Source organism: Hordeum vulgare, chromosome 5H (assembly GCF_904849725.1).
Source record: "Hordeum vulgare subsp. vulgare chromosome 5H, MorexV3_pseudomolecules_assembly, whole genome shotgun sequence".
NCBI lineage: Eukaryota > Viridiplantae > Streptophyta > Magnoliopsida > Poales > Poaceae > Hordeum > Hordeum vulgare.
Genome location: NC_058522.1, coordinates 363840428 through 363912516, shown reverse-complemented (window position 1 = coordinate 363912516; position 72089 = coordinate 363840428). Strand labels below are relative to the sequence as shown.

The window sequence follows — 72089 nt, the reverse complement described above, 5'->3', positions numbered from 1 at the left end:
GGTTCAAGGGCATTCTATGCCCCAAGGCAATTTGCTGCCTCCACATCTGCTGCTCCTCAACCTTCTGATGGTAGACACAGTGGATGGAGGTCCTACTTCTATGCTAGTGGTAACTACTAAATGGCAAATATGCCATGTAATGTTCAAAACATTGACACAATGTGATGTTGTTTGCTGGTGCTCTTGCTTCTCAGTCTAGTTTAAAACTTAATGCCATATATGGCTTTTGTTCATGTGGATGGATAGATGGATCTATTTATTAGTTAATGCAATTTCTGGAATTTCTTCATGTGTGTTGATGCATCTTATGAGTTAATGCCTGGAATGGATTTTGTTCATGTGGATGGTTCTTTTTATGACTTTGTATAGCAGGACAAGAATAGTTCATTACTCAGCTTTTTATGCTTGATATATTTACTACTCAGCTTCCTATGCTTGATATATATACCATTTTTAGTCACCTACACCAGATGTAAAATTGTTATATTCACTACTCAGCTTCCAATGCTTGATATATCATCATTTTTAGCCTAACAATCAAAGCAAACAATACTTACTCGAGTTCAACATATTATAGGCATACACAACCATTGTTCACAATACATAGTGGAGTTCAAATGCACATTTCACCAGTTTCTCACAAAAGGATGAATAGTATAACTACTAGGTACATAATCAACCAGAGTTCACAATTAGTACAACCGTACATTACACAACCATAATTCTAAGTTACTAGGTCATTGCACAACCATCCTTCCCAAAAGGTCTACAATGCCCACTAATCTCAAATTCATCTTGTTTAGTTCTGTAAGATGGCCTAGACCCCCTTGATCTTCTCCTTGAGATCCTCCACTGCCTTCATGAGCTCAACAATCTTAAGCTCTAGCATGTACTTCTCTTCATTATGCTTTTCCTTTCCATTTAGCAGATCAGCAACCTGAAACTTCAACTCTAGCTTCTCTTGTAAGAGCTTCTCCTCAAACTTTGTGAACTCTGCATTCTTCAACTCCAAATTCATCCTAGCCTCACTCAACAATTCATTCTCTGTCATATTCTTCAACTTCAAGTTCTGGATGACAGTTGCTTGAGCACTTGTCAGGTTGCACGGGAGTTCATACTTCTCATTAAGCTTTTGTGTATGTGCATCTCTCTTTGCAATTTCTGCTGCCATTTCTGCCTTCATATCATCCATCAATTCCTTTCTGCATTGCTGCTGGTATGTGAGGTTAGCCTCCAGATAACTGAAATCCACAACCCTATCCTCCTGCATATCCAAAGTTGATGCACATCTTGGACTAACTTGTCATAGTTTGCATCCAGCTTGTTCTTTTCTACTTTGAGATTGTGAATAGTAAAAGCACTTTCAAGATTATCATTCACCCTAGCAGTCTTGCTCTCTTAAACCATTGCACAAAGCTTCAGTAATGCATTCTCCATTGTTGGGGGCCACTCATGATCAACCAGTTGAACAAACCCCCAGTTATGAGCTTCCTGGAAAAATAACAAGGCAAAATTTAGTTTATTAATGAACTTTACCAATTTCAGGAATGAATTCAATGATAGAGTTACTAAAATGCATGTAAATATATAACATCATAACCAAATTTAGGGAACACATCCAACTATTAGTTCATAGCCTGGTTAAATACAATACATTACCATGTGAGGTCATAACCAGTAGCTAATGTGGATACTAAGCAACACTGAATTTGCCCACCAAGATAAATGAATGTAAATAGAATAGCATGAGCTAAGCAACAGGAGCATATATTTAGCAGAATAACACTACATTCAACTTAGAATTGACCATTTTAGTACAATGGAATCCTACAATGTGCACTACCATTCAACTACTTGGCCATATATCACTAACAATTGACATCACTGAATCACAATTATCAAACCAGACTATGCCACTTTGAATGAACAGAGTAATCAAATGAACAAAATCTTGTGCATACTCAATAAGGTGAAAACATACCGGCTCCGCACATGCTAAGAACCTTCTCCCAGCGTATTTTGCATCAAGTGCAACAAGCCTCTCTGCTGCCTTCCCATGCTTCTCACAGAACACCATCACATCTAGCTCAAGGACCTTGTAATCTGGGTCCTCAAGTGAGTTAGGGACCTGCCCAAGCAAAATCAAAGTTACCATCATGTGCAGAGGGCAAGGACAAAGCAAATCAAAGGAGATCATCACAACAAAGAACACCTACATAGAATAATCCCCAAAGTTTCTAAACCTAACCCTAACCCTAGATCCAATGAACTGACCTGGTTAAGCCCGTCGGTGGACGAGGACGGGGAGTACATGTACGAGAGGCTTGAGTTGTCATCGCTGCTTTCGTACTCATTAACCACGGCTTCGACGGCATGATGTTGCGGTGGCCGGCGGGGATGCAGGCGGCAGCGGGGGAGGGACGAGGAGAAAGAAAGTGAGGAGCGGGCACCCGACCGGACGAGTGACCGAGCACATAAACGGTTCGAGCCGAGCCTCGTCCGAGTGAGCACGCGGGCACGCGCCCATTGGCCAGCGTGGCACCTGATGGGCGGGCCCAACCGGTCAGAAAGCCCGTCAATACGTATAAGCACCGATTTTAGTCCTTTTTACAACGTATCACCCTAGACATGGTATTGACCCGTAAAAATTACCAATCTTGGTACGAATCTGATTCCAATGCCCCAATTGTGGTACTTCCATGCAATTTACTCGTCACAGTAGATGAAGTGGCCGGGGTAGACGAGGACGACGCTCGCGATGAGCGGGTGCTGGATGGATGACGAAGGGGGTGGACGGGCGGCACGGCTCGGGTGGGCGAGCTACAATGACACTGCTGAAGAGGCGCGGCATGGCTCGGGTGGGTGAGCCGTAGCATTGCCGAAGAGGGCCGGCGGCCGCGGCCTGACGGCGGCGGCGGTGGCTGGTTAGGAGTGTGGTGGCGATGCTCGAAGTAGGCGAGGAAGAACCCGACAGCGTGACGAAGACCGGCACGGACGGTAGTGTTCCCGCACCAAGGGAGGCAGTGTGGCGCATACCACGTAGAGTGGACGCACGGAGAAGGCAGAGTGGACCGCGAGTCATGGAGCTATGCCCCGAAGGGGCACCGCAGCAGCGGCAAGTGGATCGGGATGACGGCAGGAAGACCTCGGGGCAGCGACATGGACCGTGTGCCACGATGCTACAACCCGAAGGGGACAGCGCAGCGGCAGTGCATGGGTCGGTGCAGCCACAAGGACGGCCTCGGGTGGTGGTAGGGACCGCGTGCCGCCACACTATAGCTCAAAGCGGTGGTTTAGCGGCAGCTCACGGGTTGGGGTAGCTGCGGAAAGACCTAGGGGCGGCGACATGGACCGCGTGCCGCGATGCTACGGCCCAAAGGGGTGACACAACGGCGGTGTGCGAGTCGATGCATGCACGAGCACGGCCTCGGGCGATGGTGAGGACTACGTGCCGCCGCGCTACAGCCCGAAGCGGCGGTGTAGTGGCAGCTCGCGGGTCGGGGCAGCCGCGGGAAGACCTCGGAGCGGCGATGTGGACTGTGTGCCGCGACGCTATGGTCCAAAGGGTGACACAACGATGGTGCGCGGGCTGGTGCAATCACGGGTACGGCCTCAGGTGGCGGCAGGGACCGCGTGCCACCGTGCTACAGCCCGAAGGTGCGGTGTAGCGGGAGCTCGCGGGTCGGGACAAACACGGGGAGAACCACTGGCCAGAGGTGACGGCCCAACGGGCGGCAACGTGGACCGTGTGTCGCGCCGCAACAGCTCTAGAGGGGCGACGTGAAGTTGGGAGGATCTCGCGGCAGCGGTGTGGACCGTGTGCCACAGCGCAAGAGCCCGAAGAGGCGTCAGCGGTAGCAGCGTGCATCTAAGAGCAGTCGGTGCGATGACCTCGGGGCGGTGACGCAGTAGTCCGAAGGGGCGATGCGACGACAACCTGTTGCTTGATTGGCGATAGGCTCGTGCTCGGGGACATGCTTGGCTAAGGAATCAATAGAAGGTGTGTCTTGAGTGGGGGTGAATAGACTACTTGTTCATATTAAAATCCTAGCCTTTTCCCAATTTTATGGTTGGCTGATTTTAGCAATTCTAACAAGTCTAGTACACCGTACATATGCTAGTAAACATATATGGCAGCAGAAAAGTAAAGACTTTGCACATGTAAAAAGGAGTAGAGTTTAGGATATCAAATGCAAAGAGGTTGACACAGCGTTTTTTTGCATGGTTCCGATAGTTGGCGCTATCGTACGTCCATGTTAGTGGAGACTTCAACCCGCAGAGGGTAACGACTGCGATAGTCCACGGAGTGCTCCACCCACAAGGGGTCCACGAAGAAGCGACCTTGTCAATTCCACCATGACTTCCGTCCACGAAGGACTAACCTCACTCACAGTAGATCTTCACGAAGTAGGCGATCTACTTGCCCTTACAAACATCTTGGTTCAACTCCATATCACGCACCAATCTAGGAGGCACCACCCTTCAAAAGGTAATAGATGTGGTAGAACGATGAACTCCTTGCCCTCGTGCTTCTAAAGATAGTCTTCTCAACACACAATCACTCTCTCGCAAAATAGGCATGTGTAGGAGAGATTGATTTGGTGGAAAGCAGCTTGGGGAGGCTAGAGATCAAGTTTCAAATGATTGGATTGGAATATCTTGGTCTTAACACATGAGTAAGTGTCTCTCTCTAGAAAAATGGACCTGGCAATGAAGTGTGTATTCTAAGTGCTTCCGTTTCGAATGAGAGATGGTGGAGTGGTATATCTAGCATGTCCCCAAAATCCAACCGTTACACCTAAAGTGACCAACTCGGTGAGACCAAAGTCAAGAGCTCGATGGTACAGATTTGTACTAAAGGAAGCAACTTTTGAATCTCGGTGGAACCAATATACACAACTCGATTACACCAAAAAGGTGGCTAATGGTCAGATGACACAAATCGGTGAAACCAATACCCAAACTCGAAATTTCTGATTTTGTGTAGTAAGGCAACAGAAAGTTGGTTAGCTAAACTCGGTAGCACCAATACAGTTTTGGTTGCATTGATTTGGTGGTTTTGGCTAGGGTTCTGTCTGAGAAGAAAATCGGTAGGGCCGAATGAGAAACTTGGTGGCACCGATTTTGTGTATGAGGCTTTGGACACAATGTTATGTGGGAAAATGAGTAATTATTTTTGGTGGCTATCTCTCAGCACTTGAGCAACCATTTTATTTTAACACCTCACCCCTTTTAATAGTATTGGCTTTCCTATGGACTCAAAAGCGATTTATCACAAATATAAAATGAAGAGTATTCTAGCTTGAAGCTTGGGATAATCTTATTCCTTTATTGCATCAAGGGGCATTTCCACATACGCCTTTAGGCAATGCTCTCTATGGACTATTCCTTAAATATACTAGGTAAAAGTGTTAGTCCAAGACACAATATGTGTTGTCATGAATTATCAAAACCACCAAGGTAGCATATGTGCTTTCAATCTCCCCCTTTTTGGTAATTGATGAAAACATACAATAAAAGCTTCAAATAAAGATAGGCATTAGAATATGACAACTTTGAAAGATACGTGACTAGTACAATCTCCCCCTAAGTCATCGTTTGGTTAAGGGGGATTTGGGAGGTTTTGAGAGGGAGGGATTTCAGGGGATTGGGTGAATCCCTTTCTTCCACCCAATCCTCTCAAATCCCCGGGGCTTTGCTTCCACTAGTCCCTCCAGGAGGGTTTTGAAACACATGGATAGGAAGGGATTGAAGGGGAACAGAGGGGATTGGGCTAAGCAAACCCCTCCTATCAAATGGACGCCCGAGGATTTGTGGGGTTTCTGGCCCCCCGGGGATTTTCCTCTCTAAACCTCCCCAATCCCCCTTAACCAAATGAGGCCTAAGTGTGTGCCATCCTTTTAAAAGGATAGTTGCTTTGGAATGCATGGGCACAGACATGGTATAAAGGACAAGACAAGTCATATACATCCTGGCTATATGCATCAAACATATGTGAATGAAGAGCTTCCATGTTCAAGACTCCCTGTTGCAAACAATATGTGCAAGAAACAAGAGATCGTCATGAACAAGGATATGATTCATATACTTACCTTGAGGATCTTGAGCATCTTAGCAGTAGGAGTACACTTGATAAAACATTTGTTAGACAACACAAGAGTATACTATTGTAAAGATGCAAAGAGCTTCAAGAATACCAAGATATGGAGAATATATGAGCAAATATGATTTGATAATGGATATGTGTCCAAGAATATTTGGAACTTTCTCCCCTTAGGAATGAATATATGATTCCTTCTCCCCCGAATCAGAGCATACAAATATATTGGGAGTATATAGGGTGAGACAAGTTCAATCCAGAAAATATCAATTGTAAGTAGCAATACCAATTGTATCAATTGTAAATCTCTCTCGTCCTTAAAGGTGTTTCTCCCCCTTAGTATGTAGGGTTTGATATTTCTCCTTTATTTAAAGATTTCTCCCCCTTTCTGTAAGATTATTGGAAGCTTTGATATTTCTCCCCCTTTGGCATTAATTGCCAAAAAGGTTAGAGGGTAGGGCTCATTGAGAGTAAGGGATCCTGGTTTGATCTGTTTCTCATAAGTGTTCCTTGAAATATTTCTCTCCCTTAGATATGGATGTGATTTCATTGATTCATCTCCCCCTTAGGTATAGGTAAAGGTTCACTGAATTTTCTCCCCCTTTAATGAATAAGAGGTCCTAGAAGATCTCCCCGTGTTTGTTAGGTATCCTAGATGTTTCTCCCTCTTATGAATATTTTCTTTCTTCTGAAAGGTTTGGGAAACAGATTATATCCTCCTTTGAAAATGTGAAGAGTTCAACTAATTTAGGGAGGTCATAAACTTGGGATCATAGAAAATATTTCTCTCCCTTTGGCAAATATTCGGAAAATTTCCAGATAAAAACGATAGGCAGAGATAATTTTCGGAGTCACCGAGGCATTGTGATTCGGTAAAACCGAGTATGTGAAATAAGGCCTCTCAAAGAAATCGGTGGGACCGATTGTTCTTCGGTGAAACCGAGTTGCATTTTAGATAAACTCCTTGAATATATACCAAATGTGAAAATTCCAATTGAAAGGTTACCAATTGTAACATATACTAATTGAGAAATTCCAATTGAGACAGAACGGGATAACGCAGTAAGACAATTTGTTTTTTGAAAATTTTCAACATATATAGATGAATGTTGGATGGTTCCAAGAAATCATACATAAAAATCATGAACCATACAAGAATATGCATCTAGATGTGGGGCGGTGACTAGGTCACCTATATTAGAGTATTTGACTTGAGGAGTCAAGCAAGAATGCTTGATCATAGGTCATACTCATCGTTAAGAGCAAAATGGGGTTACCATTTTTTGATTAAGCATTTCAATGTCTTCATATCACTTGAGTTGCGTTACCTCATGAATTGGTGTAAAGCTTTATCAAGGATATGAGTACATACCTTCGAATGATGTTGATGACGTGGCATGCATGTGAACTTGTTGCGGATGCTCAATGTTGATGAAGATCATCTTGAGTTAGGAGCAATCCTTGTCGTTTTGGTTCAATTTTCACCTACATTGGTTAGTCATGCAAGGAAGACCGTAATATATCCAAATGACAAGAGGGGATGAATTCATGAAATGATAGTCAGGGATATGATTTAGGTTGTCTTCTTCCTCCATCTCCGAAATAGGGGCTGTGGATACTTGGCCATGTCAAGATTGCTTTTGATGAGAGTTGATTGCAATCTTGAGGAATGTAGTTCTTCCAAGTACCTAAAAAAGATTAGATGCAAAACAAGGGATCATAGTTTTCCAAGATATGAGATAGTCATATCAATAGCATCATGCAATAGGATATTATGATCATGCCCTTGCATGCATCCAAGTGAGTCTAGATCAAGTTTGAAGCATCAATGATGTTCAACTCACTCCTGAAATGACAAAACACTTTCTCATCAAGTGGTTTGGTAAATATATCAGCTAATTGTTGTCAGTACGAACATGCTTGAGATCTATATCTCCTTTACCAACCTGGTCATGAATGAAATGATGTCGCACCTTAATATGTTTTGTTCGAGAATTTTACACATGATTTTAGGCAATTTTAATTGCACTTTCATTGTCACATAACAATGGAACTTTTCTAACATGAATGCCATAATCCTTAGGAGATTGAGTCATCCATAGTAATTGCGCACAACATGATCAGGCAACAATGTATTCTGCTTTAACAGTACATAAAGATATTGAGTTTTGTTTCTTGGATGACCAAGACACAAGACATCTCCCAAGAAATTTACATGTACCCGAGGTGGATTTTCTATCAACCATGTCTCCGGCATAGTTCGAGTCGGAATAGCCAACAAGATTAAAAGAAGATCCCTTGGGATACCACATGCCAAAGTTTGGTGTATCTATGAGGTATCTCACTATTCTCTTCACAGCCAATAGATGACACTCTTTAGGTGCCGCTTGATATCGGGCACACATGCAAACACTCAACATGATGTCAGGACGGGAGGCACATAAGTACAGCAATGAACCAATCGTTGATCGATAAACCTTTTGATCAACTGGTTTGTCCTCCTTAGTGAGGTCAACATGTTCACTAGTAGCCATGGGGTTCTCATACCTTTGCATTCTTGCATGTTGAACTTCTTGATTAAGTCCTTGGTGTACTTGGTTTGAGAGATAAATGTACCTTCTCTTGATTGGTTGATTTTCAATCCAAGAAAAGAATTCAGCTCGCACATCATTGAATTCTCATATTTCTCTGACATCAACTTTCCAAATTTCTCACTAAAATTTGGGTTAGTAGAACCAAAGATAATATCATCCACATATATTTGGCATACAAATAGTTTGACATTAAATCTTTTAGTGAATAAGGTAGCATCAATTTTACCAATTTCAAAACCCTTTTCAATGAGAAACTTCGTTAGGCATTTGTACCAAGCTCTAGGGGCTTGTTTAAGACCATTTAAAGATTTACGAAGTTTGTAAACATGATTAGGTTTCTTAGGGTTCACAAATCTGGGAGGTTGTTTAACATAAACTTCCTCCTCAATTTCACCATTGAGAAAAGCACTGTTAATATCCATTTGGTAAAGAATAATATCATGGTGATTGGCATAAGCAAGAAGAATGCGAATGGCTTCAAGTCTAGAAATGGATGCATAAGTCTCACCATAGTCCATACCTTCGAATTGCGTGTATCCCTGGGCTACGAGACGTGCCTTGTTGCGTACAACTTGTCCATCTTCTTCTTGCTTGTTCCGAAACACCCATCTTGTACCAATGATATTTTGTTCACCCTCGGGCTTTTCAACAAGTGTTCGCACTTGATTCCTCTCGAATTTGTGTAGCTCTTCGTGCATGGTATTCACCCAATTTGGGTCTTGAAGGGCTTCTTCAACCTTCAAAGGCTCAATGCTATATATGAAAGAATAATTCTCACAAAAATTAGCTAAACGATATTTAGAGCGAGTCATTCTCCCGGTTTTTATGTCACCCTAGATTTGATTCAACGGATGATCTCTGTCCACTCTTGCTCTAACTCTTGTAGCTTCTTCTTGTTCGATGGTGGAGCTTCTTCATCATCATCATATTGCTCGTTGTCGTTGACGTCATCATCTCCTTGATGTGGTGGTGAGGAAGTTTGAGGTGAATCATCAAAATGTACTTCTTCGTCTTCTTCATCATGTCGTTTACCGCTTGTGGATGCTTCCACTTGATTTGATGAAGTACTCTCCTTCACCTTTGTAGAGGATATACCCCGCGGTGTAACCCGGCATGAAGTATGACCCGGCTGGAACTTGGAGACTCACTGGCGACTCATTAGTGACATGGCGACTCACTGGTGACCCGACCGAGCTTGGCAACTCATTGGTGACCTGGTAGGCGGGTTAGATAAATGAAAAGATTGAAGTCCCAAGGGCCGTCCTACACCCTGACATAAGGCGGCTCATAGAGAAGGCCCAAGAAGAAGAAATACTCCCCCGAGAAGGAAACAAGACATGGATTAGGATTCAAGAGAGACTAGTCCTATTCCTACTCCTAGTAGGACTCTACATGTAAACTTACCCCTTCCACCAATATAAGGAGGGCTAAGGTGCCCTAAGAGGGACAAGTTAGGTTAAGCCATGAAAGATTTCATAAGTTCAATTCATTAGAGATAGACAGATTAGACAACCTCGAGATTAGAGGTAGCGATTCCGCACCCTTGTAATCGAGATCATCATCTTCATCAATGAAACACAAGTAGGACGTAGGCTTTTACCTCCATCAGAGGGTTCGGACATGGGTAAACTCGCGTCTCTCGATTCCGACGAACCTCTCTTAAGCCGCCACATAGTTGCAATGGCCTAATACCTAAATTCTCTCACGAGGACATATGCCATGACAAAACCACGACAACCTCCACGAGAAGAATCTTGCCAATAGATAAATCTTGGATAGCTTCCGAAGGTTCCTTATCTCCTACATCATTTGGCAATTATTCGACTTGCGAACCATTAGTCTCATCAAACTTCACATCTACCATCTCTTCAACTTTTCAAGTGAAGTTGTTGTAGACACCGTAAGTGCGAGAGTTCGATCCGTAACCAAGTAGGAAACCTTAATAAGATTTAGGAGCAAATTTAGAGCGATGATGCTTATCAAAAATATAGCACTTAGAGACGAACACTCGAAAGTATCCAACTTGGGGTTTGTTACCGTCGAGTAGCTCGTATGTCGTTTTACCAAGAAGCTTGTGTAGGTAGAGTTGGTTTATGGCATGTCAAGCTATTTCCATGGCTTCTCCCCGAAAGTGTCTTGGAGTCTTGTATTAGTCAATCATCGTTCTGTCCATCTCTATGAGAGTCCGATTCTTCCTGTCAACAACTCCATTTTGTTGAGGTGTGTACGTCGCCAAGAACTCATGTGAGACACCTTCTTCGTCAAGAAAGGTGTCCACATTCGTGTTCTTGAACTCCATTCCATTGTCGCTCCAAACCTTCTTTATCTTCACTTCAAACTGATTTTGGCCTTTCCAAGCGAAGTTCTTGAAGATCTTTTGTACCTGAGACTTATCATAAAGAAAGGATACCCACGTAAATTTGGAAAATCCATCAACAATGACTAAACTATAAGAATTTCCATCGAGGCTCTTGTGAGCATTGGTACCCAAGAGATCCATGTGAAGCAGCTCGAGTGGTCTTCTTGTGGTCATGATGTTCTTCACGGGATGACTTCCAACAACTTGCTTTCCTGCTTGACAAGCACTACAAAGTCTATATTTGTCAAAGATAACATATTTAGCACAAATAATATGATCACCTTTGATAAGATTGTAAATATTACGCATACCAACATGTCCTAACCTTCTATGACATGACCAACCTTTAGAAGATTTAGCAATAAGACATGTACGGGGTTTGGATTTCTTAGAGAAATCGACAATGTATAGATCACCTCTATGGAAACCAGTAACGATAATGTTATGGTTGTCACTATGAAACACTTGGCAGTCAACTTTCGTAAACAGCACATCGAAACAAAAGTCTGCTAGTCTAGATACGAAAAGAAGATTGTAGCCAAGGGATTCAACAAGGATGACATTTTGAATGGAACTATCATGAGATACGACCACCTTACCAAGACCAAGTACCTTACCCATGGAGTTATCTCCAAAGGTCACATACCTCCGAGGTCCACGGTTTGGTGTGATCTCATGGAACACGTCTTTATCTTCGGTCATGTGATCGGTGCATCCACTGACGAGAACACACTCCTGTCCACCGGCCATGTAGTCTCCAAGGTTCACCATAAGACTACGGTTCCTCAAGGTCTTCTCATACTCAATGTCAAACTCCTCATCTTCATCATAGTAGCCATGATCCACATAATCATCATCGGATGAAGTTCCCTCATAAGAAATGAGAGTTTCATCTGAATTTTGACTATGATAATGTTCATATTTATGCATGCGAATGGCTTCAGTAATGATATTGTTAATGGTAATTACATCTCCTTTAGTATGCACGAGGTCACGAAGCTCAAATTGGCATTTATCAGAACTAGGATCACTTGGCTTCATTTTGTGAAAGGCAATGCATTTGTGGACAATGATATCAAGATTTTTCAAGGAGTAATTGAGATATCTTTCCTCTAAGTCTTTCCACAAAGTATGAGCACACTCAAAGTTTTGCATTTGATTAAGCACATTTCTTGGTAGTCCTGTAATGATTATATTAATAGTGTTAAGATTACCAAGCATATCAATTTCATCATCATGAGAAGGATGTATGGGATCAATGGGAGGTGTATTGGGATATTCAACATAATTGCGCAAATGGAACTTATCAAATATATCAAGCATTTCATTTTTCCATTGTCTAAAATATTCCCCATCAATAATAGGCACTCTAAAACTAAAAATCCCGTAACTAGTCACATCCATCTTCCTCCAATGGTGATTAAACCAAGGTTTTGGAGACCTTGCTCTGATACCAATTGAGGGATGGATATAAGGTGTGTCTAGAGGGGGGGTGAATAGACTACTTGTTCAGATTAAAATCCTAGCCTTTTCCCAATTTTGTGGTTGGCAGATTCTACACATGCTAGTCAACATATATGGCAGCGGAAAATTAAAGACTTTGCACATATAAAAAGGATTAGAGTTTAGGAGATCAAACGCAAAGAGGTTGACACGATGATTTTTGGCATGGTTCCGATAGGTGGTGCCATCGTACGTCCATGTTAGTGGAGACTTCAACCCAAAAGGGGTCAAGAAGTGGCCTTGTCTACTCCACCACAGCTTCCGTCCATGAACGACTAGCCTCACTCATGGTAGATCTTCACGAAGTAGACGATCTCCTTGGCCTTACAAACATCTTGGTTCAACTCCACAACACGAAGTAGGAGCCTCCCAAGTGACACCTAACAAATCTAGGAGGCACCACCCTCGAAAAGGTAATATATGTGGTAGCATGATGAACTTCTTGCTCTTGTACTTCTAAAGATAGTCTCATTAACACAAAATCACTCTCTCACAAAATAGGCATGTGTAGGAGAGACTGATTTGGTGGAATGTAGCTTGGGGAAGCTAGATATCAAGTTTCAAATTATTGGATTGGAATATCTTGGTCTCAACACATGAGTAGGTGGCTCTCTCTCAAAAAAATTTGATCTGACAAAGAAGTGTGTGTTCTGAGTGCTTCCCTCTTGAATAAGAGATGGTGGAGGGGTATATATAGGTTGTCCCCAAAATCCAACCATTACACCTAAAGTGACCAAGTCGGTGACACCGAAGTCATAAACTCGGTGGTACCTACTTGTACTAAAGGCAGTAACTTTTGAATATCGGTGGAACTGATGTACACAACTCGGTGACACCGAAAAGGTGGCTAATGGTGAGATGACACAACTCGGTGACACCAATACCCAAACTCGAAGTTCTGATTTTTTGTAGCGAGGCAACAGAAAGTTGGTCACCTAAACTTGGTAGAACCAATACAATTTTGGTTGGATCGATTTGGTGGCTTTGTCTAGGGTTCTGTCTGAGATGAAAATTGGTAGGGCCGAATGAGAAACTTGGTGGAACCGATTTTGTGTATGAGGCTTTGGATAGAATGGTTATGTCGGAAAATGAGTGAGTTTTTTGGTGGCTTTCTATGAACAATTGAGCAACCAGTTCATTTTAATACCTCACCCCCTTTTAATAGTATTGGCTTTCCTATGGACTCAAAAGTGATTTCTCACAAATATAAAATTAAGAGTCTTCTAGCTTGAAGCTTGGGCCAACCTTACCCCTTTCTTGCATCCAGGGGCATTTCCACATAAGCCTTTAGCTAATGCTCTCTATGGAATATTCCTGAAATATACTAGGTCAAAGTGTTAGTCCAAGAGACAATGTATGTTGTCATGAATTATGAAAACCACCAAGGGAGCATATGTGCTTTCATTGGCGATGACAGGCGCGTGATCGGTTGATCAGACCGACGGCATCGCTATATGCGCCATGGCAGGGACGACACACAAATCATAGTCGATGGCGACATTGTCGATGATGTCCCGGGCGATGATGACAAAGTCAAGTCAGAAATGGAGACCACGCGGGCGAGCAACAAACGGTGACGTGCGAAGGCATCCCTTGGTCAACGCATCTAGCCTTGCCGCGCGGTAGTTGACGATGTAGCTAGTAAATAGTCGATGCCGGTGTCGGAGTAGAGGCGCGGGGGTCGACGACGGTGGTGGGCGATACAAACCGTTCTTAGATCAGAAAACCAAAAAGAAAACGCCAATCAATGCGACCGGCGGTATAGATAAAAACTGAATCAGAAGATTGGGAAAAAAGACTCTCTAGTGGAGCTGGTCAACACGATCGGCGAACGAACCCTAGATACGGGAGGCGCGGCCCCCAGCGGCGGTCATGGAGGCCGACTGCCCCGGCGGCAGCGCGTGGGGCAGAAGCGCTCGGCGGTGGCTAGGTCTAGGAACTTGCGGCACATACAATGTTAGAAGTGAAAGAGGGATTGGTGGAATCATTGTTGTATTGCTTGAGCCTCGTAGGCATATATATCGGACTACATGATCATCTTGGAGTACAAGTCAAGGCAGGAACAAATTCTAGTCTATCTATGTTTCCTAAACAACCACAATACTCAACATTTAGGTTTAGTCTGGTTCAGTTAGGTTCAGGTTCACCTTACCGGCATGCCAACATGGGGGCCTGACAAGAAGATGGCATGTGAAGCATTGTATTAGAGCATCTCTAACAAATGTCCTATTATAGGAGGGCAGTTTTTTGGTATAGGGCACCTGTTTTAGCATTTTAGTGTACCAATTTTTTTTTCTGCTTTACCAGCTTCCCTATAATAGGGCACCTCCTCTCCAACAAGTGCCCTATTTTAGTGTGGTGCGGCCGCACCCCTCCTTCTTTTTTGTGTTATTTGAGAGATATGCAACCATAAAACTAATAAAATGTTGTACAAATGACACATATAAATTTCAATCCATAGAATATCATAATAGGTCCACTCAAACAACACATTGTTTAAACCAGTAACATTGTTCACACAAATAACATCATAATTGAAAGCATACAACTAGTCAAAACTACAGACGAACACATAGTTCATGCATCGTTGCCCTTGTTGGCATCATCGACATTGATCTCTTCGGTAGTTTCCTGATTTGGGTTCGAAGCCGGCGGTGGCACAAACACGCCCATGCCAGCACCACCCATGGCACCACCACAACCTCCCAAGCCGGCACCACCACCACCACCGAAGCCAAGTCCACCTCCCATGCCAACACCACCTCCACCAAAGCCACCACATCCCATGGCACCACCACCACCTCGCAAGCCGGCGCCATCACCGCCACCGAAGCCAAGCCCACCTCACATGCCGCCACCACCTCCACCAAAGCCACCACCTCCCATGGCACCACCACCTCCACCAAAGCCACTACCTCCCATTACCGCCCCCATGGATCCCGTGTAGCTCATGCATGTTCCCATGCCTCCCATAACACTCATTGCACTCATGTAAGCCATTTGTTTCTTCGCCAAAAATTGATCACGGCAAAGTTCCACATATAGCTTTTGCTTCTCATCCATCTTGCTTATGTCCATGAACATGCCTTTGTTCATTCTCGAAATCAAGTATTTGTTCTTCCATACAGAATTTCTTCTCCTCCATTGCCACCTTCCGAAGCTCGGTCTCCGCCACTTGCTCATTGGTTGCGACTAGCCTCTCCTCGGCCACGGCCTGTCGCGTGGCCGTCACCTTGAGTTCCACCGCCTCCTTGATCTTCATGGCTTTTCTCTCCTCATTCATCTTAGTTCGATGCTTCACCATTGCATCCAATGACACCTTGATATCTTTATCAACCGGTTTCTTTTTGGCCTTCTCCTTGGCAACCTTCCTTCCCTCAGGCATCCCAAGTCCGGTGGTGGAGTGGGGAGTGGTGCTTATTTTTCCATCTTCACTTGAAGCCTCATCGTCGTCAATATTGGTGACATTTCCCTTCTTGAAATTCGGAATTTGTAGAGTATCACGACTCTTCCATTTCACACAACTCTCAAGCTCCGCATAGCAATGATGCAACGTGAAAGCTTTGCCTTTCTTGTCCTTGTTTCCCTTCTTGATGCTCCTCTTGAACAAACCTTTGGCAATGGAGTTCTATAAAATGACAAGGAATGCAATGGGTTATAGAACAAGAATGGTATTAAATGAAGTAACATATAAGAGTAGTGTTCGATAACTTACTCGGTCATCGATATTGGTGCCCCTTGGGTTAATACAAGCCACATTCGCCAAACAAGTCACCAACTTTTTGCATTCGGCATTGCTAATATTCCATGGGTGACAAACTGAACCCTTGTTCTGTTCAATGCCACTCTTGTTGCGAGCAATAAAGTATTCTCACATTCGCAACAAATAGGATTCCTTGGGTTGCTCCACACCATCAACCGTGTCCATGCCGACAAGCTTGTAAGCTTGTCATATCAACACGTCCTCCGAGTTGGTGTAGTTTGCGGCTCTTCCCTTTTGCACAAACCCCACTTCATCATTATTAAGATCTTCATCAAACTGTTGCTCATACTCTTGTGATGGAGTGTCTTGAGAGCCAACATGTGAATGAGTTTCAACATTCATGTAGTTCAAGAACTCCATATCATCAAGACTATGTTGCAATGTCGAACAATGAACAAATAACAACATTTGATGATGAAAGACGAAGCAAAAGGGAAGATTTTACCCCACGGTCAAATCATCGATCACATTGGATGCGAGCGGCGAGAGGGTCGGCGACGCAACGAAGTCCTCGGCCTTGGGAGATGGAGGATGCAACGGAGGCATCACAGCAGCGTCGATGGAGGAGGAGATGGCCTACGATGACTTGCTTGGCCGGCGGCAGCCATTTGCCTCTTGGGAACTGGGGCGGCGCCCGTCGATCCCCTCTTGACCGCACCGCCTGTGATGGAGCCCTTTTTACGTGCGGCATCCGGATTGACCACCAGAGCAGCCTCCTCGGCCGGAGCTGAGGCGCTGGAGACGGCACGGGGGCGGCGAAGACCTACCCATGAAGGGGCGGAATCCTAGGGTTTTTCATGGCGGTGGCAGTAGCACCCGGGGCCGGGGAATGGCTGGAATTGACCGCGGGAGGGGTGCCGAGTTCAGGGGTGTCTCCACCGTCTTCGTCCATGATGTGGCGATCGCCGGCGGCGGAGGATTGAGGGCAAGGCGGGCGTGACACAAGGGAGGGAGCGGGTTTCAGCGTGGTGGTTGGTTCGTGCATGGTGAAAATGAAAGGAAAGGTCACAGGGGCGCGCGCGTCCCTCTCTGCCCCGTATTTGGGGCAGAGATGATGAAAATTTGGGGCAGCTCTATAATAGGGCATGTGATAGGGCAGCTGTTGGAGACATGTTTTTGCCCTCTAGGGCCCTATAAAACAGTTTTTTAGGAGAGGAAGCCTAATATATGGCAGCTGTTAGAGATGCTCTTAGTGTCTACGCTACTAATATGTATCTAGCTTCTCAATTTTTTGAAAATGTCTTGTAGTGGTCCATGACACTTTGTGAGCCATTTTCTCTCTATATAACATGGCAAGTTTGAAACAATTTATATGTGCCACGCAACATATTCCGAATATCATGTTTCCCATCACATGGAAAATTTTAGGAAAAGTTGTAACTATAATACAATAATTTTTTGAATTCTGTTTTCTAAATCACAACAAATCCTTGAAAAAAAATTGTAGTTACCTCATGGAAATTTTTGAGAAAAAAAATGTTTCCTAATCATGGAAATTGTTAAAGGCCGCTCCTACAAATCAAACGATTGATTTCCTGATAGAATTAATTAGGTCGCCAGTCATTCGATGCATCCCCCCAGAGCTGTGGGACTAGGTCAATGTTGGCAACGGACGCATCGTCCTCACCGACAGCGCAACAACACTGCACCGATGATGCTGCACTGCATCGACTGCCCGACTGCAGCACACCGACACTCTGCCAATGATGCCACACTGCAGCTAGTGCCCGACTGTAGCGCGCCTCAAGGGCGCCGGTGAAGCTCCAATGCAGTCGCCGGTTGTGACGCCCCGACTTGATCGTATGCTAATCGTACACGCAAATGCGTACGACCAAGATTAGGGACTCACGGAAGATATCACAACACAACTCTAGACACAAATTAAAGTCTTGGGGAGGAGTCGAGCGGCGGCGTCTTTGCCGAGTTGGGCGGCCAAATCCTCGAGCCCCCCCCCCCCCCCCCTCGAGGGTTTTGAAGCGCGTGGGAAGAAGCGGATCGAAGGGGAATCGAGTGGGTTGGCCCATGTATCCTCGTGTACCAAACGGGCCGTCGGGGTTCCGCGAGGATTCTGGGCCTCGCGGGGTTAATCCCCTGAAAACCCCTCCGACCCACGCGAAACAAACGAGGCCCTAAAATCTTTTCACTCTAAGGATATGTGGGCACTCCCTTGTCAGGTGAAAGTACAACAATTTCTATGACGAGTAGCACATAACAGTCTTCCTGTGCTGCGGAATCTGAATCAGAGAGGTGTCAAATGCGAAACTTTGTGCCTATGATTTTTTTCAAAACTTAAATAATTTTGTTCTCATCAAAGGGTTTGTAATAAGTTAGCACACACTATAGCTACTGTAGGTGATCAAGGTTTGGCTGCTAGGCAGGTTTGGACTGCAGCCCTTCGAGACGATGTCCTCATCCAAGGGGTTGTAATAGCACACACTATAGCTATTGTAGGTGCTCGAGGTCCGGCTGCTAGGCAGCTTTGGACTGCAGCCCTTCCAGACGATGTCTGTGGTCTCGGGCCAGCGCTTTTGCTGAGCTAGTTTAAGGTATGGAATCGTAGTGTTCCGTTTAAAAAAATACACACATTTGTTAGTTTTTCCATGTTGTGATTTTTTAGCTTTGACTAGTTCTCAAGTAGATGCTCTAAGCAATTTGTATTGTACATATGTAGCTTCATTAGTGTGATGTGCACGTGTGTGTCAAAGTTCATGTATCAAATCTCCTCGTATGTGGTTGGTGTATGCCTCGTCACCGAAAACCCGGCCCGGCCTGAAAAAGCACGACCCGACCCGACCCGACCATGTCTAAATCGGGTCGGGCCTAGATTTTGAGCATGTCGGGCTTATCGGGTCGGGCTCGGGTCTAAAAAACCCGAGTTTACGTTTACGTCAGGCCGGATTTATCGGGCCGGACCGGGCGTCTTCACGCTCGGGCCGGGCTTGATCCAAAAACTAGGCCCAACGGTCGGGCCGGACCGGACTCAGGCCTGAGTTTTGTATCACGGTCCGGTCCGAGTTTTGCCTAGGTATAGGTTGGTGTACCATAGTGTAGTTTTAGACGTAAAATTAATGAATTTGTGCTCTAAAATATGTCTATATACATGTGTATGTAGTTCATAGTGAAATTTTTAAAAAAACTTATATTTAAAAACGAAGGGAGTAAAACACCAAAGAGTAAAATCTGCTACAATGTTTCTTACAGCGAGAGAGGGGATGTATGTCATCCCAGAAAGTGGTAGCGTTCCATGAGTCCTGAAGATAGGGGTGAATTGCAAAAAACTTCGACATTGAAGACTAGGATTGCAGGAGCCGCGGTTCTACAGGTTTGTGTCAAAAATCACTAATTTTAGGCTTAATGTTTTTGCAAAAAACACTAGTTGCCGTCTTTGGTCGTTTTGGTGATCATTATGACATATGGGTCCTGCTTTTGCCGACGTGGCGTAACGATTAGCAGGCGACACCGTTAGACAGAGAATTTTATACCGACACATATCTTCAAAAATCGAAAAAGCAATCAAGCCCTCCCTTCTCGTATCGATCGAAGCAGCAACTGCCATGGGCGCCGGCTTCCTCATCGGAGTAGCAACTCCCGTGGGCGCTCGAGGAGCAGCTGCCGTGGGCACCGAAGCAGTAGCCGATGATACACGGATGGACGCCATTGTTGTGTTGCGCTCGCGGTAAAAGAGAATGATTGTTCCTTCCTTCGTCCACTTGGACACGGACGCGACGCTCCCACCCATGCGATGCCGGCGCGATGGCTGCTCCCACCTGTCACGTACGGCAGCGCTGCCTCCGCTCCCGCCCGTCGCGTCCGACATTGCCGACGCTCCCACCCGTCGCGCCCGACGTCGCCGCTAGTCCATGCCCGTCGCGTCCGAGTTCGGCCCGTTGCTCTACTGCCTAGAGGTGGCCCTACCAGCACTGTTGGATTTCGGGCTCCGCAAAACCCTAAAGATTCGAACACAGGGGCGCATGCGGAGGCCACTTGGCAGCTTTGGTTCGCCTGACTCGCTACTCGTTGGGGATGGCAGAGAACTCACTCGATGGTGAGGAAGACATAGAACACGACAGTTTACCCAGGTTCGGGCCGCTAAAAAGCGTAATACCCTACTCGTGCTTTGGTGGATTGCCTTTCGTGGAGGTTGGTGGATGAAATAACACAGTGTTCGAGGGCCTCCGGAGGCTGGTTGACCTTTGTGTGGTGCCAGCGGATGAGTGAATGAATCGCTCCCTCTATGAAGTAACCTATCCTCTATATATAGCGTCGGCACGGGTCCTCTTCCCTTATCGCATGGGCAGGAAGGGATCCCACAACGACCAATTTTGAAGGGGAACAAGGGAACATGTTCCCCCTGTCCAAAGGTGGTCTCCGCCTGCAAAGAGACTGCCAGCGCTGCAAGGATGGGTCCAGGGATGACGTTTGTCCTGCTGGCGGGCGGCGAAGGCCTTGTTGCACGAGAATGGAAACCTTTGGAAGATGCCTTGGGAACCCGTGTACGTCCTTCCCTCCTTTGCACGAAAAGGGAAATTGTACCATCCTGCAATCCGCTGCTCGCCTGTCCTTTCCCTGCGTCATCCTTGGCTCCTGAGGCCGGGTCTCGCCTCGGAATATCCGCCGCTCCGGAGGGGTCTTGAGGAGGCCCCTTGTGTGTCTTGATCTTGTTCCTCCTCGCGAGGCTTGTCCCCTCGCGAGGGCCTTGCCTTGAGTGGTGTGAGGCATGTTGGTTTTTGCTTGATGAAGTGGGCCAGCCTCGGGCTGCGGGCAGACAGGTCTGGGTACCCCCATTGCCAGAACGCCGACAGTAGCCCCCGGGCCCAAGGCACGCCTGGGATGGCTTCTCGGCGGAGCCTTGAGGGCGGCCTGAAGCGTCACGGGCCCTAATTGCATGTGGGCCAGGCAGCACACGTGTCCAGCTGCCATGCGGTGACGCTCTCGGTTCCCGAGGCGCTCGGAGACCGAGGTCAGACTGACGCGAAGCACAGGCGCTACGCCAGGCATCATCGCTTCTTGGGGACGTCACCTCTTCACACGCCACACGGGCGCGCTTCCTCAGGAACCGCGTGGGCCTAGGAACACGGAGGGATGCCAGTGTGCCCTCGGCCATATATTTGATCTGGCGAGGGCGATAAGGTCCGCACTGCCTCCGTCTTTTTCGTCTTCCACCTCGATCCCTCCACCCCCTCAACATGGCGCCGGTGAGGAGGTATTCCGCTGCCGAGAAGGGGAAGACTTCCGGGGAAGGTTTCGCCACCCTGCCACCCAAGAGGGGTCGCGGTCGCCCTCGGAAGTACGCGCCAGTGTCGACAGCGGTCTCTGGCGGGCGCGGCCGTGGTTCCGCCCGCCCTGGAATCACCATCGGCGGCGTCGTTGGGGCGTCGACTCGCGCGAGCGTCTGTAGTGGCCGAGATGGGAGGTCGGCGGTGGCCACCCGGCCACCACGCCCGTGGCTTCATTCAGCCGACACGGCGATGGAGTTCGTGATGTGGGTGGATAGGCCGGAAATCGCATGGGTCTAGCTCCCAAACTTCTTCGTGACGGTGCTGCCGGCCGGCGGGCTCCCAGGCCTCTGGTTGGAGGTCGACGGCTGCTATGGTGGGGTGTCCTCGGTGGAGTTCGAGGTCAAACCCCACGGCTACGTGTACCTGAACCGCGGGTGGTAGACGTTCGCCCGCACTTGAGGCCTGAAGGGGAGGCGCTACCTTCACTTCAAGTATGACAGGGAGGCGACGCTCTTCGTCGGGATCTTTGGGGACGACGGCGAGCGTCTAGGTTGCTTCCTGGAGGATGCCGGCCGGGGCAATCTTGTAGATGAGCCCGTCTCCGACAGTGGGCGCCTCGCCTCCGGCAGCAGCGACACCCCCTCCGGAGGGAGCTCGAGCGACAGCAGCTACAACGAGTTGTCTCTCCTCCATGCCCGGACCATGGGGGGAGGCCCCCAAGCACGGTGTCACTCGTTTGCTCCTGCGGAACCTGTGAAGGAGGAGGACAGCATGGACAAAGTGCGCCGCGCGGGTGTCAGACGCCTGCGGCGGCAGCTGATACCTCTCCATCGTATATACTTTTCCAAACTCTTTTGCCCTTGTTTTGGACTCTAATTTGCATGATTTGAATGGAACTAACCCGGACTGACGCCGTTTTCAGCAGAATTGCCATGGTGTTGTTTTTGTGCAGAAATAAAAGTTCTCCGAATGACCTGGAAACTTACAAGGACTTTTTGTGGAATATACAAAAAATACTGGCGCAAGAATTACCCAAAGACACAGAGCCAGGGGCCCACGAGCCGAGGAGGAGCCCCCCTAGGGCGCGCGTGGAAGGATCATGGGGCCCACGTGGCTCCGCAGCCTCCAACTCCAACTCTATATAGTCTCTCTCGTCCAGAAATAATCCAGAGAGAAGATTTCATCGCGTTTCACGATACGGAGCTGCTGCGACCGTCTGTTCTTCCTCGGGAGGACAGATCTAGAGTCCGTTCTAGGCTCTAGAGAGGGGAAATCGACGTCGTCGTCATCATCAACCATCCTCCATCGCCAATTCCATGATGCTCTTCATCATTCGTGAGTAATCTCATTGTAGGCTTGTTGGACGGTGATGGGTTGTATGAGATCTATCATGTAATCGAGTTAGTTTTGATGGGGTTTGATCCCTAGTATCCACTATGTTCTAAGATTGGTGTTGCTACTACTTTGCTATGCTTAATGCTTGTCACTAGGGCCCGAGAGCCATGATTTCAGATTTTAACCTATTATGTTTTCATCAATATATGTGTGTTCTTGATCCCATCTTGCAAGTTGTAGTCACCTACTATGTGTTATGACCCGGCAACCTCGGAGTGACAATAGCCGGAACCACTCCCAGAGATGACCATAGTATGAGGAGTTCATGTATTCACTATGTGCTAATGCTTTGTTCCGGTTCTCTATTAAAAGAAGACCTTAATATCCCTTAGTTTCCATTAGGACCCCACTGCCACAGGAGGGATGGACAAAAGATGTCATGCAAGTTCTTTTCCATAAGCATGTATGACTAAATACGGAATACATGCCTACATTACATTGACGAACTGGAGCTAGTTGCATATCACCCTATGTTATAACTGTCACATGATGAATGCCATCTGACATAATTATCCATCACCGATCCAATGCCTATGAGCTTTTCCTATACTGGTCCTTGCTAAGTTACTTTACCGCTACTACTATCACACTTGCTATACAAATTACTACTTCTACTGTTACCGCCGCTATCGTTACTATCATACCACTTTGCTACTAAAACTTTGCTGCAGATACTAAGTCTTTCAGGTGTGGTTGAATTGACAACTCAACAGCTAATACTCGAGAGTATTCTTTGGCTCCCCTGGTGTAGAATCAATAAATTTGGGTTGAATACTCTACCCTAGAAAACTGTTGTGATCCCCTATACTTGTGGGTTATCAAGAGCAACCCCCTTGGGACCTCCGTCGCTAGTTGTCTCCTCCTTACTTCTGATCCCGCCTTCGTGAGAACAAGGAAGGGCCCTTCGGGCATGTAATGGATTTGGGCGACTGCCCTTTTTGTTAGTACTGTTGCCTTTGGTCAGTTTGGATACTTAGCTCGGTGTGCTTGTACTGAACCTCTTTGGTTGTGAGGCGTGGTGATGACGTTCGAGGGGCTCGTTTCTTGGTTGGCTTCTCCTCATTGCGGGTGAAGTGGGCCGATGCTCTTTGTCAGCAGGCCCCAGTCCCGCACATTTCCCTGCCGTCGTGAGGCACGACCCGTTACCAAGGTCGTTCCTCACAGGGCGAGGCCCTGACACCCCTGATAATTACCAAATGTGCCTGGATGGCACCAGGGTGGAAAAGTGGCTTTGCGACCGATAAGGCTCCTGAGGCGCGATGCTCAGGAGCCCCCTTAGACATTCAAGCGGCTCTACGTCGACAGGTCCCAGTCCCGCACATTTCCCTGCCGTCGTGAGGCACAACCCGTTACCAAGGTTGTTCCTCACGGGGCAAGGCCCTGACACTCCCCAATGCCGACCGAATGTGCCTGGACGGCACCAGGGTGGCCAAGTGTCTTTATGACCGGTAAGGCTCCTGAGGCGCGATACTCAGGATCCCCCTTAGACGTCTAAGAGGCCCTTGGGGATTCTGCTTTCTACTTTTGAAGGGCTCTGATTTCTGGAGATCCTTAGTCTGCATTCAGGAAGCTCTGCGTCGGCAAGTCCCGGTCCCGCACATTTCCCTATCGTCGTCAGGTGTGACCCATTACCAAGGTAGTTCTCATGGGGCAAGGCCCTCACACCCCCGTGTTGGGGAACATCGCATGGGAAACAAAAATTTTCTTACACGCACGAAAACCTATCATGGTGATGTCCATCTACGAGAGGGGATTTCCGATCTACGTACCCTTGTAGATCGCACAGCAGAAGCGTTAGTGAACGCGGTTGATGTAGTGGAACGTCCTCACGTCCCTCGATCCGCCCCGCGAACAATCCCACGAACCGTCCCGCGATCCGTCCCACGATCTAGTGCCGAACGGACGGCACCTCCGCGTTCAGCACACGTACAGCTCGATGATGATCTCAGCCTTCTTGATCCAGCAAGAGAGATGGAGAGGTAGATGAGTTCTCCGGCAGCGTGACGGCGCTCCGGAGGTTGGTGGTGATCTAATCTCAGCAGGGCTCCGCCCGAGCTCCGCAGAAACACGATCTAGAGGTAAAACCGTGGAGGTATGTGGTCGGGCTGCCGTGGCAAAATTTGTCTCAAGTCAGCCCTAATAGTTCCATATATATAGGAGGAGGGGAGGGGAGGCTTGCCTTGAGGCTCAAGGATCCCCAAGGGCTGCGCCACCAAGGGAGGAGGAGTCCTCCTCCAATCCTAGTCCAACTAGGATTGGAAGGTGGAGTCCTTCTCTCCTTTCCCACCTCCTTTTTTTCTTTTCTCTTTGATTTTCTATCTATGGCGCATAGGGCCTTCTTGGGCTGTCCCACCAGCCCACCAAGGGCTGGTGCGCCACCCCCAAGGCCTATGGGCTTCCCCGGGGTGGGCTGCACCCCCCCCCCCCCCCCGGTGAACACCCGAAACCCATTCGTCATTCCCGGTAACTCTGGAAACCTTCCGGTAATCAAATGAGGTCATCCTATATATCAATCTTCGTTTCCGGACCATTCCGGAAACCCTCGTGACGTCCGTGATCTCATCCGGGACTCCGAACAACATTTGGTAACCAACCATATAACTCAAATACGCATAAAACAATGTCAAACCTGAAGTGTGCAGACCCTACGGGTTCGAGAACTATGTAGACATGACCCGAGTGACTCCTCGGTCAATATCCAATAGCGGGACCTGGATGCCCATATTGGATCCCACATATTCTATGAAGATCTTATCGTTTGAACCTCAGTGCCAGGGATTCATATAATCCCGTATGTCATTCCCTTTGTCCTTCGGTATGTTACTTGCCCAAGATTCGATCGTCAGTATCCGCATACCTATTTCAATCTCGTTTACCCGCAAGTCTCTTTACTCGTTCCGTAATACAAGATCCCGCAACTTACACTAAGTTACATTGCTTGCAAGGCCTGTGTGTGATGTTGTATTACCGAGTGGGCCCCAAGATACCTCTCCGTCACACGGAGTGACAAATCCCAGTTTCGATCCATACTAACTCAACGAACACCTTCGGAGATACCTGTAGAGCATCTTTGTAGTCACCCAGTTACGTTGCGACGTTTGATACACACAAAGCATTCCTCCGGTGTCAGTGAGTTATATGATCTCATGGTCATAGGAACAAATACTTGACCGTCAGAAAACAGTAGCAACAAAATGACACGATCAACATGCTACGTCTATTAGTTTGGGTCTAGTCCATCACGTGATTCTCCTAATGACTTGATCCAGTTATCAAGCAACAACACCTTGTACATAGTCAGAAGACCCTGACTATCTTTGATCAACTGGCTAGCCAACTAGAGGCTTGCTAGGGACAATGTTTTGTCTATGTATTCACACATGTATATAAGTCTTCATACAATACAATTATAGCATGGATAATAAACGATTATCTTGATACAGGAATTAAAATAATAACTATATTTATTATTGCCTCTAGGGCATAATTCCAACACCCCGATGCCGACCGAATGTGCCTGGACGGCACCGGGGTGGCCAAGTGGCTTTGTGACCGGTGAGGCTCCTGAGGCGCGATGCTCAGGAACCCCCTTAGACGCTCAATATGTCCCAAGAGAAACAATTGTTGTAAGAAAAGACCAAATTTTGTTTCCTCTCCAAGACGGTGTGCCGAGCCGCCAATGGGACTCTTGAGCGAGTATCAGATGGCATGAGTCTGCCAACTCATCCACGAGTGCCATGATACGTCTCCAACGTATCTATAATTTTTGATGGTTCCATGCTATTATCTTGTCAAACTTTGGATGTTTTGTATGCCTTTTATATATTTTTTGGGACTAACTTATTAACTCAGTGCCAAGTGCCAGTTCCTATTTTTCCGTGTTTTTGACCCTTTTTAGAGGAGAATATTAAACGGAGTCCAAACGGAATAAATCTTCCGAAAAAGATTTTTTCTGGAACAGAAGATACGCAAGGGGCGTGAGAACCAAGGCAGAGGCCACCAAGGGAGGCCACATGCCCCCTATGCGCGGCCAGGGGGCGCGCCTAGCAGGCTTGTGGGCCCCTTGTGGCTCGTCTGCCCTACTTCTTCTGCCTATAAATCCACAAAAAATCCAAAACCACGGGAGAGATCCACGTACGAAAATACTTTTCCGCCGGTGCAAGCTTCTTTCTCCGCAAGATCCTCTCTGGGGCACGTTCTGGTGCCCTGTCGGAGGGGGATTCGGATACGGAGGGCTTCTTCATCAACACCATTGCCTCTCCGATGATGCGTAAGTAGTTCACCATAGACCTTCGGGTCTATATCTAGTAGCTGGATGGCTTCTTCTCTCTCTTGGATCTTCAATACAAAGTTCTCCACGATCTTCATGGAGACCTATCTGATGTAATCTTCTTTTGAGGTGTGTTTGTGAGATCCGATGAATTGTGGATTTATTATCAGATTATCTATGAATCTTATTTGATTTTCTTCTGATCTCTTATATGCATGATTTCATATCCTTGTAATTCTCTTCGAGTTGTGGGTTTTATTTGGCCAACTTGATCTATAACTCTTGCAATGGGAGAAGTGCTTGGTTTTGGGTTCATACCGTGCGGTGACCTCACCCAGTGACAGAAGGGGTAGCAAGGCATGCATCGTGTTGTTGCCATCAAGGGTAAAAAGATGGGGTTTATATCTATTGCATGAATTTATCCCTCTACATCATGTCATCTTGCTTAAGGCGTTACTCTGGTTGTCATGAACTCAATACACTAGATGCATCCTAGATAGCGGTCGATGTGTGGAGTAATAGTACTAGATGCAGAAAGTATCGGTCTACTTGTCTCGGACGTGACGCCTATATGTATGATCATTGCCTTAGATATCGTCATGACTTTACGCCGTTCTATCAATTGCTCGACAGTAATTTGTTCACCAACCGTAATATTTGCTATTTTGAGAGAAGCGTCTAGTGAACACTATGGGCCCGGGGTCTACTTCACATCATATTTTCAGCCTTACACTTTTACTTCGTTGCACTTTCCGCCTTCAGATCTCACTTTGCAAGCAATCTTGAAGGGATTGACAACCCCTTCATAGCGTTGGGTGCAAGCTCGTTTGTGTTTGCGAAGGTACTCTGGACACTTGGCTTGATTCTCCTACTGGATTGATACCTTGGTTATCAAACTGAGGGAAATACTTACTGCTACTGTGTTGCATCACCCTTTCCTCTTCAAGGGAAAAACCAACGCAAGCTCAAGAGGTAGCAAGAAGAATTTCTAGCGCCGTTGCCGGGGAGGATCAAGTCAAGAATAGTCTCCCATCAACGTGTCAATTTCTAGCACCGGGGATTATTCTAAGTGGAGCTTATCCAAGTAAGTGTCGCAAACTCATCTCTTGCATTTACTTTTTTGCCTCTCGTTTTCCTCTCCCCCACTTCTGAAAAACAAAAATTTACAAAAATATTTGCCTTTTTAGTTTGCCTTTCCTTTGCTTGTGGGCTATGTGCCTTCAATATGGTTGCATCTTCGCTTGCTGAAAATCTATTGATATGGATCCTCATCCACTTGCTAATCTCTTTAAGAGATCCAATTAATGTTGAACCCTTTGCTAGTGAGTTGAGTGCACTTAACTTTCTCTATGGAGTTTTGCTTGAGATGCGTGAATCTGAAAATCGTGATGAAGAAATTTATGAAGTGATTCATGAGGGCTCCTTGAATGAAAAGCATGATTGCAATGGTTTCACTGTGAATTCTATGAATGTCAATCATGCTAAAAATATCCAAAACCCTAAGCTTCCAGATGCTAGTTTTGCTATGTCCACTACTTGTTGCAATGATCGTGATTGGGGTGATGATTTTTCTTATGATCTTGAAAAATTGTGTAAGCCTCATGATGATTATGATATTTGCAATAATATTGAAAGTGTGATTGGAGAAGTCAAGACTTTAGTTGATGATAATCCCACTATTTTTGAAGAGCGTCAACTTTGCATGCATGTGGATCATGAAAAGAATATCCTATGTGATAGCTATATTGTTGAATTTGATTATGATCCCAGATGCAATTGTTATAAGAGAGGAAAATATTGTGGTAGAAACTTTCATATCACTAAATCACCTCTCTTTATGTTGAGATTGCTATTCTCTCTTGCTTCTTCCTTGCATTTGGTAACTATTGGTTGTCTTGACAATTTGTTTCCCTATAAAATGCCTATGCATAGGAAGTATGTTAGACTTAGATGTGATTTTCACATACTTTATGATGCTCTCGTTGTGCTTCAATTCTTGTCTTTTGTGTGAGCATCATTGAATTATCAATGCCTAGCTAAGGGCGTTAAACAATAGCGCTTGTTGGGAGGCAACCCAATGAATTTATCTTTGCTTTTTGCTTTCTGTTTTGTTGCGTCCACACCATCATAATTCTGTTATGATTGTGTTTTTTGTGTTTCTTTTTGTGTTTGAGACAAGTAAAACCTTTATGACTAGTTTTGGTGATGGTTGTTTGATCATGCTGGAAAAAGACAGAAACTTTTCGCTCGCGAAATTCTTTTTCATTTTTATCGAGAAAGAGCTTTTGAGTTGATTCTTTTTTATGCTGGTTGATATGCCAATTTCCCAAACTGTCGTAATTTTTTAGAAGTTTTGAGATACCAAAAGTATACGAAGTATACAGATTGCTACAGACTGGTCTGTTTTTGACAGATTCTATTTTTGTTGTGTTGGTTGCTTGTTTTGATGAAACTATGGATAGTATCGGGGGGTACTGATACGTCTCCAACGTATCTATATTTTTTGATGGTTTCATGCTATTATTTTGTCAAACTTTGGTAGTTTTGTATGCCTTTTATATATTTTTTGGGACTAACTTATTAACTCAGTGCCAAGTGCCAGTTCCTGTTTTTTCCGTCTTTTTGAACTTTTTCAGAGGAGGATTTTAAACGGAGTCCAAACGGAACGAAACTTCCAAAAAGATTTTTTTCCGAAACAGAAGACGATCGGGGAACTTGAGAACCAAGGCACGGGGCCACCAGGGACCCCACAAGCCCCCTAGCTGCGGCCAGGAGGGTCGCGCCTCCCAGGCTTGTGGGCTCCCTGGGCCTCCTCTGCCCTAGGTATTTCGCCTATATATTCCCAAAAATTGCAGAAAAAATCAGGAGCTCATCGAAAGTACTTTTCCGCCGCCGCATGCTTCTGTCTCCACAAGATCCCATCTACGGCACGTTCTGGTGCCCTGCCGGAGGGGGGATTCGGATACGGAGGGCTTCTTCATCAACACCATGACCTCTCCGATGATGCGTGAGTAGTTCACCATAGACCTACGGGTCCATAGCTAGTAGCTAGATAGCTTCTTATCTCTCTTGGATCTTCAATACAAAGATCTCCATGATATTCATGGAGATCTATCCGATGTAATCTTCTTTTGCGGTGTGTTTGTCGAAATCCGATGAATTGTGGGTTTATGATCAGATTATCTATGAATCTTATTTGGGTTTCTTCTGATCTCTCTTATGCATGATTTCATATCCTTGTAATTCTCTTCGAGTTGTGGGTTTTGTTTGGCCAACTTGATCTATGATTCTTGCAATGGGAGAAGTGCTTGGTTTTGGGTTCATACCGTGCGGTGACCTCACCCAGTGACAGAAGGGGTAGCGAGGCACGCATCATGTTGTTGCCATCAAGGGTAAAAAGATGGGATTTTCATCATTGGTTTGAGTTTATCCCTCTACATCATGTCATCTTGCTTAAGGCATTACTGTGTTCGTCATGAACCCAATACACTAGATACATGCTGGATAGCGGTCGATGTGTGGAGTAATAGTAGTAGATGCAGAAAGTATCAGTCTACTTGTCTCGGACGTGATGCCTATATGTATGATCATTGCCTTAGATATCGTCATGACTTTGCGCGGTTCTATCAATTGCTCGACAGTAATTTGTTCACCCACCGTAATATTTGCTATTTTGAGAGAAGCCTCTAGTGAACACTATGGCCCCCGGGTCTACTTCACACCATATTTTCAGCCTTACTCTTTTACTTTGTTGCACTTTTCGCCTTCAGATCTCACTTTGCAATCAATCTTGAAGGGATTGACAACCCCTTTATAGTGTTGGGTGCAAGCTCTTTTGTGTTTGCGCAGGTACTCTGGACTTGACAAGATTCTCCTACTGGATTGGTACCTTGGTTCTCAAACTGAGGGAAATACTTACTGCTCCTGTGCTGCATCACCCTTTCCTCTTCAAGGGAAAAACCAACGCAAGCAAGTCTCCGTCAACGTGTCAATTTCTAGCGCTGTTGTTTGAGAAGTAGCAGGTACTAGCCATGGAAAAGTGAGAATACAGTAATCTAACACCAATATAAATAGAAATCAAGTTTGCTACACTACCTCAAGAGGTGGTAGTTTGTTTTCTTGTGCTAATGATATCACGAGTTTCTGTTTAAGTTTTGTGTTGTGAAGTTTTCAAGTTTTTGGTGATGTTCTCATGGACAAAGGGATAAAGAGTGGAAATAGCTCAAGCTTGGGGATGCCCAAGGCACCCCAAGCCAAATTCAAGGACACCAAAAAGCCTAAGCTTGGGGATGCCCCGGGAAGGCATCCCCTCTTTCGTCTTCAATCCATCGGTAACATTACTTGGAGCTATATTTTTATTCACCACATGATATGTGTTTTGCTTGGAGCGTCTTGTATCGTAGGAGTCTTTTCTTTTTGTTTTGCCACAATCATCCTTGCTGCACACCTTTTTGAGAGAGACATGCACTCATCGTGATTTTGCTAGAATACTCTTTGAGATTCGCTTATATCTTTTGAGTTAGGAAATTTAGCTCACATGTGCTTCACTTGGATCTTTTAGAGCACGACAGTGTCATATTTTGGACAAATAAGAACTATCGATCTTCACTTATATCTTTTTGAGAGTGATCTCTCTGAGTAACTTGGTAGTTGGCTTGTGCTATGGAAGTAGTCCCAAAGGTAATAGGAATCCAAAGAGGATAGAATGAAACTTCCATCTTCTTGTGCATTGATTAGAAAGAGAAGTTTGATTCCTCTCAATTAGTTTTGAGATATGGATTTGGTGATACTAAGAGTTATGTTAGTAGGGTGTTGTGAATCTAGAAATACTTGTGTTGAAGTTAGTGATTCCCGTAACATGCACGTATGGTGAACCGCTATGTTAGGAAGTCGGAGCATAATTGATCCGTTGATTGTCATCCTTAGTGTTGCGGTCGGAATCACGCGATGCTTAACACCTACCAACCCTTCCTCTAGGAGTATGCGTTTAGCACATTGTTTCGATTACTAATAAAAACTTTCGCAATAAGTATGTGAGTTCTTCATGACTAATGTGAGTCCATGGTATAGATGCACTTTTACCTTCCACCATTGCTAGCCTCTTTAGTGTCGCGCAACTTTCTCCGGTGCACAAACCCACCATATGCCTTCCTCAAAACAGCCACCATACCTACCTACTATGGCATCTTCATAGCCATTCCGAGATATATTGCCATGCAACTCCCACCGTTCCGTCTCATGACTTGTCCCATCACTTTCATATTGCCATTGCATGATCGTAAGATAGCTAGCGAGTCATACGCCAAGCTAGATCGTTGCACATCCCGGTACATTGCCGGAGGCATTTCCTATAAGAGTCATCATTGTTCTAAGCATTGAGCTTTGAGTAAATTAAAGTGTGATGGTCATCATTATTAGAGCATTGTCCCATGTGAGGAAATAAAAAAAGAGGCCAAAGTTGCCCACAAAAAAAAGAGATTTGGAAAGAGGCCAAAGAGCCCAAACAAAAAAAAGAGAGAAAAAGAGAGAAGGGACAATGCTACTATCTTTTCCACACTTGTGCTTCATAATAGCACCATGTTCTTCATGATTGAGAGTCTCCCGTTTTGTCACCACCATATGCTAGTGGGAATCTTCGTTATATAACTTGGCTTGTATATTCCAATGATGGGCTTCCTCAAAATTGCCCTAGGTCTTCGTGAGCTAGCAAGTTGGATGCACACCCACTAGTTCTTCTTTTGAGCTTTCACATACTTATAGCTCTAAGTGCATCCATTGCATGGTAATCCCTACTCTTTCAGATTGATATCTATTAATGGGCATCTTCATAGCCCTTTGATACGCCGAGTCGATGTGACCATCTCCTCCTTTTTGTCTCACAACCTCCACCACACTCTATTCCACCTATAGTGCTATATCCATGGCTCACGCTCATGTATTGCGTGAAAGTTGAAAAAGGTTTGAGAAAGTAAGAGTGCGAAAACAATTAGTGGCCAATATCGGGGTTGTGCATGACTTAAATTAGTTGTGTGGGGATGATGGAGCATAGCCAAACTATATGATTTTGTAGGGATAACTTTCTTTGGCCTTGTTATTTCGAAAGTTCATGATTACCTTGCTAGTTTGCTTGAAGTATTATTGTTTTCATGTCAATAGCAAACTATTGTTTTGAATCTTACGGATCTGAACATTCATGTCACATGAAAGAAGTTACAAAGGAAAACATGCTAGGTAGCATTCCACATAAAAAATCAGTCTTTATCACTTCCCTACTCGAGGACGAGCAGGAGTTAAGCTTGGGGATGCATGATACGTCTCCACCGTATCTATAATTTTTTATGGTTCCATGTTATTATCTTGTCAAACTTTGGAAGTTTTGTATGCCATTTATATCTTTTTTGGGACTAACTTATTAACTAAGTGCCAAGTATCAGTTCCTGTTTTTTCCGTGTTTTTGACCGTTTTCAGAGGAGAATATTAAACGGAGTCCAAACGGGATAAAACTTCCGAAAAGATTTTTCCGGAACAGAAGATACGCAGGGGGCGTGAGAACCAAGGCAGAGCCTGATACGTCTCCAACGTATCTATAATTTTTTATGGTTTCATGCTATTATCTTGTCAAACTTTGGATGTTTTGCATGCCTTTTATATATTTTTTGGGACTAACTTATTAACTCAGTGCCAAGTGTCAGTTCCTGTTTTTCCATGTTTTTGACCCCTTTCAGAGGAGATTTTGAAACAGAGTCCAAACGGAAGAAAATCCCGGAAAAGATTTTTTCCGTAACGGAAGAAGATCGGGAAGACTGAGAGCCAAGGCAGGGGGGCCTCAGGGGCCCCACAAGCCTCCACCCCACGGCCAGGGGGGAGGTCGCGGCCCACAGGCTTGTGTGCCCCCTCGGCGCCCTCTGTCCTAGGGGTTGCGCCTATATATTCCCTAAAAATCCCAAAAAAGTCAGGAGATCATCGAAAGTACTTTTCCGCCGCCGCAAGCTTCTGTCTCCTTAAGATCCCATCTGGGGCACGTTCTAGTGCCCTGTCGGAGGGGGGATTCAAACACGGAGGGCTTCTTCATCAACACCATGACCTCTCCGATGATGCGTGAGTAGTTCACCATAGACCTACGGGTCCATAGCTAGTAACTAGATGGCTTCTTCTCTCTCTTGGATCTTCAATACAAAGTTCTTCATGATATTCATGGAGATCTATCCGATGTAAATCTTGTTTTGCGGTGTGTTTGTCGAGATCCGATGAATTGTGGATTTATGATCAGATTATCTATGAATCTTATTTGAGTTTCTTCTGATCTCTCTTATACATGATTTCATATCCTTGTAATTCTCTTCGAGTTGTGGGTTTTGTCTGGCCAACTAGATCTATGATTCTTGCAATAGGAGAAGTGCTTGGTTTTGGGTTCATACCGTGCGCAGACCTCACCCAGTGATAGAAGGGGTAGCGAGGCACGTATCGTGTTGTTGCCATCAAGGGTAAAAAGATGGGGTTTTCATCATTGGTTTGAGATTATCCCTCTACATCATGTCATCTTGCTTAAGGCGTTACTATGTTCATCATGAAATCAATACACTAGATGCATGCTGGATAGCGGTCGATGTGTGGAGTAATAGTAGTAGATGCAGAAAGTATCGGTCTACTTGTCTCGGACGTGATGCCTATATGTATGATCATTGCCTTAGATATAGTCATGACTTTGCGCGGTTCTATCAATTGCTCGACAGTAATTTGTTCACCCACCGTATTACTTGCTATTTTGAGAGAAGCCTCTAGTGAACACTATGGCCCCTAGGGTCTACTCCACACCATATTTTCAGCCTTACACTTTTTACTTGGTTCCACTTTCCGCCTTCAGATCTCACTTTTGCAAACAATATTGAATGGATTGACAACCCCTTTGAAGCGTTGGGTGCAAGCTTGTTTGTGTTTGTGCAGGTACTCTGGACTTGACGAGACCCTCCTTCTGGATCGATACCTTGGTTCTCAAACTGAGGGAAATACTTACTGCTCATGTGCTGCATCACCCTTTCCTCTTCAAGGGAAAAAACCAACGCAAGCCCAGTCTCCGTCAACGTGTCAATTTCTAGCGCTGTTGTTTGAGAAGTAGCAGAAGGATTTCTGGCGCCGTCGCGGGGGAGGAAGATCTAGTCAAGAACTCATCCAAGTAAGTGTCGCAAACTCATCTCTTGCATTTACTTTGTTCGCTAGTTGCCTCTCGTTTTCCTCTCCCCCACTTCGACAATTTGCTTTTTTCGTTTGCCTTTTTCGTTCGCCCTTTTCTCTTGCTTGCTTTCTGTTCGCTTGTGTGCCATGTGCGTTCAATGTGCTTGCATCTTCGCTTGCTGAAAATCTAGTGATATGGCTCCTCATCCACTTGCTAATCTCTTTAAGAGATCCAATTATGTTGATCCAATTGCTATTGAGTTGAGTGCACTTGACTATCTTTATGGAGTTTCGCTTGAGATGCGTGAATCTGAAAATTGCGAGGAAGAAATTTATGAAGTGATTCACGAGGGCTCCTTGAATGAAAAGCATGATTGCAATGGTTTCACTATAAATTCTATTAGTGACAATCATGCTAAAAATATGCAAAACCCTAAGCTTGGGGATGCTAGTTTTGCTATGTCCACTACTTGTTGCAATGACCATGATTGGGGCAATGATTTTTCTTGTGATCTTGAAAAATTGTTTAAGCCTCATGATGAATATGATGTTTGCAATAAGATTGAAAGTGGTTTTATAGAAGTCATGACTTCCGTTGATGATAATCCCACTATTTTTGAAGAGCGTCCACTTTGCATGCATGTGGATCATGAAAAGAATATCATATGATATAGCTATATTGTTGAATTTGAATATGATCCCAGATGTAATTGCTACGAGAGAGGGAAATATTGTGGTAGAAACTTTCATGTTACCAAATTACCTCTCGTCATGTTGAGATTGATATTGTCTTTTTCTTCTTCCTTGCATATGGTAACTATTGGTTGTCTTGACAATCTGTATTTCTATAAAATGCCTATGCATAGGAAGTATGTTAGACTTAGATGTGATTTTCACATGCTTCATGATGCTCTCGTTGTGCTTCAATTCTTTTCTTTTGTGTGAACATCATTGAACTATCAATGCCTAGCTAAGGGCGTCAAACAATAGCGCTTGTTGGGAGGCAACCCAATGAATTTATCTTTTTTCTTTCCATTTTCTTGCGTCCACACCATCATAATTCTGTTGTAATTGTGTTTTTTGTGTTTCTTTTTGTGCTTGAGCCAAGCAAAACCTTTATGACAAGTCTTGGTAATGGTTGTTTGATCCTGCTGGAAAAAGACAGAAACTTTTCGCTCACGAGATGATTTTTCATTTTTATTCAGAAAGAGCTTTTCAGTTGATTCTTTTTGCTGCTGGTTGATATGCCTTTTTCCCACGCAGTCGTAAGTTTTAAGATTTTTGAGGTACTAGAAGTATACAAAGTATACAGATTGCTACAGACTGCTCTGTTTTTGACAGATTCTGTTTTTGTTGAGTTGGTTGCTTGTTTTCATGAAACTATGGTTAATATCGGGGGGTACTAGCCATGGAAAAGTGAGAAGACAGTAACCCAACACCAATATAGATGGAATTCAAGTTTGCTACAGTACCAAAAGAAGTGGTAGTTTGTTTTCTTGTGCTAATGTTATCACAAGTTTCTGTTTAAGTTTTGTGTTGTGAAGTTTTCAAGTTTTGGATGATGTTCTCATGAACAAAAAGATAAGGAGTGGAAAGAGCTCAAGCTTGGGGATGCCCAAGGCATCCCAAGCCAAATTCAAGAACACCAAAAAGCCTAATCTTGGGGATGCCCCGGGAAGGCATCCCCTCTTTCGTCTTCAATCCATCGATAACATTACTTGGAGCTATATTTTTATTCACCACATGATATGTGTTTTGCTTGGAGCGTCTTGTATCTTAGGAGTCTTTTTTTTGTCACAATCATCCTTGCTGCACACCTTTTTGAGAGAGAGAGACATGCACTCATCGTGATTTTACTAGAATGCTCATAGTGCTTCACTTATATCTTTTGAGCTAGATACTTTTGCTCTATGCTCTTCACTTATATCTTTTAGAGAACGGCGGTGCGTGATTTGGTAGTTGGCTTATGCTTTGAAAGTAGTCCCAAATGTGATAGGTACCCAAAGAGATGCAAAAAACCTCCATCTTCATGTGCATTGAATAGAAAGAGAAGTTTTGATTCCTCACAAATAGTTCTGAGACGTGGAATTGGTAATATTAAGAGCTATGTTAGTAGGGTGTTGTGAATCTAGAAATACTTGTGTTGAAGTTAGTGATTCCCGTAGCATGCACGTATGGTGAACCGCTATGTTAGGAGGTCGGAGCATAATTGATCTATTGATTGTCATCCTTTGTGTTGAGGTCGGGATGGCGCGATGGTTAACACCTACCAACCCTTCCCCTAGGAGTATGCGTTTAACACTTTGTTTTGATTACTAATAAAAACTTTCGCAACAAGTATGTGAGTTCTTCATGACTAATGTGAGTCCATGGTATAGATGCACTTTCACCTTCCACCATTGCTAGCTTCTCTAGTGACGCGCAATTCTCGCCGGTGCACAAACCCACCAAATTCCTTCCTCAAAATAGCCACCATACCTACCTACTATGGCATTTTCATAGCCACTCCGAGATATATTTCCATGCAACTCCCACCGTTCCATCTCATGACTTGTTCCGTCACTCTCATATTGCCATTGCATGATCGTAAGATAGCTAGCGAGATGTTTCAACATCATACGCCATGCTAGATTGTTGCACATCCCGGTACACTGCCGGAGGCATTTCCTATGGAGTCATCATCATTGTGATATTTGAGCTGTGAGTAAATAAAAGTGTGATGATCATCATTATTAGAGCATTGTCCCATGTGAGGAAATAAAAAAAGGCCAAAGAGCCCAAAAAAAGATTAAAAAAAGAGGCCTAAGAGCCCAAGTGAAAAAAAAGAAAAGAGAGAAAAAGAGAGAAGGGACAATGTTACTATCTTTTTCCACACTTGTGCTTCATAATAGCACCATGTTCTTCATGATTGAGAGCTTCTTGCTTTGTCATTACCATATGCTAGTGGGAATCTTCATTATATAACTTGGCTTGTATATTCCAATGATGGGCTTCCTCAAAATTTCCCTAGGTCTTCGTGAGCAAGCAAGTTGGATGCACACCCACTAGTTCTCCTTTTGAGATTTCACATACTTATAGCTCTAGTGCATCTCTTCTATGGCAATCCCTACTCACTCACGTTGATATATATTAATGGGCATCTCCATAACCCTTTGATACGACGAGTCAATGTGACCATCTCCTCCCTTTTTGTCTCAAAACCACCACCACACTCTATTCCACCTATAGTGTTATATCCATGGCTCGCGCTCATGTATTGCGTGATAGTTATAAAAAGTTTGAGAAAGTAAGAGTGTGAAAACAATTACTTGGCCAATACCGGGGTTGTGCATGATTTACATTAGTTGTGTGAGGATGATGGTGCATAGCCAGACCATATGATTTTGTAGGGATAACTTTCCTTGGCCTTGTTATTTTGAAAGTTCATGATTACCTTGCTAGTTTGCTTGAAGTATTACTATTTTCATGTCAATAACGAACTATTGTTTCGAATCTTATGGATCTGAACATTCATGTCACGTGAAAGAAGTTGCAAAGGACAACTATGCTAGGTAGCATTCCACATCAAACATTCATTCTTTATCACTTCCCTACTCGAGGACGAGCAGGAGTTAAGCTTGGGGATGCTTGATACGTCTCCAACGTATCTATAATTTTTGATGGTTTCATGCTATTATCTTGTCAAACTTTGGATGTTTTGCATGCATTTTATATATTTTTTGGGACTGACTTATTAACTCAGTGACAAGTGCTAGTTCCTGTTTTTTCCATGTTTTTTACCCCTTTCAAAGGATATTTTTAAACAGAGTCCAAATGGAAGAAAATCCCCGAAAACATTTTTTCCATAATGGAAGAACATCGGGAAGCTTCAGAGCCAAGGCAGGGGGACCTTAGGGGCCCCACAAGCCCCCACCCCACGGCCAGGGGGAGGTCGCGGCCAAAAGGCTTGTGGGCCCCCTGGGCTCCCTCTGCCCTAGGGGTTGCACCTATATATTCCCCAAAAATCCCAAAAAAATCAGGAGATCATCGAAAGTACTTTTCCACCACCGCAAGCTTCTGTCTCCGCAAGATCCCATCTGGGGCACGTTCTGGTGCCCAGTCGGAAGGGGGATTCGGACACGGAGGGCTTCTTCATCAACACCATGACCTCTCCGATGATGCGTGAGTAGTTCACCATAGACCTACGAGTCCATAGCTAGTAACTAGATGGCTTCTTCTCTCTCTTGGATCTTCAATACAAAATTCTCCATGATCTTCATGGAGATCTACCCGATGTAATCTTTTGTTGCGGTGTGTTTGTCGAGATCCGATGAGTTGTGGATTTATGATCAGATTATCTATGAATCTTATTTGAGTTTCTTCTGATCTCTCTTATGCATGATTTAATATCCTTGTAATTCTCTTCGAGTTGTGGGTTTTGTCTGGCCAACTAGATCTATGATTCTTGCAATAGGAGAAGTGCTTGGTTTTGGGTTCATACCGTGCGGTGACCTCACCCAGTGACAGAAGGGGTAGCGAGGCACGTATCGTGTTGTTGCCATCAAGGGTAAAAATATGGAGTTTTCATCATTGGTTTGAGATTATCCCTCTACATCATGTCATCTTGCTTAAGGCGTTACTCTATTCGTCATGAAATCAATACACTAGATGCATGCTGGATAGCGGTCAATGTGTGGAATAATAGTAGTAGATGCAGAAAGTATCGGTCTACTTGTCTCGGACGTGATGCCTATATGTATGACCATTGCCTTATATGTCGTCATGACTTCGCGCGGTTCTATCAATTGCTCGACATTAATGTGTTCACCCACCGTATTAATTGCTATTTTGTGAGAAGCCTCTAGTGAACACTACAGCCCCCAGGGTCTACTCCACACCATATTTTCAGCCTTACACTTTTTACTTCGTTCCACTTTCCGCCTTCAGATCTCACTTTTGCAAACAATCTTGAAGGGATTGACAACCCCTTTGAAGCGTTGGGTGCAAGCTTGTTTGTGTTTGCGCAGGTACTCTGGACTTGACGAGACCCTCCTTCTGGATCGATACCTTGGTTCTCAAACTATGGGAAATACTTACTGCTCCTGTGCTGCATCACCCTTTCCTCTTAAAGGGAAAAAACCAACGCAAGCCCAGTCTCCGTCAACGTGTCAATTTTTGGCGCTGCTGTTTGAGAAGTAGCAGAGCTCACCAGGGGAGGCCACAAGCCCCCTAGGCGCGGCCAGGCAGGCCGCGCCTAGCAGGTTTGTGGGGCCCCTGTGACTCGTATGCCCTACTTCTTCCGCCTATAAATCCCCGAAAAATCCAAAACCTCGGGAGAGATCCACGAAAATACTTTTCTGCCGCCGCAAGCTTCTGTCTCCACAAGATCCCATACGGGGCACGTTCTGGTGCCCTGTCGGAGGGGGATTCGGATATGGAGGGCTTCTTCATCAACACCATTGCCTCTCCGATGATGCGTGAGTAGTTCACCATAGAACTTCGGGTCCATAGCTAGTAGCTAGACGGCTTCTTATCTCTCTTGGATCTTCAATACAAAGTTCTCCATGATCTTCATGGAGATCTATCCGATGTAATCTTCTTTTGCGGTGTGTTTGTCGAGATCCGAAGAATTCTGGATTTATGATCAGATTATCTATGAATCTTATTTGAGTTTCTTCTAATCTCTTATATGCATGCTTTCATATCCTTGTAATTCTCTTCGAGTTGTGGGTTTTGTTTGGCCAACTTGATCTATGTCTCTTGCAATGGGAGAAGTGCTTGGTTTTGGATTCATACCGTGCGGTGACCTCACCCAGTGACAAAAGGGGTAGCAAGGCACGCATCTCTTTGTTGCCATCAAGGGTAAAAAGATGGGGTTTATATCTATTGCATGAATTTATCCCTCTACATCATGTCATCTTGCTTAAGGCATTACTCTGTTTGTCATGAACTCAATACACTAGATGCATGCCGGATAGCGGTCGATGTGTGGAGTAATAGTAGTAGATGCAGAAAGTATCGGTCTACTTGTCTCAGGCGTGATGCCTATATGTATGATCATTGCCTTAGATATCGTCATGACTTTGCGCGGTTCTATCAATTGCTCGACAGTAATTTGTTCACCCACCGTAATATTTTCTATTTTGAGAGAAGCCTCTAGTGAACACTATGGCCCCGGGGTCTACTTCACATCTTATTTTCATCCTTACACTTTTACTTCGTTGCATTTTCCGCCTTCAGATCTCACTTTGCAATCAATCTTGAAGTTATTGACAACCCCTTTATAGAATTGGGTGCAAGCTCGTTTGTGTTTGCGCAGGTACTCTGGACACTTGGCTTGATTCTACTACTGAATTGATACCTTGGTTCTCAAACTGAGGGAAATACTTACGGCTACAGTGCTGCATCACCCTTTCCTCTTCAAGGGAAAAACCAACGCAAGCTCAAGAGTTAGCATGCCATGCGAGGGTCCGGGCGCCAAGGCCTTGGCGAGGTGTCGGCACCGTGCCCCCAGCCGCCGCTCGCGGGGTACGAGCGAGGCGGGCAGGCAAATGCTCGACTCAGATGAAGAGAGCGCGCTATGAACAATGGCCAAGAAAACATGTTTTCGTAAAGACTTCATTTGGAAAAGCCTTGAGTTTGATTTCGAAATTATCATCAAATCCAAGCGAGAGAAAACAAAATGCAAGCCACGCCCGACGCCTAATCTATTCTCCGCCTCCGTCTCCCCCAACGCGGAGCATAGGGCTTCCACTAGGCGTGGGAGGGACCCCTCCGCGTCCTCGGGGGGCCCCGGGCGTATACAACCTTGGCTCATTATTACGTGAGAGTGTCACGGGGAGGTGTACCTGGGAGGTCGCGAGGATGCTTTGGCCTCGCGAGTGTCCCTACCCTCGAGGCATAGGCGCCTGATTCCTTTTGGGTCATTGGTGTACTCTGTTGATTTCCTTTCCAGCTGCGGGCATAGTCATTGGCGGATTGAGTTGATTGCCTCTGTCTTCTCCCCAGCACGGAGCATAGGGCTTCCAATAGGCGTGGGATATACTCCTTCCGCGTCCTCGGGGGGCCCTTGGCATATACAACCTCAGCTCGTTATTAAGAGTGTCACGGGATGAAGTAGGTTCTGGAAGGATTGAAGGACGATGCAGAGGCAGTGCACTGGCGTTACGGGTAGAACTTCCAGAGATGTTGGATGTTCCAGGCGTTCTGGATGGGAACTCCGTCTTGAGTCTCCAGGCACACGGCGCCAGGCCTCAAGATATGGACGACCTTGAACGGGCCCTCCCACATGGGCGAGAGCTTATGCAAGCCGTTCCTAGATTGAATCCGCCTCAGGATGAGGTCACCGACTTCAAGGGTCCTGGAGTGGATGTCACGAGAGTGATAGCGCCGTATGGCCTGTTGGTACCTCGCCGCTCGCAGTGAGGCCCGGCGGCGCGCCTCCTCTCCAAGCACAAGGTCCATCCCCCGTGTAGCCTCCTGACGCTCCTCAGCGAACGCCATGACCCGCGGGGACCGGTCCTTGATCTCGTGGGGAAGGACCGCCTCGGCTCCGTAGACAAGGAAGAACGGGGTTTCACTGGTGGGCTTAGTTGTGTGGATGGACCACAGCACCGACGGGATCTCGTAGACCCAACCCCGGTCGTAAGCTTCGAGCTTCTTCTTGAAGCTCCTCTCCTTGAGGCCTCGCAGGACCTCTGCATTGGCGCGCTCCGCCTGGCCATTGCTTCGCGGGTGGGCCACTCATGCGTAACATACCTGTGTCCCTAGGTCAGCACAGTAAACCTTGAAGAGTTGACTCGTGAACTGGGAACCGTTGTCGGTGATGATGCGGTTGGGGACGCCGAAGCAGCTCATGAGGCCCTTGATGAATTTGACAGCCGACCCTGCGGGGATGGTGCGCACAGGCTCCACCTCCGCCCACTTGGTGAATTTGTTGATGGCGATGTAGAGGTAGCGGAAGCCGCCCGCCGTCCATGGGAAGGGCCCCAGTATGTCCAGCCCCCAGACCGCGAAGGGACAGGAAAGCGGAATGGTCTGGAGGCCCTGCATGGGTTGGTGGGTCTGCTTGGCATGGAACTGGCAGGCCTCGCAAGACCGGACCAACTCGGTGGCGTCGTCCAACGTTGTAGGCCAGTAGAAACCTGACCTAAACGCCTTACCTGTGAGCGTGCACGAAGAGGAGTGATGCCCATAGTCCCCTCCGTGGATGTCAGCCAGCAGTTCACGCCCCTGCTCCTTGGAAATGCACCACAGTGCGACGTCGTTCGGGTGCCTACGGTACAAGTCATCGTCCCATAGGTAGTAGGCCGAGGCTTGTCGTGCTACGCGCTCCGCGTCTTCCTGCTTCTTCGGCAATGTGTCATGGAGCAGGTACGCCCTGAGTTCCTGCATCCAATCGTCGGCCCACGCCTCGAGGGCCAGGAGCAGTCAAGCCCCCGAGGCCTGGCCGCAATCCGGAGCCCCCGAGGGTAGTGTAGGGGGAGCTCCTCTCCACGTGGCGCCAGGCCCTCGGGTGACGGCGTCGCGGAAGGCTTGAAGAGTCGCTCCTCGAAGACGCCTAGCTCTTGAGCCTCGCGACGCGAAGCTCTTTAGGCAATGTTGTCCTCCTCCTTGTTCTCGCCACGCGGGACGTGCTACAGCTCCAAGCCCTGGAAACATTTCTCAATCTTACGTACCTCTTGCAGATACACTTCCATGTGCTCGTCCTTGGGCGTGTACTCTTTGTTGGAGAAGTTGACGAGAAGCTGGGAGTCGCCCATCACAACGAGGCGTCGGACCCCCAAGGTTGCCGCCGCTTTGAGGCCGGAGATGAGGACCTCATACTCCGTTATGTTGTTGGAGACCTTCTCCCCGCACTGGAAGCAGAGCTGCACGGCGTAGCGGAGCTTGTGTCCCACCGGGGAAGTGAGCACGACTCCAGCCCCTGCTCCTCTACGTGTGAAGGCTCCATAGAACTCCATGGACCATCCCTCGGGTGCCTCCACACCGGGGGCAAGGGATTGGCTCCCTTCCAGCCCCCGGTCCAGTGTGTCCGTCCATTCCACCACAAAGTCGGCCAAGGCCGCTCCCTTGATGACCCTGGTCATGCTGAATTCGATGTTGAAGGCCTGAAGCTCGATGTTCCATTTGGCAACCCTTCCCGCCGCATTTGGGTTGTGCAGGATCTTGTCCAAGGGGTAAGCATAAATGACCTTCATTGGGTGCCCCTGAAAGTAGTGGCGCAGCTTGCGTGAAGCAACTAGGAGAGCTAGGAGGAGTTTCTGCTACATGGGATAGCGCGAGCGCACATCCCGCAGCACCATGCTGATGAGGTACAACGGGTGCTCGACGAGGATGCGGCCCCCCGGGGCGTCATGCTCCTCGACGAGCTCTGGAAGTTCGGGTGTCTCGCGATCCGGAGGAGGGGACGGGGCCTCAGGAGAGCTGAGCATCTCATGGCCCGACCCTGTGGCTTGAGCCTCGGGTCCCTGTGCCTGTGGGGAATCGGAGCTCGCGAACCGTGCGAGCCCCCAGACTCCGCGGGTGGGGGCCCACCGGGGTTCCCCGAAGTTACGCCCTTGCTAGTTTGCTCCTCCCTTACTACCACCAACGCGGCGCTGGCGGGGTGGGGGTGGTAGCAAGGTACAGAAGCATAGGCTCCCGTGGGCGAGGCGCCACCATGACCGGCGGGCTCGTGAGGTATTGCTTGAGTTCATCAAAGGTTGCGTCGGCCTCCGGAGTCCATTCGAAGGGCCCCTTTATTTTCATGATCTTGAAGAAAGGCAGGGCCCGCTCGCCGAGCTTGGAGATGAAACGACCCAAGGAGGTAACACACCCTGCCAACTTCTGCATCTCCTTAAGGGTTGTGGGCGCGCTCATCTAGTTTATGGCATTGACGTTCACCGGGTTTGCCTCGATCCCCTGGTCCGACACCAGGGAACTGAGTAGTTTGCCTGATGGGACCCCGAAGACGCACTTCTCGGGGGTTGAGCTTCAGATTAACTTCTCTTAGGCTGGCGAAGGTCTCCTCCGGGTCCTCCACCATGGTTTTTTCCTGCCTTGACTTGACCACGATGTCGTCGACGTAGGCCTCTGCGTTCCTCCCGAGCTGCGGTCCCAGAGCGATATGCATCAACCGCTGGAAGGTTGCCCCAACGTTCCGTAGCCCGAAGGGCATGCACTCGTAGCAGTATACCCCACACGGAGAGAGGAAGGTTGTCTTCTCGATGTCCTTCACTACCATCTCGATCTGGTGGTAGCCCGAGAATGCGTCCACAAAGCACAGGAGATCACACTCCGCGGTGGAATCCATGATTTGGTCTATACGTGGTAGCGGGAACGGGTCTTGAGAGCAAGCCTTGTTGAGGCTCGTGAAGTCCACACACATGCGCTCCTTCCCGCACTTCTTCGGGACGACCATCGGGTTGGCCACCCATTCTGGGTAGCGCACTTCTCGAATGACCCCTGCCTCCTTTAGTTTGCGCACCTCCTGAGCAATGAAAGCCTGCTTCTCTGGAGCTTGCCTCTTTGGCATCTGCTTCATCGGGCGTGTGTTCGGGCATACCATGAGGTGGTGCTCAATGACGTCCCTCGGGACCCTCACTAGGTCGGAGGTGCTCCAAGCGAACGCGTCCTTGTTCGCCGTGAGGAAACCCACCAATGCCTTCTCTTGGTCTTGGGGGAGTTTCGCGCCGATGGTGAAGGTGGGAGCCAAACATCCTTCATCCACTGGTATTAGCTTTGTTTCTTCCCGGTCCTGGGAGAACAACTGCTTCTTTTTTACGGGCGCGACGTCGGGGGCGTCCCCAGGGTCCTCCGCAGTGCGTGCCACTCCCCTGAGGTTGGCACGTGCCTCGACTGCGGCCTTGTGTGAGAGCTCGAGTACCCGAGATGCGTCCTTGACGTCCCACACGACGATGAGCACGCCGCCGCTCCCGGGCATCTTGACGACATTGTAGCCTGGGTGCGTTGCCGCCATGAACTGCGCGAGGGCGGGGTACCCAGGTATCGCGTTGTACAGAAGGTTGATGTGGGCGACGTCGAAGTTGATCTGCTCGGTGCAGAATTTGGAGCAGGTGCCAAAGGTGACGGGGAGGCGAATCCGTCCCACGGGGGTGACAGATCCTGCCACCACCCCGGTGAATTGCAGCGTGTCGAAGGCCTCTACACAGATGACGTTGAGGCCCGCGCCATCATCGATGAGGGTCTTGGAAACGGCCACGCCGCGTATGGTCGGCGTGCACAACATAGGGAGTTTCCCGGTGGCCGTCGTGGCCTTGGGATGATCGTCGGGGCCGAAGGTGAAGTTGACCTCCGGCCATCCGAGGTGTTCCGCGGGCTCGGGCCTTGGACGAACCACCCCCTCGTGTTGTAGGAAATGCTTGACATGACGGTCGGAAGGTGGCGCATGCGATCCCCCGAGAATGCAAGCGACTGCAGGGCGGCCCCGCTTACCCGAACGCCGTCCACTGCCGGGGACCGGCGGCTGTCGATGGTCGCGCTTGCCATGGAGTCGCCGAGTCGAGGTCTGGCTCTCGCTGTTGGCGTGGAGGCTCCGACAAGCACCCCCTACCTAGCGCCCTAAATGTTGGATTTCGGGCTCCGCAAAACCCTAAAGATTCGAACACACGGGCGCGTGCGGAGCCCACTTGGCAGCTTTGGTTCGCCTGACTCACTACTCGCTGGGGATGGCAGAGAACTCACTCGAAGGTGAGGAAGACACAAAACACGATAGTTTACCTAGGTTTGGACCGCTAAGAAGCGTAATACCCTACTCCTGCTTTGGTGGATTGCCTCTTGTGGAGGTTGGTGGATGAACTAATACAGTCTTCAAGGGCCTCCGGAGGTTGGGTGACCTTTGTGTGGTGCCAGCGGATGAGTGAATGAATCGCCCCCTCTACGAAGTAACCTATCCTCTATATGTAGCGGCGGCCCGGGTCCTCTTCCTTTATTGCATGGGCGGGAAGGGATCCCAAAACGACCTATTTTGAAGGGGAACAAGGGAACGTGCCCCCCTGTCCAAAGGTAGTCTTCGCCTGCAAAGTGATTGTCAGCGCTGCAGGGATGGGTCCAGGGATGACGTCCGTCCTGTTGGCGGGCGGTGAAGGCCTTGTTGCACCAGAATGGAAACCTTTGGAAGATGCCTTGGGAACCCACGTACGTCCCTCCCTCCTTTGCATGAAAAGGGAAACTACACCATCCTGCAATCCGCTGATCGTCTGTCCTTTCACCGCGTCATCCTCGACTCCTGAGGTCGGGTCTCACCTCGGAATATCCGCCGCTCTGGAGGGGTTCTGAGGAGGCCCCCTGCGGGTCTTGATGTTGTTCCTCGTCGCAAGGTTTGGCCCCTTGCGAGGGCCTTGCCTTGAGTGGTGCCAAGCCTGTTGGTTTTTGCTTGATGAAGTGGGCCAGCCCCGGGCCGCGGGGCAGGCAGGTCTGGGTACCCCCATTCCCAGAACGCCGACAAGCACCACCATAGAAGCCCGATGACGTGGACGAGGTAGGCGGCGGACGTGCGTTGTACATTCATCGGAATTCGACCGCGTCATGGCGGTCAAGCACAACGTGGAGGGTGGCGACTTCGGACACAGGCGCTGGCCGTGAGCATGCGCCGTCAACACTCTCCGTGGTGGATAGCCGTGTAATGCCCCAAGTGTGTAGCTTACCATATTTGGAACCTTGCCTATGTGGGTCCAACTTGTCATGGACATGAGAGCTATCTATGCATATGATTTCATGTGATGCTCCCCTTGTTTTATTCTCTTTTGCATGCATGCATCCATGCCATGCCATTCTTACCATGTCTTGTGTTATTGCCTTGTGAGCTTATGTGTTGGTGTGATCCTTGTGATGTGGTGATGTGTTGTGGTATGTGTAGATAAGTGGAGTGGTGCATTTGTTTGTAGCACTATGTGGTTGCTCTAGGGTTATAAAACTTCCCCTTCTCTAGTTTATCCTAAGCCAAATAATCTTTGCCTCTTCTGTGTTTTAAAAATGTCCAGGGTTTAGCATATTTTTCTGGTGGAACTATAGAGGTGAAGTTGCTGCATTAATCTTTATTTGAAAGGTGCAAATATTTCCAAAACAGCCAATATAAATGCTGTTTTGAAAATATCTAATTGCCCCAAATACTCCTTTTCTATTTTTCTTAAATAGGGCATATTTTCTTATGCCCAGGGGTGTGCTAGTTTTATTTTTTTAGCATCTTTAGATTTGGCTGTGATTTCCTTTCTTCTCTGGTTACTTTTGTAAATGGAAAAAAACCCCAGGGGTTATTTCTTCTTAAGTGGCGCGAGAGGTGGGCTCCCTCCCCCCTGGCGGCCCATCTCTCCTCTCCCCGCGCGGCAGCCCAGGGGCACGTCCCTCTTCTCCTTCCTGACGGCGTTGCCCCCTCTGCACACTTACCGTCAGGCAATAGAGAGAGCGCGCGAGTCGCCGTGAGGGCTCGGACATCGAGGCCCCCTCTTCCCTAGGGTCCCTCCTCTTCCCATATGCGCCGCCACCATCTCCTTCCCCTATTCCTTCCCCGCAGGTAGGCTCTGTAGATTGCAAGCAGAGAGAGAGAGAGCAGCCCGCCGCCGCCGACTGCCGCGCTCCCGTCGTCTCCGGCGCCGTCCGTCATGTCCACGGGCACGGGAGAGGTGCCAGCGCCCCATTCCTGTCCTCGGTGAGGCCGGGAAGCGACCTCACCGACGGCCAGCTCCACGTCTACGGCTCGGTCCTGGTGTTCTCCCTCCTCTTCTTCGGTTCTGCGGCAGAGTACCTTCAGGGCTTCTTCATGTCTTCTTCCTCTCCAGCCTGCCTCCTCCTTCGATCGGCTCCCCTCCTCCTTCCCTATGTGAGCTAGTCTCCTTCCCTCCTCCCTTCACTCGGTTAGATCCAGCAGTAGGTCAGGTCGGCGATCCTTGCATGTCTCTGTTCGTAGAGGAGCCGACAGGACCTGTGTGTGTTATATGCATGTGTGTGCTTTGTGTAGTTGGTGTGCTGATGTTTGTGCAGGTAGGGGTAGTGTAGTAGTAGCCGTAGGAGCTCGTATTCCTGGTGCGGCGCAGCAGCAGCAGCAGAGCATGCCCGGCGGCCTCTCTACCGTCGGCGCCTCTCTGTGCGGGCAGAGCGATCTAGATGCTCTGTAGTGTTACCTTGCAATCTTCCCCTCTCTGTCAAGCTCCCGATGTGTATCCCAGTGGTGTGTAGTGCGTGTAGTGTTGTATGTGCTAACAGCAGGTGCAGGATTCTTTTTCTGTTTCGACAGTAGCTTAGCTGCACCAGAGAAGATATCCCTGTTAGCCTCCCTTCTTTGTCGAAGTAGTGGCAGTAGCAGGGTGGCAATAGATGCAGGTGAGGTCCAGAGGGGCTTGGGTTCGACCCCCCCCCCCCAAGCCCTTGTATTTTTTTTCATGTTCCTCTTTTGATGTGTATTTTTTTTGCTTGCAACAGTGTGTTGTGATGCTTGAGTGGCAGGTTATGTAATGCTAGTTAATCCCATCTTTTGTTGTGTCTTTTATTTTGCTAGCTTGTGAAGATATCATTTGTGTAGATATATGTAGCGTTATGTGGTGTAGTGGTGAAATAGGTCTTGTGATGCTTGTGCCATGTGAGTTAGATGAAAGTTAGTTGTGTTCTAGCTTGAGGGTGTGCATTAGCATATACATGCAAGTGTGTGTATGTGAGATTTGTGGTAAGATGTGGAGGTGATGTTCATGTGCATGAGTGTGGTGCAAGCACCAAGGGTGGTATATGTGCACCTCTTGTGCAATATGTGATGTGACTATGTGTGTGGGTTTTCCCCCTCACCTACCTTGTGTATATGTAGGAGCTCTTGTCATGAGATGTGTGTGTAAGTGTGTGGTGACCTACACATGCCCAAGGCTTGGTGAGCCTTGTATGTGCACATGTTCTAACTTGTGTGTGTAGGAGTAGAGTGCATGATGTGTGTGTAGCTAGTGGTGGTGATTCTAGCAAGTGTAGGTGATTATATGCATGTGCTTGATGTGTGTGGTGTGTGGTGGTGTGCGAAGGCACATGAGCATGAGGTCTACCCCTCATGTGCACCTAGGTAATGTTGAGAGTGTGCTTATGCTTATGTGGGTGTTGTCCTAGTGAATAGCACATGTGATGATGCACTATTCACTACATATGATTCTATGTAGGTTTTCTTTTCTAGTTTGTGCCCTTTTGTTCCATGCAAGTACATAGTTATAATATATGTTTTGGGGGTAGAATCATCCCAGGAATCCATTGGTGAAGTCAGTTTTTCCATTGGAACATTTTCTGGAGATGGCATATTTCAGATCTGTTCTATGTTTGGAGCTTGGTTCCATGAGATGTGGTGTGCACAAGAGTTTGATTCTTGGATGTGGCAGTAGAGGGTGACCCCCTCTACCCCATATTGTTTTTGTTTCATTCTTAGGAATTCACATGTGCAAGTGCTGCTTAGTCAAAGTAGGCATGTGGCTGAAATTCCAGTTTAGTGAAAATCTGTGAATCTGAGAATCTGTTTATATTTTCTTCCCGTGTTGATGAGCTTGTGCAGGTCCATCTATTGTGACTCAGCCTTAGCTTTCAACTGGGAAGTTGTAGCTTTTGTGTTTGTCTAGCTCTCTATAAATTTTCATTCCATTTGGAGTCCTGCAGATATTGTTTTGGGTCCTGTCAAAATGCTTCAGAGCATAAACAGCTAGTCAGAATCTGGAATTTTCACTAAGTCCCTGAAAACTGATATTTTTGGCCAACTAAGCAGTTGTGTAACTTCCTGTGTGAAAATCCTTTGCATTATCTTTTTGCTTTTGCTTGTAGTACTCTTGGATAGCTAATGCCACATATCTTATTTGGCATGTTTGGGTGGCTGTAGGTGCTTTGCATGTAGCTCTCAAAGTGCTATAATGCTGTTTATGGCAGATTGTGTGGTTTTGGTGTTTTGATGTTTCTGAGTGCATAGATGATGGTGTGGTGTTATTCTTTGCACCACCCCATCCATGTTGGTTAGTTTTATGCCTTGGTAACCTGGAAACACTAGAGTTATGCCATTGGAGTGTGTTGTGATGTATTTGACACGTAGCACTTCATTTCTTGTTTCGTTGTTTCCCGTTGATCTGTAGCTCCATTTGTAATGTTTTTTATATGCTTCTGCATCGTTTTCACATGACGCATATGATCATGTACTTCTCATGCATGTCAAGATAGCTTAGGGTGCAGTTCTGTCCAGGAACATGAATTTACTTCTCATGCTTGTGCTAGTGAGTAGAATAGAGATGCATGCTCATATTCATCTCATGCATCATGTGCTTGTTGCATCTTGAGGTCCTGTTGTTCATTGGATGCTATTTGTATGTTGGGTAGCACCGGGATCGGAGAACGAGTATGTGGATTCAGGAGAGTACGTGCAGGACGAAAAAGAGCAGTTCCAAGCTGAGGATATCACACACAAGATGATATGACCTTGATTCCATCTCTAGACTTATTATGCTAGATTACGTTTCTTCTGTCATATGCTCACTGCCTACCACTGAAATAAATGCCTCCTGAATTTCCATGAAACCCAAACACTTATCCCCTCCTAGCAAATCTTGAATGGCTAAGTAGGCTTTGCTCAGCTACTAATGTTAGTGTTGCTAGTTGCAGGTGCTTTGTTTCATGTGATAACGTGAGCTTGATATCATTATCTTAATTCTGTTATTTAACTAATGCACCTATATACTTGGTAAATAACGGAAGGCCTAGCCTTTTGCTGGGTGCTTTGTTCCGTTATTGCCGCCATAGTTACCGGCTACCGGTGTTTGATTCCATAATGATCGCTCCTAACACGTTCGGGGTTGTTATGGGGACCCCCTTGATAAATCGCGTAGTGATAAGACTTGTCCGGCAGGACCCAACATTGGTGTTAATTTGCTAATCACTTAATAATAATCTGCATAGGGAATAATCACCCTGAGGATCTTTAATCAACAACCCGGGCCAGTGCTCCTCATGAGTGTTGGTCCAATATAGAGTCGTGTGCGGGGCCAACCCGGGGCAACTCGGGAGATGTCTATCAGGCCACTGTACGCTGTGCTCATCCGACGTGTCCTGAGACTGAGATACACGGCTCCTATCAGGGTCGTCGACACATGAGGAGGTCCTGCTAGTCTTGTCTTACCTTAGCGATATATCTTGCGTATAGGAATCCCGGTGAAGCTTTGGTTCTCCCGAGAGTTGAGGTTTTCCTCTAAGGAATCCGACGAGATCACGAGATTCGTGATAGAGGATTACTTTGTAGCCCGTGTACGTTTGTGATGGACTAGTTGGAGCACCCCTGCAGGGTTTAATCTTTCGGAAAGCCATGCCCGCGGTTATGTGGCAACTTGGAATATTTGTTAACATCCGGTAATAGACAACCTAGACATAAGCTAATAAAATTGCCAACTGTGTGCGTAACCGTGATTGTCCCCTTCGAAGATCTCTCTTCGAACGGGAACACGGTGGGGTTATGATTGACGTAAGTAGGTGTTCAGGATCACTTAGTGATCAGTTAATCATCGATCGCTAGTATAGACCACCTTCAATACATGTTCTACGTAAGTTAGCCACCATATAAAGCTTAGGATGCTGCAACCTAAACACTCCACCTTTCCAACCTAATAACTTGACTAGTTCTGGCACCGAGGTCATAGATTGTTGAGTCCCCGTGGCTCACAGATTCCTTCACAACACCAACAGGTTCAGGTACCCCCGAGACAGGTGATCCTGATGGCACGCAGCTGGCGTGGCAGTACGATGAGGAGAACGACCGCTTGTACGTGAACTATCCAGAAGACTGAGGCGTGGTCGTGATCATGGGCAGGCATGCAGGTTAGCATAGCCATTTCTCTTGTTTTTGTAGTCCGTAGCGGAACTACCTTGTTTGGATGCGTGATGTAACTATGGTATATTTATGAGATGACAGTTGAATCCCTTATTGTCATTCTGTTGTTATTATGTATGTGCTATGTTACCGTGTTTGCGAAACGCTTAGATGCGCTTCTTTCCAATTCAGGGCCTCGTTCCCCCAAATCGGAAAGGACCGCATCTTAGTCGTTACAAGCCGAGAGGGAGGCGACGGGGTGGGGGCTTGATCGCTTTTTCCATTTTTTAAGGAGGGTGTCTTTGTAATCCCTATCTAACACTCTCGAATGTCAACCGTTACGCCACATCAGCTTTTGTGGGACCCATATGTCATATAATCGTCATCAAAACGGCCAAAAACGGCAACTAGTGTTTTTTGCAAAAAATTAAGACCAAAATTAGTGATTTTTGGCACAAACTTGTAGAACTATGGTTTCTGCAACCCTAGCCTTCAATGTCGATGTTTTTTGTAATTCACTCCGAAGATAATGGAGGGTGACTGAAGGCCGAGCAGGAGACAAACTTGGGCAGCTGCTGAAGAGGTGAGGGAGATGTGGGATGATGTTTTTGCAAACAATTCCTTATTTAACACTGAAGATCCTGAGTGTTTTTGTTGTAGAGATTGGCCTTGGAGTTCAACCGGTCCTTGAGAAGTAGCCATCCCAAGATCCTGAGCTTGATGGGGACGCTGGCGTTCCAGATGGTGATGGAGTGATGATCGAGGTCCTCCTCATGGTCATGGGTGAGGAGATCATACGCATGTTTGGTGGAGCAGCCGACGCCCCAAGATTTGATAGATGACCCAGGCCAAACCCATAGATTTTGAATGACAAACCTAAGAATCTAGATCTGCCCTACAGAACATGACCAACGCCATAACTTTATGCCAACAAACTGTCAACTAAAAATTAATTCACCTATCATCAAATGCATGTTTCTTCCGTTAAGAAAAAAAGGAATCATCAAATGCATGTTCCAATTTAGTGACTTGCAAAAGAGGGAGAAAAAGAGACATGTTTCACAGGCACTCGCATACAGGTCATGCACTCAAGTAGAACCCTGACAATATCAGGATAAGGATAAAAACAAGCAATTCACAGCAAGCCAGCAAGTACGTGGGATCTTTTTAACCCATATAAGACGTAGCAAGTTTGGGAGGAAATCTGTAGTACTTGCCCCCTTTGTACAGAGCTGCAAATTTACAACGTTGTCAAGAGACGAGGGAGAAACACATGTTCGACGGCCTGTCTTACAAACATGTAGAGGGAAATTTCCTGGATGGTGCTACCAACATGCCAAGCAATCAGTGTATTTTCCACCGAGTTCAACACGGCCTATGGAATTCATGAGTTCTCCCTGATCGAACTCGACATGAACTCACCGAGTGATAAACATGTTTCCTTCTGCAGTGGGATAGTGTCAACATCTACAAACTTCACAAACTATCACCAAAACTTCAGAGTTCGCCAACTTGATTAGTCTTCTCGGCAGCTTACCTGCACATTAAAAGTTCACGAATCAAACATGGAAAATCTAATAATACAACTTAGGCCAGCCCAAACTAATCACAGTATATAGTAGTTTGCTTATGTTGTACAATCCTGGTCCTGCATGTTATAATCACAGAAACAGTGGCTCAATTTGGCACGCTCTTTTCATTAGATAATGCTGCAAGCAAGGCAAAGATTAAAGCACTAGCGTGTGCTTCAGCTACCATTCTGCTGCAGTGAGGGGGTGTAGGTGCAAATTACAATTGATTTCTATCAGCAGGTACCAGTTCTGGTGCCAACACATATATGAGAAGCTGGATCTGTTGCTTCAGTCTTCAGGGACACTTATTCTCAGAAATCATCCACAATACTAACTGACAAGCTAAACATGCTGAAGTGCTGAACTAATGCTAGCATCATTCAAATTCAATAGACAACATGGACTAGTTGTTGGCATAATTTGGACTAGAACATAATTGAGCTACAATTTCATAGATTAAACAGAATGCACAAAGTAAAAGTATATGGATCACATATGAAAGCCATTATATACCTGCAAAAAAACTTTCACCTAGTTTATATCGATTTTCAGCTCAAAGAGATCACTTGAAACTGTACTCTGGTTGCACTCAGAAACTATCCCCTCAAGATCCATAGGTGCATTTGAAACGAAAACAAGCAGCGGTTTCTTTTTCGGAACAGGCAGTGGCTCGCTCTTGCCCTCCAGTATGCCTACAACATTCCTCATGACAGGTCTCTCTTCTGAAAACGGATTCACGCAGCTCAAACCTAGAAGAAGCAGCCTCGTCATTTGCTCTGTGTCATACTCCCCATTCAGGCTCGTATCAACAGCATCCAAAAGTCTGCCCTTAGAGTGCAAATTCCAAACCCAATCAACAACATTCAGCATGTTCATGCTTCCAGGAGCTTCTCGGTCTATTGGCCGCCTCCGTGTGCAGATCTCCAGCAGTACAACCCCATAGCTGTAGACATCGCTCTTCTCTGTGGCTCTTCCCATCTGGAGGTACTCGGGGGCAAGGTAACCAACAGTCCCTGCTGCTAAGGTTGACCGAGGGCTAGTATTAGGATCCTTCAACCTTGCAAGCCCAAAATCCCCAAGCTTGGGATTGAAATGCGAATCCAGAAGTATGTTACTGCACTTGATATCTCTGTGGATCACCTGCTTGTCATGTTCTTCATGTAGGTATGCAACCGCAGAGGCAATGCCGACTGCCACATTGTACCGCCGAGCCCAGTTGAGAGTGGGATAACGGTGGACACCTGAGCAAGAGTGGAGAGCCATGTCCAGGCTGCCATTCGACATGAACTCGTAGACAAGCAGCAGCTCGTCCTTCTCTGCGCACCAGCCTCGCAGCTGAACCAGATTAGGGTGCTTCAGGTCAGCGATTATGGTAAGCTCGGCGGTGAACTCGTTGTGGCTCTCCGTGGATTGCTTGGAGCGCTTGACCGCATATGTGACCCCAGAGCGCGGGCACACCGCCTTGTATACAGTACCGAAACCACCACTGCCAACCACTAGAGAAGGATCAAATCCCTTGGTCGCCGAGAAGAGATCTTGGTACATGAATTGCATTGGATGACCCGCTGCTTTTGCTCTGACGCCGTCGTTAAACCCTGCAGGACGAGACCTCCACTTCTTCATAGACAATATCACAAACACCATGACTGCACCGAGAAACACGATGGGCAAAGAAATGCTGAGCCCCATTGCAAGCCTTCTGCGGTGCCCATCCTTACGGCTGGCGACACCCCCAGACGCGGGCGCGCTGCGGACGCTGTCGGACACGCTGTGCGAGGGCCTGGACGCGAGGTCGACGGCCCGCAGCCCGTTCGTCTGGAAGGTCCAGCTGTGGATGACGAAGCCGCCATCGGTGCTCCCGTTGTCGGACGAGTACGAGACCTCGAAGCCGACGAACATGAACTCCGCGAAGCGGGCCGCAAGGGCCGTGGCGTTGGCTACCACCAGCGAGGGCGTCGGCGGCCGCAGACTCGCGTGGCTGAGGAACACCTCGAGGCGAGCCCGGAGCGCGTCGTAGACGACCCACGAACCGACCTCGTTGCCATTCCGCAGGTCCACCGCCCCGGTGGAGTTCCCGCCGATGCGCTCGCCAGCGGAGGACGTGTACACACGATTCTTCGACGCGTCGAACGCCACCTCGAGCGGGAGAGACCTGTTCCCGCCTCTACCCTCAGCGGCGACGACCGGGTCGGGGAGGAGCACGAAGGAGAGGCGGGAGGCGGGGCGCGCGGAGGCCGGGGAGGCGAAGAGGAAGGAGGTGGAGAAGGAGGCGTTGGGAGGGAACGGGATAGGGAGCGGGAAGAGTGCGTGGGAGGAGGGCGGCGGGAGGGACACGGAGGCGGAGCGGAGCGAGGCCCCGCCGAGGAGGGTGAGGTTTCGGAGGGAGAAGGACGGGAAGGAGAAGGCGACGGTGGTCGCCGCGTCCGCAGTGGGCGGTGGCTGGAGGGGGATGAGGAAGAATACGACGGCGAGGAGGTAGAAGGGAGGAGGCCTTGGACTTGGAGCCATGGCGGGGCGGTGGCCGTGGCCGTGGCCGGTGATCAGGGGGAGAATGAGTTGACGAGGTCAATGCGGGGTGGAAAAGGGAAGGGGGCTCTTATACAGGGGAGACTGTCGGGTCAATCTGTCAGGGACAGTGAGAGCGCACAACGCGAAAGATGACGGACAGAGAGGGTTGTCGATGGGTTTGCTTCCTACTGTAATTCCATTATGAAACACGGTCGATTCTTCCTCTGACTATAACTCTGCATCTATGAAATACTCCGATCCTAAATATAAGACCTTTTAGAGACTGTACTATAAAGTACATATGGATGTACATAGACATATTTTAGAGTATATATGCATTCATTTTGCTCTGTATGTAGTCTTCTAGTGAAATACCTAAAAGGTCTTATATTTTGAAATGGAGGGAGTATAACTCTTTTAACCAACTAAACGCACTGATCCAAACGAATGACGTTTTTATTCGTCTTTTTGTTTGTTTGAGTCGGTCGCCCGTCCGACATCCGTCTTGTTTTATATTTTGATCGGCAGTTCGCCCAACGCATCGATCCATTTCATGTCCGCACACAAAAAATTTTAAAGGCACACGGTCATAGATCATTTGCTAGCGGTCATGTCTCATGCCGGTATCATGCCGCGACTTCAAAAAATATCACCACGCAGTTCATGTTGACGCACTCGTCAGCGGCCGGCACACATGCCATCACACAAAAAGGGGGTGGGACTTGAGTTCGACCACGTCATTGCGGTCCCTGGTCATGCCAGCACACCTGTCGGCACACAGAAAAAGGATGGCGCTCGTCGCCATGGATCACTCGTTTTCAAACTTGAGCATGTCGGTCTGCATCTTCTCGAACCACGACCTCTTCCTTTGCGACGCAGTGTTGAGATCCACTTTCATGATCTCCACCCTGGTCATCATGCTCATGAGAGCCACTTCTTTCGTCTTGGTCTTGGCGTTGTTGGCCTCGATCTCTAGCATCTTGGCTTGTTTCTCTGCCTCCATCTCAAGCATCTTGGCTTGCTTCTCCGCGTCCATCTCAAGCCTCCTCCTTTGGATCTTCATGAAGGCGTTCATTTGCTCTTCTTTGCAACGTCGGCGCTCCTCCTCCCTTGAGTCCTTCTTGCTCATCATGCTCTCCTCGCTTGCGATCAAGGTGTTCGACGCCGCATCCCGCTTGTCCTCCTTCTTGGAGTTGGTCTTTCCCCGTGGCAGTGCCTTCTTGCCGTCTCAAACCTTCTCCACGGCTTGCTTCCCTCATGGGGCTTGAGGATGGCATATTGCGCCTTGAACTTCTCCTCATCTTTGATGACCCTAAAGCAATGGGAGAGGTTGAAGCACTTGCCATTGTGTTGGACCTTGAATGCTTCCAAAGCTTGAAATGCCTACAAATGTGTTCCATGCAAGCATGTTGGCAAATGGTATGCAAATGAACACGCAAGCATAAACTTGATGACACAAAAGAGGGCGGCTTGCTAGCATACCATGTCTTGCATGCCGATGCCGCTCACGGGGCGGGCCTTGACGCTCTCAAGAGTGGCACAAAACTTGTAATACTCTTGTTGGATCACCCTCCATCGCTTCAATATGGACACCCACCTGCGCGTGCTTACTATTTGGTACGGCGGAAACTTCTTGCGCTCATGGAACTCATGGTGGACACGGATCCAAAAAGTGAATGCTTTTGTTCGGCGACCGTCTTGGGGTCTTGCCCAATGTCTCTCCAACACCCACAAAGAAGCTTGTCCTCGACCGACGTGTATGCCTTGGTCTGCTTGCTCTTGTGCTACGGCTTCGCCCAGGCGGCTTGGTTGGCGAGCTCCTCCTCGAACAAAGGCACCCCTTCAATATCGCACTCGTCCACTTACTCTTGCCCGTAGTCCTCTGGAAACTCGTGGTCGAGTGGGAAGTCGTCCAGGTCCATGCTGACCTGATCACGCATGACGGCCGCCTGATCTTGATCAAAGGTGGACGGCGTGAACGCCCCTCGGCCGTCCTGGCTTTGTGTCTCGTCGGGTTGTAGCCAGCGACCGGCGCACCACCCTCAAAGCTCAAGTTATGCATGTAGTCCTCATCGCCGACGGCTGGTATTCTGTCAAATAGGTTGTGTGCGCCCATTAGCTGATTACGAGTTGATGGATATACTTCTCGCCCCTAGTTGGTTACCCCAAGGGGAAGGTGGCGATGTAGTCAGCAGCAGATTTCCCTTACACGGGGACTGTAAGGTTTACCGAACCAGGAGGACTCCGAGGATCAACAAGTAAGAGTCCGCTGCTCTGGCGCTAGCAGAAGACGTGGACCTGCACACACAACAACTAACTTTGCTCCAAATGAGTTCAGAGAGGATTTCAATCTCTCCGGCCTTGTAGTTTGCAAAGGATCAAAACACAAGCGGGAATAGTGATAGTGATTGCAACGGAAAAGTAAATAAAGAAGTAAATGGTGGAGGTGTAAACAATGGTGGTAATAAGGACCAGAGTCCCATGATGTTCACTAGTGATGTATCTCTCCCAAAAGACGATAAACAACTATACCGGGTAAACAAATTACAGTTGGGAAATTGAAAGAATTATAAACACAGCGCAATGCTAATCATGCTACTAGAAAGTTAGAGGCTCAAATGTAATGGGCAGTACGCAAAGACAAGTAGATCGTTTATCCATTAACATCTACTCTCTAATCATCCACCTTGAGATATCTATCCAGAACATCTCGCTGGTACTAAGTTGCGAGCCCCACCCAAAGTGTAAACTCAAAGCAACAGACAACTGTATTAACGAACTTTGCAAAAGGTAAACAATCCTTGCAACCGTGGTCACAAGCATCGTTGTTTTCTCCCTGGTGGCAATAGCACATCCCCTAGTCTCATGTTTCTGTCACTCAAGCTAGACATCAGGGGGCATTAACCCACAATCATGCATAACGCTCCCTCTTGGAGTTACAATCTACTACTCGGCCAAAGCAATAAAGAGCAACGGAGAACATGCATGAATCACTAAAGAACATAATATAAAAGGAGAACCAAATATATAACTCATCACAATCTGAACATAATCTCATAATCAATCAGATCCCAGCAAACCAAGCATAGCAACAACAGGTAAATTACCTAGATGCCTTGATCATGTAGGGTAGGTCACAAGGGCTAAGCATTGAAGCACAAGACTGGAGAGAAGACATCACATAGATACTGGTCATGGACTCATGGTCCAAGGAGGACTACTCACGGCACGTCCGGGAAGCATCCATGGTGGTGGAGAAGCTCCCGGAGGTCAATCCTCCCTCCGGTAGTGTGCCGGGAAGAGGTCTTCTCGCGCTCCCAATCTCGAAAGCGCTGCGGCGGCGGAACAATGGAGAAATTCATGATTCTGGACTTTCTGCTAGGGTTTTCCCTTGGAGAGGTAAATATAGGCCGAAGGAGGGCACCAGAGGAGGTGGGCCCCACGGAGGCGACCTGGTGGCGTGGCCTGGAGGTAGGCTGTGCAGGGAGGCCGCCTGGGCAGGCCTTGGCTCCCCTCTGTCCCACCTTTGGTGCTCGTGAAGCTTCCGTCGCGCTGATTTTTATATATTTTTCTCGGGATTTTTGGGGCTTTGTAAATTGGGGTAAAAGTCCCTGCAAAAAAGACATCAGCAAACAGAAACTGGCATTGGGTGCACTGAGTTAGTAGGTTAGTCTAAAAATGTATAAAAAGATATGAAAGTGTAGCAAAACATATAACAATGTCACCCAAAAGAGCATGGAACAAACATAAATTATAGATACGTTTGGGACGTATCAACATCCACTAGCTTAATTCCTGCTCGTCCTCGAGTACGTAAATGATAACACAAATGACTTTTGTGATGAGATGTTAACACACATATAAGAACTTCAAAGTAAAGAAAGTAAGATATGCAATTCAAGTCAAGGCAATAACAACCAAGAGTCTATATTTAGTATTGAAATTAGCAAAGTAAGAACATAAAGGTGCAAGAGCTCTCGCTGTCCGTGACTCGAATGTATCCAAATGGTGTTTGAGTGCAAGAAATGGGAGATGGGTTTAGAGCATAAAAAATAGTTTATAGTTTAATTGAGAACTCAATCTACTAAAAATTCACACTTGGTCTCCTTCGGAATCTTATTTTGACGCATTTCCAGACCACTAGTCAGGCACAAGTCAAAATGAACCTCTCCCTTTCGACTTTGAGCACTCATGCAATGGATGAGCGCAAGCAAGATATGTTGGCACTTAGGATGGCAAAGAGAATATTGATGGAGAAGGAAGACAAAAAAGGTGTGAAAGGCTCACATCAATGAGGACAACCATAGGAGAGAGAAAGCCAAATGATAGATATGATGTGAGGAGTAGGGATTGCCATGCAACAGATGCACATATGAGCTAAGGTAAGCTCTCCAATGGAACTAGTGGGGGTGCGTCCAACTTGCTTGCTCATGAAGACCTAGAGCTCATTTGAGGAGGCTCATCATTGGAATATACAAGCCAAGTTCTATAGTGTAAGGGTCCCCACATAGTTATGCATGAATGATAATCTCTATGGAGTACAAATATAACAATGGAGTACGAGTGTGGATCTTTCAAAAGGAATAGTAGTGGTTCCCCCTTCTCTCTTTTTTTTTCTTTTTTAAATATTTTTTTGTGGCCTCTTTGGCTCTTTCTATTTGTCTCTCATTTGTCCTCTTTGGGATCTTTTCATGTGTCCTCTTTGGGATCTTTTCATGTGTCCTCTTTGGGATCTTTTCCTCACTTAAGGGCAACACTCTATGTTTTACAAGAATAAAAATAAGATCTTCATACTTTATAAGAAGTACTCAACATAAAGACAAATGAAAACTACCATAATATATGCAAATGTATGCGTCTGCCAGTGTAGCAGGATATGCAATGAAACTAGCGCGTCATGTAGCAATAATAAGGGCAAGGCCCAACTAGCATGCGGCTCCTCGATCAAGAAAAAGCATGTATGACATGAATATCAAGTCATGAGATGGTGGATGTTGCATGGCAATGTATCTCGGAAAGGCTATGGAAATGCCTTAATAGGTAGGTATGGTGGCTGTTTTGAGGAAGGATATAATGAGGCTTATGATGACAGAGTGTATCATGCCAAGGGTTTGGATGCACCGGCGAAGTTTGCACCAACTCTCAAGATGAGAAAGGGTAATGCACGGTACCGAAGAGGCTAGCAAAATATGGATGGTGGAAGTGCCAACAATTGAATACTCGCATTAGTCCGAAGAACTCATGCACTTATTATCGGTAACTCTCTATCTAGTCAGGAGATTCACAAAGAGACAAGTACCCTGACGAGGATTGTTTGGGGGTTTGGTTATCCTTACGCATCCTCGACCCATGATAACGTGAGGGTACTCTATATATTCCAACCGCTCCAGAGGTTAGCGATCCATCTAGTAGCTAGAGTTCTCAACTAATTTTTTAGTTTTTGAAAATACACACAGATTTCCCAAAATACGACACTTATCACTATAGGCTCAAGCTCTTGACACCAATAGTCCAAACATTACTCAAATCAATACCTCAAAACTATTGCAAGTTACTATTATACTTAAATAACAACCTCAGTTACCTACTCATTCAAGATACACAACTTAGTGCAACAAGCCAACTCTCTAAACAAGATAAGCATGATAACTCAAGAGATTTCCAAAAGCAACCTAAATAAAATCTCTTAAAAATATAAAACATGAAAACTAAGAGCTAAGCATGTCAACAGCTATGAAAAGATAAAGAACACGCAAAAAGATATGCATGAAAACCTATGTTGTGTTCTAGGGTGGAGCGGAGCGTGTTTCTCTCCCATAAAAAGAAGGCTAGGTTCCAACTTATTATGAACAGCAATAAAAACTGAAACAAACTAAAAAGTAAAGAGCGGGACGCTCCAAGCATAGCACATAACATATGAAGTGATAAAAATATAGCATGGAGAAGGACGAACTGATGATTGTTGATGGAGAAGGGGATGCACGGGGGCATCCCTAAGCTTAGACGCTTGAGTCTCCTTGAATATTTCTTGGGGTGCATGGGGGAATCCCCAAGCTTGAGCGCTTGACCCTCCTGGATCTTCTTTCATTATCTTCCATCGCATACTTGAAAACTCCCTTCATACGAAACTCATCATAAGCTGATTAGAGTGGTTAGTGCCCATAATAAAATAATTTATTCTCTACTGGAAATAAAGATTTTCAGGAAGAGCTACTGTTTCTCAAGATTTCCAAAAGGTTTTTGCAAAGAAAAAGCAAGCTTAAGATTTGCAAAACAATGAAAACACAAAACAGGGCACAATGTGGGAAAAACAGAACAACGGGTAGTAAATAATTTTTTCGGTGCACTTCTGCAACTCAAATCAAAAAACTCAGAACAAACGCCAGAAAGACAATTATATAGAGCATGTTGTCAAAAAATTCAGATCAAAAAGATGGCTGGTGATTTTTGGCGAATTGTTTCGTCAAGCAGACAGAATCTGTTTCTCGACAGCATGTCACAACTTTTGAACTTTCTTGCAATCGGAGGCAAAAACTTGGCACAAAGCTTGAAAATAAAGATACAATGATGTCGCTATAGTAGTAACAAACATCAAGACCACTAAAACTGAAAGTAAAAAAACAAATTGGGTTGCCTCCCAACAAGCGCTTTCTTTTATGCCTTTGAGCTAGGCATGATGCAAAAAAGATCAAGTTGTATCAATTGAACCATCACAAAGATCATCAAAAAGTTCTTCAATAGTACAACTAATCTTAAGAGGACTCTCAATGAGAGGCCTAGTGGCAACACTTCTAGGAACAAAATCAAAGGTAGTAAGACCAATTGGAATTGCATTTCTAATTCTATTTAAGAGAGGTATCTCTTCCAAGGTCTTCATAGTTTCAACACCCTTAGCAACAGGTATATTCGTTTTGGGTTGAGGAACCTTGGGTACGTGAACGAACTTTGGTTCCTTCCTTGCGAGGGTTTCTACATTTTTAGTCTTGATGGAGGATAGAGTAGTTCCTAAAGTTTCAATAATATCCTCGATCTTATCAATCCTAGAAGGATCCACATCATGAGATTTAAGGGTCTCCAAAGTTTTGTAAATTTTGTGCATGGATCTATCAAGTCTATTTAGGTTCCCTTGAATCCTACGATCTACTTCATTTATTTTACTCTTGCTTAGCATCTCTAGATCTATATTCTCAAGTTTACTCATAGTGTGAGCTAAAGTGTTATCATCCTTTATGTCAACAATAGGTGGGATTCCCACAAGATTTTCCGTAATGTTAAGAGCCTCCCAAACGGGAGCTTCCAAGAAATTCCCACCTATTGTTGTGTCTAGAACAAACCTATTCCAAGAAGTAATACCAACATAAAAATTTATAAGCAAAATAGTGGTGAATTGCTTCTTGGTGGCTCTATCTTGAGAATCTTTAATTCTATACCAAGCATCTTTCAAACTTTCTCCAACCCTTTTTTTGAAAGTAAGAATCTCTCCTTCGGGAGCAACACCAAAGGCAAAGGACTTAGACATACTGACTAAACAAGGCAAAGTAACTATTTTTTTGTGGTTTTTGGTATACGACTCTAAAGCAAAAACTAGAAAGCAAACTAACAAGACTAAAAAGCAAAGGTAAAGGATTTGTGTGCAACTCCCCTATCTTGAAGACTCGAGTCCCCGACAACGACGCCAGAAATTTGCTTGATGACAAGTTGATGGATATACTTCTCTCTCCTCATTGGTTACCCCAAGTGGAAGATGGAGATGTAGTCAGCAGCATATTTACCTTACACGGGGACTATAAGGTTTATCGAACCAGGAGAACTCCGAGGATCAACAAGTAGGTGTCCGCTGCTCCGGCGCTAGCAGAAGACATGGACCTGCACACACAACAAATAACTTTGCTCCCAACGAGTTTAGAGAGGTTGTCAATCTCTCCGGCCTTCTAGTTTGCAAAGGATCAAAACACAAGTGGGAATAGTGATAGTGATTGCAACGGAAAAGTAATTAAAGCAGTAAATGGTGGAGGTGTAAATAATGGTGGTAATATGGACCAGAGTCCCATGATGTTCACTAGTGATGTCGCTCTCCCAAAAGACAATAAACAACTATGCTGGGTAAACAAATTACAGTTGGGCAATTGACAGAATTATAAACGCACCGCAATGCTAATCATGCTACTAGAAAGTTAGAGGCTCAAAAGTAATGGGCAGTACGCCAAGACAAGTAGATCGTTTATCCATCAGCATCTACTCTCTAATCATCCACCTTGACATATCTATCCACAACATCTCGCTTGTATTAAGTTGCGAGCCCCACCCAAAGTGTAAACTCAAAGCAACGGACAACTGCATTAACGAACTTTGCGTAAGGTAAACAATTCTTGCAACCGTGGTCACAAGCACCGTTGTTTTCTCCCTGGCGGCAACAAAAAATCCCCTAGTCTCATGTTTCTGTCACTCAAGCTAGACATCACGGGGCATGAACCCACAATCATGCATAACGCTTCCTCTTGGAGTTACAATCTACTACTCGGCCACATGCATGAATCAGTAAAGAACATAATATAAAAGGAGAACCAAATATATAACTCATCACAATCTGAACATAATCTCATAATCAATCGGATCCCAGCAAACCAAGCATAGCAACAACAGGTAAATTACATAGATGCCTTGATCATGTAGGGCAGCTCACAAGGGCTAAGCATTGAAGCACAAGATTGGAGAGAAGACATCAGATAGCTACTGGTCATGGACTCATGGTCCAAGGAGGACTACTCACGACACGTCTGGGAAGCATCCATGGTGGTCGACAAGCTCCCGGAGGTCAATCCTCCCTCCGGCAGGGTGCCGGGAAGAGGTCTTCTGGTGCTCCCGATCTCGGAAGCGCTGCGGCGACAGATTGATGGAGAAATTCGCGATTCTGGATCTTTTGATAGGGTTTTCTATCGAAGAGGTAAATATAGGCCGAAGTAGGGCACAAGAGGAGGTCGGCCCCACCCAGGTGACCTGATGGCGCGGCCAGGAGGTAGGCCATGCAGGGAGGCTGCCTGGGTGGGCCTTGGCTCCCCTCTGGCCCATCTTTGATGCTCGTGAAGCTTCCGTCACGCTGATTTTTATATATTTTTCTCGGGATTTTTGGGGCTTTGTAAATTGGGGTAAAAGTCCCTGCAAAAAAGACATCAGCAGACAGAAACTGGCACTGGGTGCACTGAGTTAGTAGGTTAGTCCAAATATGTGTAAAATGATATGAAAGTGTAGCAAAACATATAGCAATGTCACCCAAAAGAGCTTCGAACAAAGAGAAACTATAGATACGTTTGGGACGTATCAGCAGCACGTTGGCTGGCATGTGCCGCGCGCGTTTCCTCGCGCCTACGGATGACGAACCACCGGCCACCAGTGAGGCGTTGAGATCGATGGGCGCTGGAGAGGCGGGAGGCGTGCGGGTAGACGTGGAAGCCGGGCATCAGGGTGCAAACTGACACGCGGGGCGAGTCGGGCAACACCATCTATGGGAACGTAAATGTGTCGGTGCTGGCCGCGGCCATGGTGGCGTTGATGAGGTCGTGCTGGCTAGGGTTTAACCCTAGCCTACAAAGTGCCTCACTCATTGCCGCCGCGACGGGGGTGTTGGTGACCTCCTGCTGCGCGGCGTCGGCGATGGCGTCCGCCACGATGGCTTCATCCCTCGCGTTCGTCATGTGCGTGCGTCCCTTCTGCTTGGCCGAATCCCTTGCACGTTGTTCGGGCATCAGCGTCTTCTTCGGCTTGGGCACGGCGGCAGTCTTGCGGGAGGCGAGAGGCTTGCCTTTGCCAGAGGAGGCAGTCCTCATGCCGAACAATGCGAGGGAGGCGAGGCCGGCGGCGGCGTCGAGGTCGTCATCCATGGCGGGGGTGGGGCGGGAGCGCGCGCGGGCAGGAGGGTTTTTGCGGGGAAATGGAGGGAAATGGTGGAGGTTGCCACCGACCAGCCGGCCTAGGGGAGGAGAAGGCGTGCGCGTCCGTCTTGTGTCCACGCCAACGCAAATCCGGCTCAAAAATATGTCGGGAATGGGTCGGCAGGCGAACGCCAAGTGGACGCGCGTCCGTTTAGGTCGATGCGTTGGGTGACTTTCATGTCCCGACCGACCCAAACGGACGCGAGCGGACGAAATGGGTCACCGCATTGGAGTTGCTCTTATCCCCACACAAAATACACATTCATGTATTAATAAAACAAAACAATTAATAAAATTAAATGGTTATTTGTGTTCCAAAACAATGCTAACCAACGAATTGCCATTCTTTCTTTTCTTCTAACTCTAAAGTTGCGCAAAATACATTTGTTTGTCCATGTATTAGTAGTAAAACACAATAAATTCATAGAAACGAAAAAGATGCAATTACAAACAAAACTTACAATCTCGCACAAAATGTAATTACACATAAAATTGTAATAGAATAAAAGTAATTTCAATTGCACCCAAAAGGAGTACCTGCAACAACAAAAAATGAGCAAAACACTTACAAGCACAAAAACTTTTCTATATACACACAAAGCACAATCATGTTTGGATGATAGTGTGCTAAGAGAAACTCTAACATACCTTTTATATCACAGATCCTATCCCACGTTTACAGTCCACAAAAACGCTTTTTACAGGCTCGCATGGGCCATGGCAGAACACAACCCGCACCATGAAACTGTAAAACAGAATATTCTACCACGATGCGGGTTGTGTTCTGCCATGACCCTTGCCAGCCCGTAAAAATCATGGTATTTGTTGAAATTGACTAAAAACATAAGATACATATTCAAATCATAATACAACAATTATTCAGATTAAAATAATTATTCAAATCTCTAAAATAAAGTAATAATTCAATACAAAAACTGTTTTGAATACAACAACGATGAAAATCACACATGAATTAAATTAAATGGATAAAAAAATGACAGTAATTACTGCGCATATCTTTGCCAATGGTGCTCAATGAGATCCTCGTGAAGCTGATAGCGGGTGTTTGCGTCTTCAATGTGCTGGTATGCCTGAACAAATGCTTGTATGCGGTCACGGTCTCTAGCTGGCTTCACACGGATACCGACATTGTCGTAAAAGAATTCGAAGTCCATGTCCCTCTCATCTTTGAGGATCATGTTGTGAAGAATCACACAACAATTCATGATGTTCTTTAGGGTTCGTTTGTCCCAAAAACAAGCAGGATCACGAACAATGGCAAACATTGATTGCAAAACCCCCAAGACTCTTTCAATATATTTTCAGGAAGCCTCTTGTACCTTTACAAATTCAACATGCTTCCTAATGCTTGGTTTTCTTATGCTCTTGAAAAATGTACACCAAGGAGGATAAATACAATCTGCAACATAGCATCCCTTGATGTACTCATGCCCATTGACCATGTATTTGCAAGCGGGAGTATCACCACTAGCAAGTCTAGCAAACAAATGAAACCATTGCAACACATTGATACCATTGAGAGTACCCGGCATACCAAAAAAACAATGCCAAATCCATAAATCCTCGGATGCTACGGCTTATAGCACATTTGTTGCATCACGAGACTTGCCACAATACTGCTCATGCCATGCCTTCGGGCAGTTTTTCCAAGTCCAATACATACAATCAACGCTTCCTAACATAGCAGGCCAACCTCTCCTCTCACTTGCTGCCGTGAACTTTGTCGTGTCTTCCTCGTTAGGTGCACAAAGATAGAGAGGGCCAAATACGCGGACGATCACTTTGGCAAACCTACGCACTCACTCATTGTAGTATCTTCACCAATGCGAAGATATTCATCGGCATAGTCAGCCGGAACGCCATATGCAACCACTCGCATAGCTGCCAAGATTTTTTGACATGCGCTAAAACCCTTCAAGCCAACGGTGTTTCTCCTTTGAGTAAAAAAATGATAATTTTCCTCGCAAGCTTGCACTGATTTTATGAAGAGGGGTCGGCACATTCGATACCTTCTTCGGAACAGATGCGGCGGACATGTTGGATTCTCCACGAAGTAGTCTTGCATGAGCATCTCATTTCCAAGATGGCGGCTGCGAGGGATGCACAGGCGGCCCATGCTAGATCCTCGCCGTCTCTTCCCGTTCCTATCCTCGTGCTCCTTCATGGCAAGCACGACAACCACCATCTGTTGCCGATCCTCGAGCAAAAACACCTCGCAAGAGTTCAAATTCATCTACAAAAGTTGTTCATCCGAGCTCGCATGAACGAATTTTCTTCGCCAAATCAACCGCTACTTCAAACAAGACAAGGGCATGAAAGGACTTACCGGCGTCGGGCCGGGGGCGCCTGCAAACTTGTGAATCTGAGGTGGAGGCGGGCCGGAGCTGGCGGCGGCTCGGCGGGGGTCGATCTGGTCCGGCGAGCACCCGGGGGCGGCGTGGCTTGGCGAATTCGGCGGGTGCGGCGAGGTGGCATGGTGGAGCGGGATCAGGAGAGATCCGGCAACATGACTTCGTCAGCGCTACATGATCTGGGAAGGGAACCAGCACAGGCTAAAATTTCCCTCCCGCCAACCGCTTACGCGAGATATAGGGCGCTGATGGGATGAAGATAAAAACTATATATTCGCGGGTCGGAGGGGCACCTTTACCGCGCCCCTTAAAAGATTTTAAAGGTCTGCCATGTTTACAAATTCTATTCGGAATTTTTTTGTCACCGTAAAACTATAAAATAATATTATTTTATGGATCTTGAAGATATAAAGGGTCTCCTAGAGTTGCTCTAAGCAAAGATGGTGAAGGACACGAATTTAGACCCTTCCTTTACAAAGCACACAAAGTTCACACTAGTCTTTGCCTATATCCATTGGTTGAAAATCCGGCTATGGTTTTGTTTTAGTAATCAAACTAGTCCCATAATTTTGGCAATGTATGCAGGGAGGCCCTCCTACGGAGGGATTTGAGTATGCCAAAAAAATAGCTCCGTAATTATTACTACCTCCGTTACGGTTTAGAAGGCACGGTTAAATTTACGTGCATTTCCACAATAGACAAGGTTTAAGGCGCATTGCATTTACTTCTAGCATCTAATTAGTACTCCGTTGTACTACTTCTATATGCATGCGTAGTGTGAGTGCTATTTTTTAACTCATTTCACAGCCAATCAATAACCACCTAGGTTTTAGAGAATTTCCATGCACGCCTTCTAAACCGTGATGGAGGGAGTAGTGTTGATTCACTTTTGTCTTCACGCCCATACGCAACATGTCTTTTTTTGATTGAAAACATGCAACATGTTGATTGAGTATGAGACCTGCTTCGGAATAACTTGTACACTTAAAACAATAAACACACCAGAAAGACACTTGTGTTAGCTAGAATTCCTATAAATCCTACAGGTTCATTGAGCCCATTCGTACACTAAAAAAAGTGGTATTAAAGTTTAGTCTTACATTTCCCCACGTGTATGAGCATGAGAACAAGAGACATACACACGCGCTCTTCTTTCGCCACCCGCCCCGCCTCGCCCATCCCACGATGCGGGTTGCGGGAATGAGCCAAGCTGATGTTTAAATTTTTACCATGCACGATGGTATATGAAAGGTCACTCAAGGGCTGAAAAGTTTTGTTGTAATGGAGATTAAATATGAACGTTGCACCCTTCTGCTGTTGCGTGATCGTCTCGTCTCCCTCTTTTGCTTCACCTTCTCCTCTTCCTATAAAAGGGAGGTCGCTCCTCTCCAGAGAGACACACCAGAACATCATCTTACTCACGCCATTGAGTTCCAATCTCTATGTTGCTGCTCAGTTCTTCCCCATCCCGGCTTGCAGCATGCATCGCAGGTCGGGATAGTAGACCTCTGAAACCCTACCACTTTGAGTCTTGTACGGGAGAAGGGTCATATGGTTTTTAGGGAGTGCTCTGCGCGACTACTAGCTTCTTCATCACGGACGCAGACGACCACTTTCCACACGACGACTTCTTCCCCGATGTCAACAACCTCTTCGATAACATGGCCGGTGACGATGTCAACGCCAATCCCATAGTTTTTTATGTTGTTGTAACTCAGTACGTGTTCGTGTTATTTTTGTTTGACTTTCTGCCACAACTTCTTTTCTACTTTCTATTCTAGATATGTTCCGTTCTTACTCATCAGATCAGATGGTACTTTCATACTCTCTGTATGATTGCATGACTTGTCTTATAATTTCTATGATAGTCATGATTTATCTACTATTTTTGTTAGTAAAATCACATGGTAAATCACTCATATATCCAACAATCCAAAAACCTTATGATTGGCAATTTACCCCGAGCGGTTTTGCTGCTTCCATGAGGCCTCCTATGTTTGAGGTGTGCACTATAAGAGGTGGCGTGTGAGGGGTGTTCTATGGTTTCAAACCATGAGATGCTATGATGTCACTCTTGGCAAACCTGAAGGAATTCTTGATCCTCAGCACGAACAAGCTTTTCATAAATCTGATACCTTGCTTAAGGCTGTTCTCTTGAGTGTTCTTGCTGAGAACATAGTTGATTCTTATGCGTTAATTGATAATGGAACAGACATGTGATGTGCACTCGAGGTCAAGTTTGGAGTCTCAGATGTCGGCACTCAGCTAGAGATACATTCATTTGCTAGAGAACTTGAGCACTGCAATTGTATGTTACCGTAGAAGTTTGTTGCCGGAGGTATAATCACTAAGCTTCCTCCCTCATGGAGAAACTTTGCTACCTCTCTGAATCATAAGAGGCAAGAGTTTTCCATTCCGGATCTCACTGGTACTCTTGATGTGGAAGAAAAGGCAAGAGTAAAAGACATGCGTGCTCGAGGTATTGAGGGAGGTTCGAGTGCCAATCTCGTACAGAATAAAAAATTCGAGCCCCACAAATTCAAGAACAAGGGAAG

The 72089-nt window shown here is 46.5% G+C and overlaps 1 protein-coding gene across 1 annotated transcript; it reads right to left on the bottom strand.

Moving 5' to 3' along the window:
- Positions 1–54288: 54288 nt before the first annotated feature.
- On the bottom strand, positions 54289–57289 carry LOC123395746 (probable L-type lectin-domain containing receptor kinase S.7). The gene is made up of 2 exons (XM_045090775.1): positions 55239–57289; positions 54289–54691 (listed from the first exon to the last, which is right to left on the bottom strand). Exon 1 carries the CDS (start codon positions 57231–57233, stop codon positions 55257–55259), a length of 1977 nt encoding a protein of 658 aa, XP_044946710.1. The 5' UTR covers positions 57234–57289; the 3' UTR covers positions 54289–54691; positions 55239–55256.
- Between the last annotated feature and the right edge of the window lie 14800 nt (positions 57290–72089).

Excerpts from the sequence above, each read along its gene's own strand:
- LOC123395746 (XM_045090775.1), bottom strand. The coding sequence starts at position 57,233 with ATGGCTCCAAGTCCAAGGCCTCCTCCCTTCTACCTCCTCGCCGTCGTA.